This window comes from Pezoporus occidentalis, unplaced genomic scaffold (genome assembly GCF_034315485.1).
Source record: "Pezoporus occidentalis ecotype Australia unplaced genomic scaffold, CSIRO_AGI_Poc_V1 ctg128, whole genome shotgun sequence".
NCBI classification, from domain to species: Eukaryota; Metazoa; Chordata; class Aves; order Psittaciformes; family Psittacidae; genus Pezoporus; species Pezoporus occidentalis.
The window spans coordinates 90,710-162,162 of NW_026913082.1; the positions used below are offsets into that span (position 1 = coordinate 90,710).

At 47.8% G+C, this 71,453-nt stretch overlaps 1 long non-coding RNA gene across 4 annotated transcripts; it reads left to right on the forward strand.

The window, feature by feature from the left end:
• The first annotated feature begins 7,541 nt into the window (after window positions 1-7,541).
• LOC134158219 (uncharacterized) lies at window positions 7,542-47,059 on the forward strand. Of its 4 annotated transcripts, none has more exons than XR_009962656.1 (6): window positions 7,542-7,934; window positions 8,333-8,483; window positions 15,424-15,580; window positions 17,808-19,784; window positions 21,767-21,860; window positions 32,889-34,708. It is a non-coding gene; the product is annotated as an uncharacterized LOC134158219 (long non-coding RNA). The 4 variants fall into 4 exon arrangements; XR_009962657.1 differs by lacking the exon at window positions 7,542-7,934 and adding an exon at window positions 43,218-47,059 and having other exon boundaries at window positions 7,968-8,483; window positions 32,889-33,109; XR_009962658.1 differs by lacking the exon at window positions 7,542-7,934 and having other exon boundaries at window positions 7,968-8,483; window positions 17,808-18,028; window positions 19,727-19,784; window positions 32,889-34,712.
• The last annotated feature ends 24,394 nt before the right edge of the window (window positions 47,060-71,453 follow it).

The following is a 71,453-nucleotide window of genomic DNA, read 5'->3' on the forward strand; positions in this document are numbered from 1 at the left end:
AAGAGCTGTACAAATGGTAACTAATACAGCCCCCATTAAATATAATCTCTAGATGGGGAAACAGAGTCACACGCTGCACGAGTCCCTTAGCCGGCACGGGGGAGTTGCTGGGTCCCCATCCCGTGCTCCATCCAGAAGGCACTGTCATCTCTTCCAAACCTTCCCCACTCTGCCTCGCTGCTGTAAAACCAAAGTGTATTTCGTGTTATTTGGCTGGGCAGAGAATAATGGGAATTAAAAACCCAAAGCCAATGACTGCCATGATGCCAAGGCATAGGCTGGAAGCAGACTTGTGATGTGACAGCCTTGTTTCATCCAGGTGAGACCAGAGATGGTGCTTGGGATATTAAGGCGTATTCCTGGGCACAAGGAGCAGTAGGAACCAGTACTGGGAATATCATTCATGGGAAAAACACAATGGGAGAGCCTTTGCCTTGCTTTCTGGTGTTGCAGGAATACCCCGTATGCATCATGCCGCACAGCCCCAGGAGCATTTTGCAGGAGGCAAACCTCACGCTGTGTGTAGATATATGCATGCACACACACAAACAGATGGATGGACAGGCACCAACGCTGCCCACTGCATCCAACAATTCAATGAGTCCAGCCTTAACCCCTTCACCACTGCAGGAGGCATGTTCTGTGGCTTGGTCCCATCAGGAGATGGGACGTGCTGCTGGTGATACTTTGATGGAGCTGTTGAGATGGGAAGGATGTGGCTGGCCTTGGGGGGACCGAATTGTTCAGCTGTGTTTGATGTAGGGAATGGAGAAATGGAGCTGAAGCCCGGTGTAATGTAGGGCACAAAGGAGGGATATTTGGGCGTCTGGGTGGAAGGAGGGCTGGTACTGGCAGTACTACCCCATTTGGGCAGCAAACCCCAAGCTGTAGGAGGAAAGTGGGGGAAACTGAGGCAGGGAAACACATACAGAGAGGGGTATTGTTAGTGTGACTGCCCTGCTTCTGCAGAAGAAGGACGGAGTGTGAGGATGAGGGGCATTTTTTTGGGGTGAAGGAAACCAGCCTAAGACAGTACGAGAGGACAGGAGCCACCCCTGTGTGTGCACACACATGGGTATGAGCAAGACACTCCCACCTGGGAGAGCACATCCATGATGTGGAGCTGGTGGAAACCTCATCCTTCCCCTCCTCTTGCAACCTCCCCTCTGCTGGGGCTGAAGGTGGGGAGACTGGCTCTGCTCCTGCCTTTTGTGGTTGCTACTTCCACTTTGTTCCAGGTCTCTCCTCTGTTGGGACTTTGGGCCTTCCCGTTCCTCAGTAATTGTATAATTACTTCACAACATGCTTCAGGAATAGTTGGGGAGACAGCTACAGCCTAGCACAACAATAGTGACAAGTAAAACATTAATTTCTGGAGTTCTTTTAATTAATTCATCAGGAATCGTGCTGTGCGGGATGATTACGTTAAAGTGTTTAATTACAAATTTATATGTAATGATGCACTTTAATTACTTTGGACTGGTACAATATTATTGGGCCCTTTTCCCAAGATTCCTGGCACTGGGTTTGGGCTGCACAGAAGCAGTGCCATGGATGCTTGTGCCTCTAAATTATTTACATGGCATGGGAGAAATCTGGTCCTGATTGATGAGGGCAAATTCTCCCCTTAGCTGAATGGGAGCGAGGGTCGTGGGGAATGAGGAGAAGGCAGGTCAGCATGGCGTGTGTGTGTGTCAGGCTCAACATCAGGGTGGGTTTTGTTGGAAGAATAGGGGTTAATCTGGTGGAAACTGGAGTGATAGAGAGCCAGGAGTGATAAATATTCATCAAAGGGACTGGTGTCAGGATTCTGGTTCACCGACATGGACGTGTCCCGGATGGATCTCACGAAGCAGCACGAGATGCTGCTGCAAACAGCTCTTGCCAAGCATATAGGATGCTTTTCTCCTGCTCTGCTCCTTTTGCTTGTCCTGCTTTCCTTTGTCTTGCCTGTCTTTGTGTGTGTGTGTGCACATGCTCATTTTCTTTCCCTTTAGGCTCCCATTCTCCCCTCATCCCATCTCTATTTGCCTCTGTGCAGGGGGAGCATCTGTCATTCTTCTTTCTCCTTTGTCAGCATCCCCCCTGGCTCCCAGACCCCAGAGGGGCAGCCACACTGTTATAAAGCCCTGTGAGCTGAAGTGCTTCAAGTTAAGTTTGAGGTTGGCCTGTCTTCAAGGCGCTCTATGTGCAAAATAACCAGTTATGTGGTGAAGATGATATATGAATACATATATCTGTGCTGCACAGAGTAATCAGCGGGGCAGGCACTGCCTTGCTGTTGTGGATTCTCAGTGTCTGGCATGCAAGGGTCTGGCAGAACTTGTTTTGTTTTGCTTGAGCCTGGATATCATGATCTAGAAAGGAAGAAATCCAACAATAACCTCTTCAAGAGCAAGGGAAAGAGAAATCAGTTTTGTTTGTTAGGGTCATAGATCCCCACAGATACACCACTGAGGTTTGGAGTAGTGTCACCAACACTTGGCTTGCCGTAGGGAGACCAGGTTTGGGCTGGTTACTCTGAGGAGCTGCCATAGGAGGAAGAATGTCAGGACATGGACCAGGAGCAGCCAACAGCAGAACAAGAGGGGATTTAACAGAGAGGATCAGAACCCCATCCGGTCATCTCTAGGCCCAAAACACCTCATCTGCAGAAACCAAGTGGAACCAGATCTTTTGATGATCTCTGGGTGGCTGCTGCCTGGAGGATGTAACTCAGGTGATGCCCACTGACAGCCCCAGATATATTAGTTGCAATTCGGTCTATGGCCATGGAGGGCTTCGTAAGGAAAGAGCAACACAGCTCCTGCAGGGCTTAGATGGGCAGGAGAGCCCATGGCCAGGGTGGCTGGGATAAAACTGAATGGAGAAGGGTACGAGCTCCTGGCAGTCACTGCTTATTGAAGATAGAAAGGGCCATGATGATTGTATCCTTCAAGAAGACAAAACACAGGGCACATTACTGGTGAGTGAGAGATGTACTGGTAAAGCAAGGCCATTCACATGAGTAAGTAAGCAAGAGGGAGTCCTTTTGGGAGCCAAACTACGCATCACCCTGCTGACTCCCAGCAGCTGCTGCTCCTGATGATGCTGTAGCTGAGGTGAGGAAGGAAAACTCCTTTTCCTCCATGGGAAGACAGGGTGTTTGCAAGCCCAGCTCATTCCAGAGTCTTGTCTCCTGCATGCCCTCCTGATGGTCAGGTTTCGCAGAGGCTGTGCCAGCAGATGGAAATGTTCCCTCTTTGCGTGTGGAGGGCAGTGAAGAACTTCTCCCCTTCCAGGCTTTCTCTGCCCCTTTCCTTTGCCTGTGTTGAGAAGATGCAAGCGCACTTTGGCAGGGAGCAGGGAGCGCTGGACATCTCAGTGAGTGCAGAAGTGCTTCTGGCTGTAGCTTGGGTGTTCCAAGCCAGAGCTGATCCCAGTGTTTGCACTGCACATGCTGGGTCACGCAAACCTTTTCCTGGCAGTCTTCAGAGAGAAGGGTTTAGCAAGCGATGGCAGGAGCAGGGCTTTCCTGGAGGGTGGGTGGGAGAGAGGGGTCTGCAATCAAAGTACAGACAGAATGTGTGGGCATCACGAAGATCAAGCCAATCAACTCATGTTCAGCCTGAAATTCCAGAGTGGGACGTATCCTGCATGTGTTTGTGGTAGCAGTAGTCTCTGCCTGATGCAGTTGGCTGGACCGCCACACAGGCTTCAGATGTCTTCTTTTTCTGTTCACTTTGACATTACTCCAGACATCCAGGAAGGGTTTTAATGCTGGTGCTTACTGTGGAGGAGGAGATGGGGTGTTGCACACATACCCCCCCTCTCCTAATTGCACCACATGGGTCAGAGGCACAGAGCAGCTCTCCAGGACAGGCACATCCTGAGCAGAGAGATTCATTCTGCCACAAATAGTTCCTGGCTGTGCCTCCTCTCCTGCCTGCATTGGGCTGGTACGGGTGCTGGAAGTGACACCTCACCGCGATGACTTGGAGTCTTGCATGCCATGCTAGGGAGGGCTCCAGGTGATGCCAAGGAGCCTCCTGGTGCCATCTCCCCACCGCCTGCTGCTCCTGGGGGATCATGGAGATCTGAAGGTTGCCAAAGGCTCCCCTTTTCATGGGGGGATGAAGCAAGAACCCCCCCTTACCCCAAGTCCCTTCTCCAAGCCCTATTCCCATCGGCATCGCGGCACCTTGGCCGTGCCGAGCGTGGCTGGCACCATCCCTGTCCGTGCTGCCGGCGCAGGGAGGGCCAGCTCGGCGGGCAGCAGCCCTGCCAAGGCCAGATGGTGTTTGTGAGCAGCGCCAGGTCCCAGCTGAGCGCTGCCCGGCGAGACGCGCGCGGGAGCCACCGCCGCAGCCGGCGCTGCCAAGCCCACGGCATATGCTGAGCTCTGCCCTACACCTGCCCATGGGCAGCCTCGCGTGGCGCCGGCGTGGAGGAAGCGGGAGAAGCCGCAGCCCCATCTGGAAGGAATCGAGCGGATCAACGAGGGGGACGAGAGCCGAGAATGCAAGCGTACTATAAGTGGTGGTGCAGGGGGAGATGCGGCAACCCCGGTAAGGTCGTGGGGTGCATGGGAATGGGGTGGCCGGCACATGCCCCCTCTGCATGGGGACCCCCATCTGCACCAGGATCCCCCTTTGGGGGCTGGACCAGATGATATTTAAAGGTCTCTTCCAACCCAAACCACTCTGCACAGCTCTGCCACATCCCCACCAGCGCCAGCAGAAGGAGCTGGGAAACTGCTAGGGGATATTTAGCTTCTCAGGAGCAAACCCCAAGTGATCATAAGAAAAATGGATGGGAGAGTATACTTGCTGCCTGTTTTGAATTTGCTTTGGTAAACTGTATGCAACAGGGGCTTGGGTCTATAATTTATTGAAAGGAACCAGACTGGAAACCAGCTTCATACTGTGAGTAATTTCTAGCATCGCTGTAATCTATCACTGGGAGACAAGGCACTTTGTTCCTCTGAAAAATTGTTTTTTATAGTTGGCTTAGTAACAACAATTATTGTTATTAATATTAATAACTACTTGTGTAAGGCCTTTCTTGTGTGGTTTAGAAAGAATTTTGTACATGGGTCAATAGGAGTTAAGGGGCATCTCGTGGGAAGGGAAGCCGAGGCACAGATTTGGCCGCTGCCTTGCGTAGACTGACCCTGGCACGCAGCATCCTTACTCTCAACATTCAGCTTGGTCCATTAGATGCTGATTTCCTTTGTGTATATCTGAAATATTTGAGGATTTTGTAGTGATGAAAGAGCAGATCAGGGAATTATTTTGTTTTAAATTTGGGTCTGCTTAGATTTAAAAAGTTATTAAGAAAACTCCAGAAAGAAATAGCCCTTGCCATGCCATGGTAGCTGGAGCTGGTGTGCAGGTTGTCCCCCTTGTGCTGCAGCTCATCCCCTGGGAGAGCACAGAAACAAACACATCTGAACTCAGAAACAGTGGCTCAAACCTTTCCTCCATTTAGTTTTAATGTAAGGGAAGTACGAAGTTTTAGAAGCCTTTGATTTCTCCCTGACTGGCTCCCTGGTGTCTGCCCTGTGGCCACGGGACACCCCTCCTTAACTCCGTGCTGCCAAGCTCACCAGTTTGGCTAATTGGATAACACAGTGTCACCTCACAGGGATCTCCCCAGTCTCACTTGCCAGAGTGGAAAAATGTCATTTCTGCATAGAAAGCAGCAAAGACCTGCTGCTGAAAGCACACTGGGTGCTGGGGATGGGGGGAAAGTGCCCAACTTGGCTCCAGTAGCAGACAGATATGGATGGGGACACCTCAACATCATCCTCTCCACTGCTTAGGCCATATGCAAGCTAAATGTGGCTGTTCTGGACATGTGTGAACTTACTGTAATTTAGGGAATGAAACTACTCCAGGTGATAATTGCATTCTTCTATGGAACTGGTGTAAACTTTCTATCCATACGTTGTTCAAGATGCTATTTTAGCTGTAACGAGAGAGTTCCTAAGCTGAACTTTATCCCTGTCTCTTTTCACTTCTTGCTTTGTAGCAATAACAATATTTAGACTTTATGGAGCATTTTACATCTCCAGAGTCCATTTGCAAGTATTAACTAACGTACCCTTGGGTCACTCCCATGAAGTGGAGGAGCACAGCAGTGTTATCTGCATTTGCAGGTGGAAAAGTCAAGGCAGGACAGGCGGTAGGACAGGATCAGGACTGAAGCGTAGGCTTCCTGCCTGGCCTCAGGCAGCATCCCTCAATGCCTTTTTGTGGCCCACCATCTCTGGGTTCGCTTGCAAATGTTCACTTCCAGTAAGAAAAGTGGGTAAAAAAAAGTAAATAAATTAGAAGAAATACTTTTTTTAATTAGGAATTTTAGCTTTCTTTTGGCATTTCTCTGTATTTCTTTAACGCAATGAAGAGCGCTCAGAGCAGAGCAGTGTTCCTTAATCCTGTACAGCAGTAATATAATCTGCATTTGTTTGGAGCCATTCAACCTAAATCATCCCTGAGCACTGAAGCTGACATGCATGCAATGCATGGCAATAAATCCAGCCTCCACCTCGATGGAGGCACTTCAGTTAAAACACAGCGAGACAGCCCTGGCACCAGTGGTGCAGGGAGAGGACACTCATTCCCTTACCCAGCAGCACATGGAACTGAAGCCTTTGCAGAAGATGCCCATTTCTGCTCAGTTTGCTGTGCTGGAGTCAGATGAGTAGGTCCATGATCCCTGGGCATGTGTTGCCGGTGCTGTCCATCTGTCCAGGGTTTCTGGACATTAGCAGTTCCATCAGGGTCATGCAACATCCGCATATCCCTGGAAAACCCCCCTTTTCCACCTGGATAAGAATTCCGGGAAGGTGTGTTGGAAGAGACACAGTGTGTGGTGGTGGTAGTTAATTATCCAGCATCCCAACGGGACTGAGCTGTCACTGTCACCGCTAAGGCTGGAGAAACAGAACCATGGGGAGGGCAGCGTCACGGCCCCCCTCACACGCAACGCCAAGCATCAGATGGAAAAGCAAAGTGTTTATGCTGCCAGACCCATCATCTCTGCCTGCAGAACCTAGAGAGGAGGCCAGGCAGCAGCACATAATGGTTTACTCCCACCCCCAAGTTTTCTCCTGTTTCCCAGGACTTTCGAGGGTTTCTCTCCATCGCGGGTGAGGAAGCCAACAGATGGCACTGTGCTGTTTCTGGAGGAGCTCAGCCTTGCTGGAGGCCAGGCAGGGATTCCAGGATGCTGGAAAAGCATTGCACTTCAGGGAAGTTTCCCCATTGCGGAGGCACAGGGAAAGTTTCCTTGTGGTCCTGCATCCACCCACCCGGAGCTGCTTTCGCCCCAGCCATGATGCAAAGCAAAAGTTACCAGGACATTATCTGATAACTGGAAACAGGATGCAAACCATTCTGCAAACCAGGTCAGTGTTAGAAAAGCTCAAACTCCCATTAAGAGCATTCTTCTCCCTGCAGCCCCAGATGCAGGCACCCCCCCAACACTGTGCTGATACCCAGCTGAGGAAACCAACTGTGGGAAGCTGATTGGTTTTGGTAGGAGCCACAGGATGGATGCGTCAGCCGGTGGCCCTCATCTGGACTTTGCCTTTAGCCCCAGGGGCTGCTGCTGTTTGGGACCGGCAGAGCAGAGGTGAGGGATGGGGTGATGCTGGGCTTGGTTCCTGGCAGACAAACCCTGCCTGTTCTTTCCATCAAGCCTCCCCTGTGCCAGAGCACTCTTTATTTTACATGTCCTGCAGGTTTGCACTCATTGCTCTAGAAGCAGAGACACATTGATGGCTCCAGGCGTAGGTTTGTGCCTTGTAGCAGTGTTGGGTGGGTGGTTTGGGGTGAGCTACCCCCCCTGCTCCAAATGTGCCTGTTTTCCAAGCTGAATCTCTAACTCTTTTCCAGACCGGCATTGGGATGTCCTGTGGAGCCATTCCCCAGTGTTCCCAGTCCTACCTGGTGGGTATCACTGTCATCACTGACATGTTGTTTCCACCTTCTTAACAAGCTTCTATAGCCTGAGACCTCCCTGTGTTGATATTGCATCCTCCAACCTGCAATGGGAAAAGCTGGGCTCCAAACCCAGCATCGGGAACTGCTCTAACCTGGTAGCCACATCTGAGCAGACACAGATGTCAAGGTGGGGGGAACTCAGGTATACAGCCCTATTTTTTTGCCTGCAAGGCCTTTTCTAGCGGGCAGGACCAGCAGTGAGTGCACACCACAGCTCTGCACCCTGCCGTGCCGTCTCTCCGCCTTCTCCTTCCTACAGTTTGCCATTCTTTCTTTCCTCCCTCCCTCTTCTGAAAGCCCTCACAAGGTCCAATCCAGTGGAGGTAAACAGTGTTTTCTGCCAGGTCCTGAGCATCCCTGTCTCTCATGGAGCCTCTGCACACCCTCCAAGGACGTGTTCAGCATCGCTGTTGTACCCAGCTACCCCCTGCACGTGATGGGCTTGACCCCACTGCGGTCCGATGCTGCCTTTCAAATCGCTGAAGCCAAATTAGGGTAAGTAGTTATATTAGGCTGACCTCTGCCTTGTCAATCTTTACATCATTCAGAGGCAATTTAGCCTATTCATTCATAACAAGAGGCTATTGATTGAATAATCTCTGTTATTAGCGTTTGGGTAGAACTTGCTCTTGGTTTTATTTTATTATTAGCTTGGTGTGTTTAGCTTAAACCCGTTTCTCTTTTGCCCTGCTGTAACTGCAATTACTGTAAAGAGTGTGAGCAGATACTTGATTAAGCTTTACAGAGATTATTACAAAGCAAGGCCTCTATCCTAATGCACATATTTCAGGAGAAATAGCATAAAGAAGAAGCATGCATGTGTGAATTCCTAGAATCTGCAAGCACAATTTATCCTTGCAGGTCAATAGCTCATATTGTCTGCGCTGCGAAATTGTTCAAACATATACAATGCTCTCAAAACATTGCTTAATTAGATTCTAGAGAACATTGACACACAAACAAAAGATATTAATATCAAGGATTTCAGCATCAAATGTAGTTTACACAGATCAAAGAACATTTTGGGTCCAAAGAGGTTATGCGTCTGACAGGTTGTTACTCCACAAGTGAAGAATATGACAAGAGGGGGAAGCAGTGATCAGAGAGCGGAGCACAAAGAGGAACGAGTATGGGCTCGTGAGGGACATGGGGAAGATGAAGCTGCAGAAAAATTAAAAGGAAGATTACTGGAGATGCAGGGAAAACACCTTACAGAAAACAGTGACAGATTCTGTGGCAACACCCCCTAAAATGGACATGATGCTTTTGGGGGGTATAGGGTTGTGAATTGCTTGTTGCAGGGTAGAATAAGACTTGTCCTCTTTCATAGGGATGGCATAGTAAGAGTAACATCCAAATCTCAGATATGTGTTTCTGGACAAAACCTTTCTCAAAATGGATGGCTAAGGTCTGAATGGAGACTTAGTCCTTAGCTGGGAGCCTGTTATTGCTTAGCCATTTGATGTGGTTGGTGCTGCTTGAAACTGGAATGAGGCAGTGAAGAGGGGAAGGAAGGGGATGTGGAGGTGAGCTGAAAGAGACATGAAATGACAGGTATAAGCCAGAGGTGAGTTATCAGAAGATGTGCAGTCCTAGCCAGGCCTGGGATCTTGGGTGGCAATAAGGTAGGAAAGGGTACAAATAGAGTTAAAAATTGTCTGTCCTGAGTTTTACAAATGCTGCTGAGAATAAGTGACATACCTGCCTATGCCCAGCATGGGGGAGATTGATGATCTCCTTGGGATGTGGGTATCCTGTCCCCATCACCTTGAAATAGCTGCAGGGCCTGGGAGCAGCTTCCTGGAGCCTTGGTGATCCTGGGACAAGCAGGACTGCCCCAGACTTGCAGCCTCAACTGGGAAAATGTTCAGTCTGGTCAATGGGATCTTAATTCAGCTCATCCACCACACCTGGAACAGGAAATTACTCTCTGGTAGCTACCTGGAACAGAAGCAAGGACCTGGAATGAAAGCATAGGAAACGGATGTAAGGGCAGGCACAGAGTAGCTGTCCAGGAAAACAAGCAAACAGCTAAAAGAGCAAGCTAAGGGAAATCAAAGAAATTGACTTAAAATACATATGACTGAGAAAAAAAATAATAAGGCAAAGCTGTATTTAATGTCAATATTGTTGTAGTAGTCTGAGAAACCATGGATAAATAAAAACAGATGGTGGATTGATCATACAACACCAAGGAAGGCACTCGTGAAGAATATTTTCTTCTCGCGGCACACAGACTCATATGTGCGTTTCTCGTTTACTTTAACGGGAGTCATGTTTGCAAACTCCTGTGTTTTGAGAAACTGGAAAACCTCAGTGGTTAGGGCTTGTTTTGACACCACTGTTTCCTTTTTCCCCTGGAAAGTATTCGTTTCTGTTTCAGAAGTGTTCCACCTGCATATTGCACTATATATCACAGCGACCTGCCAAACCTGAAAACACGCTGACAAATCAAGGGCTGGCATTTTAAAACATAGGTGACCTGTAGCATTACTGAAGAGCACCCTCTCCCTTCAGCTTTTACTAACAAGCCCTAAAAGCAAACTGTCCCTGTTGCTTCTGACAAAGGGATTGCCCTCATCCGCATGCTGGCGGAGCTACTGGGACCTGCATCTTGGTCCTAAGAGTGCTCTCAGAGCCAACCACATTGGAGCAGCTCAGCTCCTTGCCTGACTTTGCATCTATTGACTTTTCTATGTGGATAACGCATCATGACATCCCACTTCAAAATTTGGGAGGAGAAAATCTGCATCACGATGAGCTACATATTCCTGGCACAGAGGGCACACTATTAGGCCCTATTCCAGAAGATCATTTAAACATGAACTTCCTGAACAATCTTATTTTTAATAGGCTTTTTCGTTAGGTAGGTCCTTAGCTATATTGTGGGTACAGAAACAGGCAATTTGTCTATCACTAGTTCTCATTGCTGTGGTAGGTAGCCTTCAGTGACTGAAATAACATCCTTAACGTCCCCATGAAAATGAATTATTTGTCTTAAAATGTATATCCTATCATCGAAATCAAAGTGGGAGCAATAAAGAAGTGGCCAAATTCAAAATCATCAGAGTATGTTCAATTATGTGCCATTTTTATCCCAACTTCAGCTCACATCATCAACAGGAATCATAAAAACTTCTTGTTCCTTCTCAGAGAGCACATGGGATGCCATGTTGCAGCTCTCTGGAGCAATGGTAGGACGTGTCATCCATGCCATGCTTTGGCACAACTGTACGTTCGAGAGGAAACAGGCTCAAGTTCCTCCAGGGGAGGCTTAGGTTGGAAATTAGAACACATTTCTTCACCTGAAGGGCTGTCAGGCATTGGAACAGGCTGCCCAGGGAAGTGATGGAGTCACCATCCCTGGAGGTATTTAAAAGGTGTGCAGAGGGGCATTAGGAACTGCAGTGACAGGACAAGGGGTAACGGGTTAAAACTTAAACAGGGGAAGTTTAGATTGGATATAAGGAGGAAGTTCTTTACTGTCAGGGTGGTGAGGCACTGGAATGGGTTGCCCAGGGAGGTTGTGAATGCTCCATCCCTGGCAGTGTTCAAGGCCAGGTTGGACAGAGCCTTGGGTGCCATGGTTTAGTGTGAGGTGTTCCTGCCCATAGTGAGGGGGTTGGAACTGGATGATCTCAAGGTCCTTTCCAACCCTAACTATTCTATGATTCTATGTGGTGCTTAAGGACATGGTTTAGTGGTGGACTTGGCAATGCTAGGTTAATGGCTGGACTGGATGATCTTAAAGGTGTTCTCCAACTGAAATTATCCTATGATTCTATGAATCAGAATGCTGCTAAGTGTTGTCTATTCATGGCTATGAGCACCCTGAGCTGGGGAGCATCAGCAGAGTAGGGACAGGAGACTGTTGTGTTCTACCAACAGGTAAGTAGATCCAGTCTTCCAGTGGAAAAGGTGGACCAGTTGCTTATGGGGAGATGCAGACAAAACAAGGGCAGGGAATGGCACTGCCTGCCAGGCAGAGGTGGAAAAGACTTATGGATATTTGGCTGAGGGCTGCAAAATCCTGAAGGCAATTTATAAGCTAAACAGTCATTCACCAAATCCTGTAATAGTAGAACGGGGGCATTCAATTGAAAACAGTAAGAGATTAAGTTTGAGATAGATAAAAGAAAACATTTCTGGACACGGCAGGTAGTGAACTTTGGGAACTTACTGCCACAGGAGGAAAAGGGGATTAGACAAACTCATGGAAACAGCTTTATAAGTGACATCTAAAATCCCTGGGCAGGGAGCTGGGAAGCACAACAAGGGTGGAAAGTGTCCCAGGTAGCAGGCTCTCCTGAAATACCATCTCCTGCTGTGCCCATCAGAGACAGTATGCCAGGCTGGATATCTTGCCGGATGGGGCCAGCCAGGGCATCCCATTCACTCAGCTTTCTGGATGAGCGTTTCTGCTGCAGTACATGCACGGGACCGGCATTCTTCTCATGCCAGGCTTTCAAGGGATATCGCCCCACAGCTTATTCTGCATCAAGGAGCAAAGCTGGTGGTGGTGGAATTCACCCCCCATCCTTGGGGTAGGGGCTCTGCTGTCCCCCTGCTCTCCATCCTTCCCATACTGAGCCTAAGCGATGGCAGCTGCCCGGAGAATACCTCGGCGCTCCAACATAAGACACATGGATCAATTAGCTCAGTTGCTGGGTTTCACTTTTGGATCAATTAACTGGAACTGAAATCAACTAAAAATATCCTTTGCTTATTAACAGACTGAGCTAATTGCAATAAAAGGTGGGGGAAAAAAGAGAAACACAGAGATGCTATTTGTCACTGTGAATCTCTGCCCTCATCTTTATTGCAAATATCCCTCATTTACTGGGCAGACTAATGACTCTAAAACCTCCAAATTGGTAGTGTCATCCCATGATGAGGCAGCTAGGCTTCCCACCATCCCCAGCACATCCTGGCTCTGCAGCGCTGGGGTGGGACCTGACCAGGACCTGCTCTCATCTCCACCACCCCTCCTGCCCTGTCTGCTCCGTGGGGCCTGGTGGCGTTCATCCCTCTTTGTCTCGCCTTCCTTCCCTTTGTTTCTGGATCCAGTTCTTTGTTTGCCTGGTTTTTCCCTTTTTTTCTGTTTGCATCCATCAGTCCTCTGTTGGCTTCTCCCTTCTCTTTCCTTCTTCGTGCATGCCCAACCCTGTCCCAAGGATTTCCATTCCCCAGCCCTTTCCTCCTCCCCTCTTTCCCTTCCTTCTATCCACAGTGCTATCCACTCCTTCCCTCTGTCTTCCCAGCTGCAATTAGAGCTAATCAGATACCTGAGCAGCTCTGCAAAGCTATTAGTGGCTTCCCACTCATCCCAGGGGAGGGGAGCAGAGCTGGACAATTAGGCTTTTCCATGCAGCCCCCAGTCTGATAAACACAATAAACAACACAGGGTGATGGGCACATCTCTGCTATCAATGGGACTGCACTGGTGAGCATCGTTGGACAAGCCGGTTGTCCCATGGTTGGGACCCAGCATTTGGGATGCTCCCAAGGAGCACACCCGGATACCCTGCTCCTGCCCTCACTCCGGATCACCCCATTATAGGAACCCGAGGGGTGATTTTGGTGGGGGACACGGCCTCTCCTTGCAGGGCTGATGCGTGGTGTTTGGTGCAGAGAATCTCTCCGCTCGCTCCGCAGCTCAGCACACCCCTCCTGCTGCTGGATCTATGAGCTGTGTGTGTGTTTTGTAATTAAGCAGTTAATTGCACTGGAGTTCTTGATTAGCTTTGGGGGATGGTAATGTTCTAGCAGGATGAGATGTTGTGTACAGTTCAGAATCATTTACAGAAATTGGAGCTAATTTTGCTGTCTGTGCTTATTACTGCATTAATTTAATTTGGGTTGCTTTTAGCTCATTAACACATCTAATTAATTCGTTGACATCACTATTAAGATGTCTCTTTGAAATTGGCGTCTCCAGATAATCAGGATGGAAGAGGCTGACAGATCAGGCGCGAAGCTGACTGGGAAAATGGGGAAGGGAGGAAAAAAAAGGGGACGACTAATGAATTTTCCATCAGAATCACACAGTTTGTCAGAGTTGGTATCAGAGAGGCAGAGACGGAGCTAGTGAGACGGAGAAAGGGCATGAGAGAGACAGCAGTGGTAAAGGAAGACTAGTTCTTTCAAAAACATTATATTTGTTAGGAGAGCAAGCAAGACACGAGAGGACAATAAATATTCTTTAGCAAATTGACATCAAGGCTGCCTATTTCTTAGTTAATTTTCCTCTCTCCCTGGTTTTCCGTTGTGGCCTTTTGGCTGATTTCATCTTTTTTTTTTCCATGCCACGAATGATTTTGTAACACCCGTGCTGTGGGTTTTGATGGACTGAGTGTGATGCCCCTTCTGATGCTGTGGGTGCTGCTCTGCTGCAGAGGGGGGGAAGGCTACATGGATGGGAGACCATCCGTATCCCATGCTGCTGTGAGTGCCAAGTTCAGGGGATGGACAGACATTTGCAAGCAATTAAATTCTGGTTGTTTAATGAGTTAGCACATATCAGCAGAGCCTCAGTATCTGGCTGTATGCTGGCCTGGCTGCATTTGTGAAAGAAAACAGCTTAGATTAAGCCTGCCTTCACCGCTAGCAGAAGATGTCTTACAGGTTTGTGGCCCACTGGGTTGGGTGGAAAGTCACAGCAAGACCATGCACTGGTCCAGGATTTGCTGGTCCCATATGTGGGCAGAAGACCCAAAGCTGGAAAATAATCTGCATTATGAGCAAATATGAGCAAACCCAGCAAAATGAGGCTGGCAGCAAAGAGGCAAATAACACCTTCCATCAGGCAAGGGTTGGTGCTTTTGTCCAGGACATAAACTCACAGCCCATTTTTGGGTGCAGCCATGAAGATGATGCTGTGTCCTGAGCCTGGGTAGTAGAACGGCTCAAGAATTGTCCTTTGGCAGGGGCTGGAGTTAGGTGTGCTTCTAGAGAGCAGGGAGAGAAGAGAAGGTGACATGGCCCCTACTCCATGACATAGGCTGATAAGAATACAGTACATGCTTAAAATGACTCAAAAAGAGCTGCTTTTCTGGCTCCAGGACCCAAATTTGGAGGGCTGATGTGCTCCCCAAGGACAAGCACAAATTTGGAGCGCAGCTGGATAAAGACGTACAAGAGTGGTGGAGGGTTTGCACAAAGGGCAGAAATATTACAGGCAGAATAAAAGCAGAAGGGCACAGGGGGGCTCTTGTGGGAGAGGTGAGAACTGGGGGAGTCCTGGTGTTAGGAATATTTACTAAAAGGAGAAGCAACGCTTGAGGAGCAGGTGGGGTAACACTGGACAGGGACCCTTTCCTTTCTCTTCAGCCCTTCCAATGTCCACCTCTTCAAGGCACAGCCCTGAGCACGCAGCTGAGCTCTCCAACCTTTTGGGTTTTCACTGTTCTCATTATGATTTCCCTCTTTCCCCCAGATTTGCCCAGAAGCCCCTGGTCAGCACAGTGCAGAGCCGGGACCCTGAGTGTGACCATGCTGCCATAGTGGGAAGCTCTTCCCTCCTTTAGTTCCAGACAACTTCTTCCCAAAACCATGGAAGTCCCAGACATGAGGGGAAGGGATAGCAGACACAGGTATGTTTGGAGGTTGATTATGGTTTTCTCACGTAGATAACCCTGTCCGATTGCAGAAGACACAGCCTCTTTCTGTTCCACATTCCCTGTGATAAGGGGGATAGAAACAGGAGAAATAGCCCCCAGAAAACCACTTCATCCATGGTTTTATCCCTTTTGGATTCACAGAACCCCCCAGGTTTTCACAGTGCGTGTGCAGACCCCTCCATGCACTTAAAATTTGTGCTGACTGCCGGCAAACCAGCTTTTCTCAGTTACCTTCCACAACCCCGATGGGTCCCTCTGGAGTCTGTAGGCAACACATTGAAACCACCAATCTAGTTAACTCAGCACACTTCCAACCGCATACTGGATGCACCAGTCAGCATGCTTGTCTCTGGAAGCATTTTCAATAGAGATAGTAACATTATCTGGCCAACAAACATAATGTTCTCTTCCCACCATCCCTTTTCCCCTCTCTAGGGAGATGCAATGTGGATGGAGGCAATAGAAGGAGCATTTTCCCTGGGAATAGCTATCCTGCAGAAAGGCTTTTGTAAAATGGATTCAAACTAATTGATTTTAAAAGAGAAGAAGATCTCAAGTTACAGTAGGAAGGCTGCTGTGGAGGGAGAGGATGATTTTAAAGGATCTGTGCATTGCAGCTGATTCCATGGGTGGACCTTGAAGGCTCTGAGATCAGTGTGTGCCCTGCTCTCTGAACCCAGGCAGGGAAGCCCTGTGCTTCTTGCTCCAGGGACATCCCTGTCCTCATCAGACTCATTGTCTGTGTGCCCTCTCAGGCTTGAAAAGCCAAATGGAGAAAGCAATTTCTTCCTCACAGTGATTGCAAGCCTTGCTGAGAGTGAGAGGCTGGGGAAGATCGTAGGCAGGAAGATTTGACTGCGGGAGAAGAGACTCCAAGTCAGGGTCTAGGTGGTGGTGAGGGGTTGCAGAGGTGAAATCCCCATCATTGCTTTTGTTCCTTGGCTCAAACCTCACTTGGGAGAAGCTTGTGTTGATGGATGGAGATGAAAGAGAGCCAAGACATTCTCATTGCAGAGATTAAGGGAGTTGAGCTGTGTTCTGCACCATAGGATGGGTAGGGGAAGGCTGTGTGCTCTCGCCAGGGTTGTCAGTCTTGGAAACATGCATCATGTGTAAGTATCTACCTGGTTTTCAAAGGTCCCAAACCAGACTGTGGCCAAATTATAAAAGAAGATTGGTTTTAAGAGCACCTTTTCTGTCAGTCCTGGTTTGCCATCAAGCTAAAACACTTAGGCTGGTGGCACCACTGATGCTGTTATCTGTTCTCCTTCCCAAACAGAGATCAAACCCTCCTTTCCGCCCACCCCAAAAGAGAGAAGCACAGTATCATACTGAATGCACCGTCAGTCTGAAAAGCCACAGAAGTGAATTGCATTGGCTTCCTGGGACTCCTTGCCCAACAGCAATGCTAAAATGGAACATGTCTGCAGGTTTCTTCTCCTAACTGTGGTTTAGGAGTTAAAAAACTCAAGAGTATCCCCACATCCTCAGTCTAATAAAGTAAAGCCAAGCAAATCTTTCTCCCCTGCACCACAAGGCTCTCCCTATGAGGAACACAAGGCAATTTACTCCAATCCTGAGCTGCAGTTTCCACCTGGAGAAGTTTGCTCAGATTTCTATTCAGTTTCATTCAAGGGAAGAATATTAGAAACTCCACTCTTTAGCACTTCATTAAACACTTTAGTTTAATAGCATCCTCCAGGGAATCCCAATCCTGGGCCACGTGAGCCAGGAGTAAACAGCTGCATCAATTAACCCCATAATCTCAAGGGTGCTATTAGAAGGTGAGATACCCTTAGAAAGTGCATATGCCTGCAATTAGGCTTAAAATACTTACGTGTCAATAGCATTAGTTATTTGTGCTCTCTGCTATTGATCTTGCTTATGTTTTCCACATTAAACAGTCTTTCTTATTTCATCAATAAATTAAGTGCTGCTTAGATTTATTCACTTTTTCTATCAGATGGTGCAAACTCCCAGGCTCCTGACCCTGACCTGGCTCTGTCTGAGATGAGGGGCTCCAAACCTCTTCACCAGCAGCTCCACCTTGCTTCTGTTTCAGGAGCTGGGGAAAGCAACAGGGGGAAAAGAAATGCAGGAGCTGCTGGCCTGGATTGACCATTAGCACAGCCCAGGCAGGGCAGAGGAGGTGGTTGGGTAGGCTGGAGATACAACTTTATGTGTTTGTTTTCCTGCCCAGGTCAGATTTGGAGAAGATCTTAGAGGTCAGCTTTCAACACCACGAACATAATAGGAATGATTTGGTTTCTGCCACACAGGGACTTTGTGAAGGGGCAGGATCTACAAGACAAGACCATGGAGATGAGGTCCTCCCTCACTTTTCTTCTCATTAAAAGGCTTTGGGAAGACCTTTAAGTCCTCTGAAATGGCAGCTGAGCAGGCAGGGAGCAGTGCTGCCAGGTGAGATGAAGTCCTCTCTTTTTACTCCTCATACTTTCCATCAGCTTCATTACTGACTACAGCCTCTTTCAGATGATGTGGCCCAAAGCCACGCGTGTGCATTGACAGAAATGGGACAGTGCTCAGTGTTCCAGGCTGGAAGCTGGGACTGCTCTGGGACAATCAGGTATTCCTGGGTGTCAGAAAGATGTGAAATAGTGGAGAGATGTTTGGCTGCAGAGTTGGTTGAGAGGAGGGCTTGAGGAGGGAGAAGGTTTTATGACTGTTCCGTATTTGTAGCCTGACTTTTAAGTCCTAATTCTTACTCGTAGGGACGTGGACCAAGGCTGTGGTCCTGCTGCAGGGTAAGTGTTGTGCTGAGGGTTAAGTACACTGAGCAAAACAGCAGCTCTTGCCGAGGGCTGGTGGCATCATATGCTGAAAATACCTACTGTCCTTTTCATTCCTTCAGTTCTCCAAGAGTCTTTGCTTGTTTCCACCAGCTCCCCTGGAAGGCCTGTTGGCTTTCTGTAAGGAAATTGCACAACTGTTTTCATGGAAAATAATTCTGGAGGTTATTTTTTGTTTCCCTTGGTCATCCTGGCTTTTCTGTGCTATGCTGAATGGGGTTTCATGAAGAGCACGCATGAAACAAGGAAAACTTAGGGCATTTAAAAGAACAGTCTTCAAGATTGATTGAATTGTTTGCTTTGGTGCTCCCCTGCCCATCTGGTGTGTATTGGTGCATGGAAAATGGTATCTTTGACCAGGCTCTCCTGACCAAACACAGTCCGGCAGGCCCTTGTTGTTACAATAAAGCCGCATGCTACTTTCCATAACTCATTAGCCCCTTAGTTTCTGGATTAATTCAATGTGCAAATAATGCCACAAATTGAATATTAGTAGACTTCTATAGAGGCTTAAGCGGCAGTAAAAGCATATCACTGTGTCTTCATTTTGCTTTGCACAACTGTGGTTTGTCCAGCGTAGCAAGTGCTTAGTTAACTACCCGATAGCTCGACGCCTTCTTTCCCATGCTGGTTTTTCATGCAATAGCCCAGCTATTAGAAGGGAAAACTCTTGTGCTTGTAAAAGTGGGGGTACACAAAATGAGCCTCCCTGTTAGCACTGCACAGTGCCCACCATCTCTTTTAAAGAAGAGCTGGATAGCCCTAGCTCTTCTACAGTTGCTCCCACAACAGCCCATGGTTAGCTGATGGACTCAGACTTAAAGACTTCACCTGCATCACTGTGTGGATTTTGCAATGCATTTTATCACTTCTCATTCTCTGCAGACACAAAATCTGGATGGGATTGCTTAAACCAGCCTGAGCATCCCTATTGCTGCAGAGATGAAGCAGAATAGTAGCGTTTGGAAGGGGTACAATGTCCCATCACAGCCAAAGATCTCCATGGGGACCCCAGAACCTGCTCACAAAGGTCTAGTTGAGAGTTTGGGACCCATGGTGGTCACTGCAATGCAAACGCAAGACCAAAGCTTTTAACTTCAGCTGTGTTGGTGGTTTCAGCATGGGGAAGATGGCTCCATGCCATGAGAACTTTCAGGGCATTGCTGAGCAAAATGGGTGCAGCTTTCTTTTAATGCACTGAAGTGGAGGCAAATTTCAATCTAATAATGTAAAGAAGCAATAACCATTATAATTAATTTATATAAAAGACATTATAAAATTACACTTGATGCATTTAAATCCCATCCAGGAGCAGTGCTCGTTTTCCAGTTAAGCTATGGGCTGTGCTAAGGCAGACGGGGAAAGAGGTATTTCAATATTTCTTATAATTTTATATTCTTTCTAATATCTCTCATGCTAATTTCATTATGCAACACAGTCAGCACAGTGATGTAATTATTGAAAAGTAATTTTGCAATAAATGGATTTAAATGTGTTCGAGTCCATTGTAAATTCAATCCCTTGGTAAAGGTGGATTGAACAAGCAGGAGAAAGGGAGCAGGGACGTTGCTGGGTGAAAACTGAGAAGTCCTGGGCGTCCCACATCGAGCATCTCCTTACACCAGCTAATAACATCCACTTCAGATGGAAGCCTCTGGTGGAGCCAGCCCTCCCTCCCCTTGAGCCCCCAAGGCTGCTGCTGGCAGGAGAACTTCCAACCTTCACCGTGGGGGGAATTTTGGATCAGCCAAGTCTCCTTCCAGAGCCAAGGCAGTGCTGTTGCTGGGTGTCTGTGCCACTCTTAGCTAACTGGGTCCTGTGTGGGTGTCTTAGTCTGGATTAAGGGCTCAGTTACTGGGCAGGGACATAAAGATATTCTCTGCATAAGACATGGGAGATGTGATTTCTATTCCTGGCTCTGTCAGAAACTTCCTGTGTGATACTGGGCAAGCGGTATATCATCTCTGTGCTTCCATTTCCTCATGTGCACAATAGGGATAAAGAGTGCTTCCCCAGCTCATCGGTGAAATTAATGTAACATATGTAAAGTGCATGTATATCCCCAGATGAAAGGTGCCATTGTAATAATATTCAAATTATTATGGAAAATAGATAAAGCAACCAACCCCTGCTAAATGATCGTCTAGCTTTTCACCAGATTCATGAGATCCACGCAAAATGTGATAAGGAAACTTCAGATGTCAAGTGGTTTAGAGTCAGACTCTGCTCATGAAAGGGAGCTGGCTCTGCCTTTTAAGTGGAGGATGAGATAGTAGAGAATCTGGGGCTTGGAAAGTTGTTGCCGTGGTTAAGCTGCCCTGGTTTGCTGGATGTCACCGTTCATCTAGAGGGGAAGCCTGAGGAATACATCACCTGATGTCCAAATCAAGATCCAGGAAGCCTTCAGTGACACTGAAATCAAAGAGATAAAGCAAGGCTGTTTGTTTTCTCTGACTCTAGTGACTGCATACGGATTGGGATATCTAAGAAAGGTCACAGGCAGATGGAGGTGACAAAGCAGAGACTGGGTGAATTGGATTAGTCAGAACACTTAACCCACATGGCTTATGTGAGACCTTTAACTAGAGGTAAAGGCAAGAGCTCTGGTGTCACTTGCAGAGCATTAGCAGATACTGCAATGGGAGGATGTTCAGGGCCAAGTACAGAAGTGATGATATCTCTTCTCTGATGTCCTTTGTGCATCTCTGCTTTTCCCCAGCATCACGGCAGGGTATGTTGGGACAGGATAGAGACCTCTGCCATATAAGCAGGATCCACGTTCTCAGGAATAGGGTTGTATCTGAGCAAGGCTGGTAGTAGGTAGACATTTGTATGTTTTCGCTGAAGCAAATGTACCTCCTTCCATTGTGAAGGTGCTGGCATGGCCTGTGAAAGAGCCATACCGGGTTCACTGAAAACCTGAACTCACTGGAGGTTTGACTCCAAAAGTGCTGTGCAGGTCTCTTCTGGCGCCATTGTACAGTTGCCCAGCACCAAATGCTCAATTATAGACAAAATTGAATTTACAATTTGCTTTTGGGCAATGTGTAAATTGGCCCTTCATTGATTATTAATGAAGTGCTAATTGCTCTTTGCAACCAATTTTTATGCAAATGCTATTAGTGCTATTTGCACAATCCTGCAATTTACAGTTTTACATTTGCAATGGCCTGGTGAAAAGATGTGAAAAGATGACAGCTTGTCCTAAAAGAAAACAAGAAGGGGAGGGGGGGAGGATATTGCAAAACTTGCAAAACTTGGCGTAGCAAAATAACACAATTAGGAAGGAGAAAACATCTAAAAACCCCAAACGAACAAACAAACTCTCCCTCTTTATTGATTGTTACAGATTCAGCGTTGACAGGGGTTGTTCTGAATGTAACAGGATCCCATGGCAGACGTAAACCAGACTCCAGGCGTTTGCTGTGTGTTTCACCGAGGAGGTCAGTGTATGAATTTGCCTGTGAAAACATTGATGCTGGCTGCCAGCATTACCCATTCAAGAGCCGGGTGCTTTTCTCGGTGACAAATGACGTGGTGTTAGTTTGTGAATCAAGTGTGGGCAGCTGATGGACTGTTCTGGCGCAGAGCTCCTCTCCGAGATAACACCTCTCCCCTGCATGGGGCTAAGAGCTGAGCCCTCATGGTCATCTGCCCATGGTTGGTGTAAATCCACAGCCCTCCTTTGCCACCACACCGGGCTTCTTTAGTCCTCCTTTTGCTTCCACATCACACCAACGCCTTGTAGATGGTTCAGGGGGTTGTATTTTGGCTGGGTCCTGCAGCACAAGGGTGCTGTGAGTCTCACTTCACTAGTGGGGAATGAGGGTTTAGTATGGGCTTGTTTGCAGGTCTGTTTTCCTTAGAGGCTCTGGGTGTTGCTACCTGCTCTGAGGCTTCACGAGAAGCCTTTGGTGGAGCAGGAAATCAGATTCAGCTCCAAGCTATCCCCCAGGTGCTTCTCCTCTATCAGACTTTTCAGGTGTTTGGGGCCTCACCTGCTGCTGGGTGACATGTTGCTGGTGGAGCAGGGCTTGCTGAGCCCCTAACAGGCATGGGTAGGCTGTCATCATTAGGACCCAAGGAAGCCACAGGTAGTCCTTGTGTGATGGGATAATAGGAAACAGCTCATACAAGTGGCTGTGTGGACAGCACGAGCCAGGCATCTTGAAATTAAGCATGATTTTGGGAGCCTCAAGCAGGGCACCATGAAAGTGGATGTCAGCTTGAAGTTACCTGTATTGGGGAGGATGAAGCAACAGGAGAGTTTATTGTTAATTCACAGCCACTCTTTTATTATTCATTTTATCGCTTATATCATTGATCAGAAAGATGCTGGTTTTACACACAGCTCCTATATTCATACATCCAGGGATCCTGTTTATTCTTTGGCTAGAGAAGCGCACCAGGATCTGGTGCTGAGCTGCTTGTTCACAGCAGCTCCTGGTCTCTCTAAAGCTGCGTCTTTTCCAGGTGTCCCTCTGTGCTTTAGAAATTCACTGTGCCCTTCCTCCTGACATACATGACCTACCCTTAGCCATGGTAATGTCTTTTGCTGGGTGGGATGCTTCCAGGCAGCCAAGAGATCTCAGCTGCACTTGTTTCCACTCTGGTTTTGGGTCATGCCCAGCTTTCCCAGCAGTGATTTAAAGTTTTCTTTCCAGAGCCTTATGAGCTAGATTTCGTGCCATTCTTGTCTTCAGCTTTCAAAGGATGAGGAAGCAAGTGGATCACTGCCCAGGTGTGTTACCCCCATCCAGACCTCACTAAAGGCAATGTCTCAGGTCCATGGCAGAGCATCTGATGCAAGTCAAGGTCCCTTTGCTGCTCTATTGTGATGAGCAGGTGCTGCTGCCAGGGCTTTCCCATGGTTCACGGTCCCTGCCGGCTCTCCCTCCTCGGTCAGCAGCGCAGGAATTCTGCTGCAGCCACAGGGATCACCGCTGGGTGCATCGCTCCCTCCGGCAGCACGGCGACATTTCCTCTTGCTTTATTGCAGCGCGGGTGTTTTCCTCCATGGGACGCTGCTCCTGGCATGGTTACTGATGGTACAGGAAGCACAAGGGTACCGGGATGCGACGGGCACGGAGGATGGCTGGAGCCGCGGGTCTCTTCCCCGAGGAGCTGCGTGCTGTAAGGCCCCGCACAGACACAGCGTGGCACTCTTTTCCACAGCACAATGCCTGGTGCCTATGGGAGCCTGTCCCCATGCCTGACCCCATCCCTGACCTCCCCATCCCTGTCGCTCACCCTCCAACCCAAAGCCGGTGCTTCCCTGAGCATCACAGCTCAGAGACCTGAGCATCCCAGGGCTCAGCCTCAGGAAAGCACTCAGAGATGCTCAGAGCATATGTCAGGATATGCGTACCTATAACCACAAATATTACATAGATAGATCATGAAATAGTTTTCAGGGGACTAAAATCTTCATTTTTAATCCTGGCAGAACTGCTTGGATGTGACTTTGAGGTACTGTTGGTTTGCCTTGGTTTTGGGGGATATAATCTGCTTTTTAAGGGTGGATGTGGCCCTAATCTGCATGAGGACACAGATGTTTGAGGTTTCAGGAGATGGGAATGCAACCAAATCACCCTGAGATAAAAGGTACCCGGCCAGCTCCCCCAGTAATGCCCTGCTTGGTGCCTGGGGTAAAACATGCATTGTACCTAGGAGGAATTGCTTAGCCTAGAATAAATCAAGGAGTTGAGCTTGGCCTTGGCCTGTGTGGCTGGTGACTTTGGACAAGTCTCCTGGTACTTTAAGGTGAGCGTAACAGCACTCACAGACCCTCAGGAGCACTGCCCTGGGTGCACACAGCCTGCAACCCTGTCGGGACCCCCCTAAAACGCAGACATCAGTGCCATGCTCCTGGTCCCATCAGTGCTGTGCTCCTGATCCTGGAGGAAGAGGGTTGCAGCTTCCATTTAAATAACTGTTGCCAGGGTTTCGGCAGTGAATTGTTCCGTCTCCCAGACAGGATCCCTTGTTAGCAGGGGGCTATCTGGGGATCACCCCCCCTCCCTGTGTTGCCAGGGCACCTCAACCAGAGGGACTTTCTGCATCTCATTCTGCCTTTTGTTTTCCAATACACTGGCCCAGACTTGGCTGAGCATCTCCATGCACCTCAGCTTGCTGACAGGGTGCGTGTATATATATATATATATATATATATATATACACACACAGGGGTGTTTAACCCAAAAGAGCTCTGCTCTGCCACTGCAGCTGGGTTCTCATGTCTTTGCCTTTGTTTTTATAGAGGTGGGGGGAAAGGTTGTTCTGCTGGACCACTGAGTGTCTCGTGGGTCAGTCTGTATCACTTTGCCACTAGGATGTCATACGTACACTGAGGTCCCAGCACAGCAGATCAGTGTTGGGCTTCCCTTAGCCAGGTGGGCACCTTGAGGAAAGGCAAACTTGGGATGGTGAGACAGGAGGGGAATAAACTTGCTTAAGCTGTTTTGGCTTTCAGATTCCCTCCTGGCTTGAAGTATGCTTTAACTTCCAGCATTTTCTTCTGTTTTCTTTCCAGTATCTGGTTTGGAAGGCTATTCCACCAATGAAATAGGAATAAAGTTGTGTTTCCCTCACTCTTTAGCAGTGGCTGCCATCAGCAGTAGCGGTCTGGGGTAGTCTTGTTCAATTCATCCTTAGTCTTCCGACAGCACAGGGAGGTTCAGAAGATGGAGAAGGAAACCTCTCCTCCATCCCATACAGGAACACTTCCCTCCATGTGCTGCTGGGGTTTGGTGTGCATACAAAGTCCCTCCTCCCCACGGAAAACAAAACCCAAAAGAAGCTGTGGTCCCTTCCTTTTGGGGAACCAGCAGGACCTCATTTTAAATCGCCCACATTTGAGGGACGGGTATTTTAAATATGACGTTATAAAAATGTAGTCAATATTTAATTTTATTTTTATTAAACACTAAATTGATGACGCCTGACACCTCATTAAAGTGTCAAAGTGAGTGTTCCTACATTCTAATTACTTATTCTAACAAGGAGGCAGCCTCCTCAGGAGCTGCGTGCGCAGGCGAGGGGCGCTCCCTTTAAGTAACACCTATTAAACTATCATTTGCACCTAGAGGCATCTCATTAATATCTCAACTGGTGAGACTGCGCTGCCAGTGCCTACCTGACCTGGGGCGTTGACAGAAGAAATGGCTCCAGGAGGCCTTTCCTCTCTCCAGGCTCTCCTGTACAAATAATTCCTATAAAATTAATAACGACTATTCCACTTAATTGAATTCCTGATAAATGAAGATTCTTCCAGGCCCCTGTTAAATGCATCCAAGAGATGCAGGAGGAGTGCTGCATCGCAGTCTGGCAAAGTTTTGTTCTTCTCCTCCCTCCCCTCCCCGCTTCCTTCATCTCTCCAAGGCTCTTCCCACTGTATACATCCCTCCTGCTGCTCCCTTCTTATCACTTTTCCTTCCTATCCTGACCATGTCTTCTCTTTTCTGCAGCAGTTTCCTTTTTGATCTCCCATTTGAGTCCCTCCAACTCTCTGCCTCTGCCTGGATCTACCTTTATGGCTATCTCAATTATTCATTTTCTGTCTGGATCTGCCTTCTTCTTTCCTCTGTTCCCCTTCATCTTTCTTTCCCCTTCTTCCATCTTCCATTTGGCTCTTCATCTCACCAATAAAAGCCGTTTTTCTCTGGCTTCCTCTCAGGCCCTGCAATAGTTGACTTAAAGGAAGCTCCTCCCTGCTGTGAGATCTCTGTTGGATGAGGTCGTGGCATTGCACTTTCAGAGCTGTCCAGTCCACGAGAGGATATCCTTCCCAAAACACTTACGGAACATGCAAATCTTCTTTTATCCCATCTTCACCGTGGATGGAGAAGTACCTGTGTAAGAAGAAGAGATGGTCCCAGACAGAGTTGATACAGTCCCCACTTGGATGCCAAATCATTGCAAGAGAGGTAATTGGCTTCTGTGAGGGACACTTTGGAGTCTGAGGGCTTTTTGTTGCACCGCAGGGCTGTCTTTAGTGTCATTTGTTCTGCTCCTGGCAGTAAAGAGGCTGCCTTTTTTGCTCTTATCTTGTGCAGATGCCTTACTGGCATGGGCTTTGGCCATCAGTTGGGGTTCGCTTTTTGTCTTTCCTTTAATAAACATAAAAATACCCACTAAAAAATTCCATTCTAATTTTATTTCATACCAATTAGGAAAACAAACTAGAAACAACACTTAATATTAAAAACACCAACTCGAGATTCAAAGCAAGCAACTTAAAAATAAATAAATACATAATGGAAAAAAACATCATTAAATAACACATGAATAGCAAGTAATGGGATTTTAATCTTCTTGCTAGCAGAGGCTACATCTGCAGCTCTAAAGGTGACTCGCGAGCAGCATCACTCCGGGAAAGTTAAAAGTGATAATTTGATGAGACTCAATGATGGTGTAGGATGTTTTTCACATTTTACTCTAAAAGAGGTGACCACCAAAGTTGTGGAAGCTCTAAGAGGATGAACCTACTGGTGTGCTTCCTTCCTGTGTGGAGAGGATGGGCAGGTATGGCAGGAGCAGGGACTTCAACATGCTGCTTTCCCCATCGCATGGCTACTCGCTTCCAGGGGTATAATTTAAGGCAGAACTTGGCCTTTATTACATATTTCACTTACTCCCTTGATTTTAATCGATCCCGTTGCATGCATTTCAACCATTTCATCAGCCTGTGGTGCCTGGTTTTCCAGGTCAGAGGGAGGTGAGCACTGTTTCTCTAGGGAAGGGAGTGCTGTCTGTGCATAAGCTTTGCGATGGAGAGAGGGCTGCAAATTGGTGTTGAACATGAGTACACCTTGTAATATTTCTATACCTGCTTCACCTGCCTCCCCTCACCCTCCTTTTCTCTCACCATCCCTCTTTCTTTTCTCTGCTTAGAGTCTGTTTCTTTATACTCATGGCCTTTGTGGGGGCTTGCCCCACTCTCATTTGAGGTTAGCTCTGCCACCATCACAGCCAGGAGGCTAACAGGGAGTTCAACATGTCCCTTGGCTGGATATCTGGGCATAGGGTGGCTCAGAACACTGGGTTTCCCTGTCTCCATGGGTTGGCACATACGATTTGGGCAGCACCACTGCAGGGTGCCGTGGGTAGGGATGCAGGACAAGGGTACCATGCCACCGTTCCAGTGAGCAGTCTGTGCCCTGCTCCTTGCACGGCAGCGGATGGGGCAGGCTGGTCAGAGGTACAGCTGCCTGGCTTCAGATTAGTGTTTATTTTCCAGGCTGAAAGGGAGCTTGTGATGCCAAAGCCCTTCTGTGTTTAGCCAGACCTCTCATTCACTTGCAGAGGAAACCCGTGTCAGCCGCTCCCCTTTGTCTCCCCTGAGCTATTGCTTTGAATCTGAAAGGATTGGGTGCAGATTTCAAGGGATGTTCAGACAAAGGCTGTTTGAACAGCACTTGTGTAAATAATCCATGAAAAACTCTTTGAATAACCTCAATGAAATTTTCTCTGAATTTGCTATTCTTTTTCTCCAGCGGCAGAAAGAAGTGGAAGTCGGGAAAGGGAGGAGAGTCGGAGGAAGGGAGGGAGAGAGGGAGGAAAGGGGTGGGAGAAGGACCCACACTTTTTTCTCTCTGCCAACTTCTCTGAATGCCAAGAAGTAGCTTGGCTTAGAAAAAAATCTCTTTGTTATTTTCACAGCTTTAGGAATAATCTCATACGGGACCTCCACATCCTCAAACTTCCCCATACATAAAATGCACGGGGACACCCTCGTATTTCAAGCAGCAAGGGTAATGTGGAGCCAGTTAATTATTAGCCGTACGGTTTAATGTTCACTTGCTGTACATATGTACGAAACAATTCCCCTTTAGCATGCCGTTTAGTTTGCATTAAAATGGGCATAATTGTTTTGATGCCAAATGTTCCCGTCCCTGTTCCCCCCTGCATCCCTCTTCATACAATTTATACAAATTACATCCTTAAACAAGAGGGACAAAAAGTCCTTTGATTTGGTTTCTTTTGAAGATACCCAAATTGAATCCCTTGCTGTGGCTGGGGACACCTCACCCCAGGCTGGGCAAAGCTGGTTTCGCCCCTGGGCTGTGCAGGGATTTGAGGGGGACCTGCAGTGACTCCCCCTGGAGCACCCCAGGATGGAGGCAGGGAGGCTGCACCCACATGGGGAAGGGGTTTTGGGGGCGCTCCCAGCTTTTCCTGGAGCCGGTTCAGTGGATGTCCAGGAGATGGAGCAATGTTTCTGTGGCCTCTGCCGCCGGTGCCCCTAACGAGCCAGTCTGTCTGAACTCGGAATGAATTTTGTTCCCTTTTCATCACTCTCTGATGTCCAGCTGCTCCTGTCAACACCTTCTTATAGCATGTAATTCATCGCTCAGACTGACAGCTGGGGCCGTGGGCCTGGGACCAGCTCCTCCTGCCATCGGCTGCACCCACAGAGGGTCCCTGGCCGGAGCAAGGGCTTCCCTCGCTCCCTTCCTGCACCTGAGGCTCTCCAACTCTCCAAAGGATTCCACCGACAAAACCAGGAGCAGCACGGCTCTGGATGGGTAACCTCTGGTAGGGGCTTTGTAGGGGGCATCTCCCTTGCAGACCCCTCCCCAGTGGGTGCTGCAGGGCTGGGGGAAGCTAATGAGAAGGGAATGAGGAGGGGAGGATGGCCAAGGCTCCCACAGGATGGGATCTCATCTGGGCTGTGGCCACCCAGTCCTTTTATTCTTGGGTTTTATTTTGGCTGCAGGTCAAAGCAGAAGCAACCTTTTCCCTAGGTTTATGGGCTTGCACCCAAATAACATATACTGGCTGTCACCCCATGCCATCCCCAAGGTGCATCTAACAGGGAGATGCTTTGCTGATGCCACTGTGCACAAAACCAGCTTCCTTTTGTACCAGTCCCCCCTCCCCAAATGCCCTCTTCCCTTCCTCTACCAGCCAGTTTCTAACAATTATCCTTTAACTCAGCACTTCTGTCTTCAATTCTCCTCCTGCACCTTCCTGTCTTCCCGTAATTTATTCTGTATTTCACCCATTTCTTGTCCTCATTTATAATTCTTCTTTATTTTATTACTTTGCATAATTTCCTTTTAGGATTTGTCATAAAATAAATTCTGCCACTTCTGTCTTCTCATATCTGCTCCCAGGTGTCAGTGTGCGCTCTCCGGCAGCGGCTCCTGATGCCTTCCAAGCCCCTGTGCTGGAGCTACCCCAGCCTTGGAGGACCTGGGGAGCCATTGGAAGTGACCTCAGTTTCAGAAGGGGCTTTCTAAATGAATCAGCACTCTGAGTGACATCTGGAGAAGACCCTGAGTGTGAACACAGGGTGAGCCTCCAGCCAGGGTTTTTATGCCATGGTGAAATGCTGGCATGGGCAGAATCATCATCACTTGATTGCCCAAATCTGAGTTAAAAATACTGATGGCTCAGTGAATGAGGAAGCAGAGGAGAAAAGCTGTGATGTACTAATGCCCAATCAGTGCTGGAAGGCAGGAAATCACATGGGGAAACTGAGGCACGGAGCTCTAATCCAGATCCTCCAAGGTGATTAGATGCTTGGCTCTCTTTGAAACCAATGGGAAGGAGGTGTATGACATTTTGGATGGTTTGTGTCTGATTGACATGTGCAAGGTCTCACAGAGCACTTGTAGGAAGGTGATACAGAAAACAATGCAGATTTTCTGTGGTTCATCCTGGAATCTGAATCTTTGAGCTGAAAGGTGGCCCAGTGTGAGGGAGAGCAGATTTGAACGAGCTGGTCTATGTTCCAGTGCACTCCATCTCCAAGGAAAATAGAAACAGCTTCTGTGGAGTTGGAGTCCAAATGCTGTTGTCTGCTGGTACATCTCCTGGAGAAGAAAGTGGAGCTACCACATCCATTGAGCAGCCCCAGCAGCACAGATTTCCAGTTACCTCCATGGAGTGGAAATTGTAAATTTGCTCAACAACTTTTATGCAGGATGGAGGATTTGGGAAAACCATAGGAATCCTGACTCATGAATGGTCCTTGCTGCCCAGACACAGCAAGCTGTGGGAGCATGAGCTCATGACTAGGCTTCCTTACCCTTGGAAAGTCCTTTGCAAGAGGAGAGCATCCAGGAAGGACCAGCTCTGTGAAAGGCAGCAGAACCTCAGTGCAGAAATGAGAAGCTGCATTCAGAGGAGGTAAGAAACAATCAACCCCCAGCCCTGGTAATGTGGCCTCCTCCTTGAAAGCACCTTTTCTCCTGCAGACACAAAGAGGTCCCATTCCAGCACACACTCGGAGCAGAGTTTGGGGCCATTCGTGGAGGTGGCTATGCAGAGAACCAGGAGTCTGAGGTCATGTAATTTGTAAGTGGGAAAATCCTCATAGGAGAATACGCAAACAAATGAAAGCACCCTCTCTGTGCCCAGAGTCTGTAGTGGTTTCTGCAGACGTCTCACCTGCCTTGATAAGCTGGGAGTTGTGACACAATGCACGAAGATTTGTGAACCCTTTTGAAGGCTCTGTTTGAATGAACCCTGGCCAAAAGATGGCTTGGTGTGTGAGAGCCACATGGTCTTATTTGCTGTTCCTTTGATTTGTTAAGATCTGCTTGGATTTGAAGCTCGAAGTGAAACCCATGAGAACAAAACCTCAAGGGATCACATGAAAAACGTCCTCCTGGTTCCCTGTGCTGGAAGAAAACCACCAGCTTCATCTTCCTGATGTATTTTGGTTTGGTTTGGGGTTGTTTCTTTTCCCTAGGATGGAGAAATCCCCGTGTGGTTTGGGTTTGCGAGAAGGATTTTCCCTTCATGCGCTGCCACAACAACTGAGATCAGCTGAGGCACTCGAGTGCACGGACCCTAGATGTAATTGTCTGAGGGCTGGTGGCCAGCTTGTTTCAGAAGAGGGTCCGACTGGCTGCGTTTCAGTTCCACCTCTGCCTCGACAGAGCCTGTCTCCTTGAATCATTAGAGCTCAGTGCACGGCGTTTGCATGGCACGAGCTGGAATTTCATTTGTTTTGGAGGAAGATTGCTTCTTTTGTTAGTTTAGGTCTTTTGGTTCCAGTTGTGTAAACTGGGACAAGCCGATCCCATCGGCTCCAAGGAGCTGACGGCCAGCAGAAGGCTGCTCTGCTGTTCATTTTAGGGGGCTGGCATTAAATCTTTAAAGCACCATCCTTGTGTCTATAGAACCATTCTAGCTGCTATAATGAGGCATGTTTTACCAAATGTGAACAACATGAATGTTTTTCCCAAACTCAGGGTCGGCAACACAAACTCAGGGCCATAAACTGGGTTTCCTGAGTAAACTGGGTTTTGAATTTATACAAATGAAAGGGGATGTGGTGTTATTACAGCCTTGCAAAACCCCAGTTAATTTATGGTAGTGCAAAATCCATTTTTTGTAATGATTCTGACACCACCAAAACCTTTGCAGATGCAGAAGCAGCGTCGCAGGAGAATTTCAATCTAACATCAACAGGAGGTTTGGAAGATGAATTGTGCAAGGATCTCCTTCCTCCAAAAAATGCTGCTTTGTTTTGCTCTTTAGCATTTGGTTTGGCTCTAACATTGTCTGGTTTATGATGTTTTAATTATTGTTGTTTATTTATTACAAGCATACTTTAATTGTTTGTGTAGCGCCTTGAGTGCCTTGGCGGGGGGGGGTGCGTTATAAATTAAATTATTATTAAAAAGTTATTATTATGTGTACCTACTCCAAACTGAGCAGGGAACACAATCAACTGCCTGAGCAGGGAGGAGACAAAGGAAAAGGAAAGGGGGGGAATTAATTCCAGGCAAGAGAAAATGATGTTTCACTGTCTCCTCCAGGGGTGAGAGGGGAGCTCTGCTTTAGGCTCCCTCAGGGACCTGGTGCTGCCTCCCTTGGGTGCCAGGGATGAAGTTATGGAAAGGGTGCTCTCTGTAGGCTAGGCAGGGGCTGGAGTTATTCTTTAAAGCCTTTCTGCATCCTTGCTCCTGGAGGGGAGGTTGCTGCAAGAGGACAGTTGGTGTTTGCTGCGGTACAACAGGATTTGCTAATTCCTAAGTTAAAAAGGAGCCTGTGATGTGCTTGTGGTGTGTTTGGAGGAAAGAAGGGGCTGCCACCTCTGGTGGCCAGGCAAGGATGGCAGGGGCTCCTGGCCCTGTCTGAATCTCACTTTGTGTCTCCTGACCTACCTAGTTTGTTGCAGATATTGCCATACCTACTATAGTGGTCCCTGCCAACCCCGAGGAATCCCACCTGGGGATTCCAGCTCTGGATATCACAGACAAGGCTTCAGTCGTTTGATCCCATCGCTGAAGCACAGGGTAGATGCTATGGCTCCTCCACTTCTGCTTTGACTTCCCTGGGGTTTCCATGTGCCAGGAGGCAGTCACCGGTGGTTGTCTCAGAGCTGGTGATGGGAAGGCCAAAGCAAAGCACCCTCATCCTTGGCTTATCCCAAAGGCCAAATAGGACCACTCTGGGACAAAACTGATGGAAAGACACATCCCTCAGTTTTCATATAATTTATCTCCTCACAGTTTTTCTCAGACCCCTCTGTCCCAACATGGTTTGCTGGTGGTGTTGCAGCATGAGCACAGACAAGTCCCTCTGGGGACAACCACTTTTGGTGGTCCTGGGATCCAGCTTGAAGGTCACCAAGCACTCAGATCAACTGCTCCCATCCAGACTTGGCCCCCAGCGTGGAAAAGAAGGATTTTCCCGTCCCTCAGACTTCCCCACCCCTTGCTCAGAGGCTCAGGTATGGATTATTCAGGTTCTCCTGCTTCTCACAGACGTGCTGCAGGGATGCTACAGGTACTTGGGTGTTATGGCCGTGGGAACTACACAAGCACTATCGATGGATTAGTGATAATGTTACATTAGCTGTCAGTTTCCTAATGAATATTAAGAGACAGATGTCATATGAGCATCTCTACACTTTGGAGCTGGTGGCAAACTTCGCACCTTCAGCTCTCCTAATAAGACAGCATTTCATCCTACTCAAAATGCTTATTATAGCTAGTCTGATAGGTACTGTAAGCTTCCATTATTTATAGATATGATTTCTTTTGGATAGAAAATAGAAAAAATATCTAGAAGGGCAGCAATTTGTTTCTACCATTTAGGAATAAAACTGTGACTTTAACTTATTCCAGTTTGTGGACTCCTGAATGAAGTTTTCCAGCAGAGGAACAAATCTCTGTGTGTTGCTCTAGAGCATAAAAGATCTTGCTTTATTTCATGGCCGCTACAGACCTCCATTCACAGCCCATGGGAGTCTGGAGGCCATGAGGACAGTGAGGGAAATGGGTTTGGTGTCTCTGTAAGACTCCTAATGCCTTAATAAACCCGCAGGGTTTCACTAACAGCTCTCCCTTGGTGGCATCAGACAGGGTCAGCAAAAATAGCTGTTTCTGCAGATACTTGGTGTCAGTCCTAAAAGCAGTCATCTTTTCCATCTCCTTTATTCCTCCTGCTTAACCAGAGCAATGTGGCAGGCACCTTCTCCCTCCGTGACACACGTCCATTTATTGGTCCTGCTTTGGGCACTGCTGTTCAGCCTCTGCTTTTCCCACCACTCTCTGGCACATCCCTGGGGCTGGGGCTCAGCTGCTGCCCTTCTCCATCTGCACTGCTTCTTCCTCGGGCCCTTTCTGCCTGGCTGTGATGGGAAGGGAGCTGCAATTCCCCACGCTGCCCCATCCTCCAGCAAAGCCCTGGTAATCCTGCACCCAGGGGCCATTTAGCCCTGTCTGCCTGGTTTGTGGCTCTGCCACTGAAGGGTCCTAATTTGGTGTCATGTTGAGAGAGGACCAGGAGGCAGGGCAGGGCTCCCGAGGGTTGGAGTCTGCTCCTGATTTTCCATCCATGCATAGGCTGAGCTCAATGAGCCCCTTCCCCTCCAGTCCTCACTACAGAGGGCAAAAAAGGTTAGGAAAGGGTATTAGTTAAAATCAAGCACACACCAGCCGTGTTGTTGCTCCACATCTGCTTTCCTCCTCCCAGCATCGAGGCTTAAGGTTTAATTTCATTGTGTCTGTTGCTGGTCATTACTAAACTGATGCTGTTTTGGCATAAAGACTTCGAGCTCCTCTGGCTTTCTGAGTCTGTAGTAGAGCAAGGAAGCCTGTACTTGGAAAAAAAATAGCTTTAGACCCTCTGCACCATATATTATCCTACGTACTACGTATTTTCTATCTCCTGTGGCTGGTAAAGCCCTATTGTGTCTAAAAAGAACATGTGAATGTGTTTGACTCTTCAACATCATGCTTGTTTCCTTTCTTCCCCTTGCAACCAGCATTGCTACTGCTTGTGCTGGTGCAGAACATGGGCAAAGGAGAAGCGTGCCTCTCCTTCTGTTTTTATGGCACCAGTTATCACTGCTGCAGGACTGGGAGATTTGTAGGATGCACATCTCGGTACAGAGGCTCTGTGTTGAGGAGTGCTGCTGGTGCCACTTGGATGCTGGGTGTCCCTTCTGCCTGAGCTTCCAATACAGGAGTAACATGCACCAAATCTCACTTCTCAGCAAGTATCTTTCCCAAGTAAGCTCTTGGGTTGTGCTGTCAAAAGGGGATACCAGAATGGCTATTTCCTTTACTTCCTTCACTGAGGAGCTTAAACAAGAAATTCCAGGCTGGGCAAAATACATCCCTTACTCTATCCACCATCATCTTGCTGAGGTGAAAAAAAGGGAAACACACTTTTCCAGAGGGTTTGTATTGGGTCAGGAGGACATAAGGAGGCAAACACACACGCCTCCCTTACATGCTGGTTCTAGTGGATGTAGCCATGGGATATGTGTAATATAATACATCACCCTGTGATAAACCACTTAGCTCTGTTCTTCCCACTAATCCACCTCCAATGGGACCTCTAATGCCACAGAACCCCACATGCTTTGGTAAGTGGTCTTTTTGAAAGCAAAATCAAACCAGCAACTTGCTGCCTGTCTGGGGATTGGGTTCCACCTCAGAAATAGGCATTTGCTGCCCCACACACACCCCATTCACTCTCCTGCCTCTCTACTGAGGAGTGCTGCACCTCCCATGTGCCATCAGGACTTGGACCTGGAGATTTACACCCCCAGCCCTTCCCACAGAGTTGTCCTGGATTTATAAGAGGGCAGGATTTGACCTGCAGAGTTTAACAACGGTTGTTAACCTTGCCTGTGATCAAATTAGGCTGGAGCACAACCTGGCTGTTGTATCGGGAGCTAAGTTGCAACCTGCCTAGAAAATAATGTGCGTTGCCTTCCCTTGCATTAATGTGGGTTTTTTCCGATGGGTTGGGATGCATTCTGGCTGTGTGTGTGCTAGGGAGGGACCAGGAGGATAGCAGCAGTTTTTGACCCAGATGGGCTCCATCCTTTTCTGTTATCTAGCAGGAGCCAGAGGAGCTTTTAACTGAGAACAAATGTTTTTAGGCCCTCTCCATGCTGCCACTTTTCAAATACGTTTGAAAGTGTTTTCCCCAATGCCTGATGTGCTTGTGGCATGTTTTAACTTCAATGTGACTAAATGCTCGGCTCTTGCAGGTCTGCAGCCCAGCTTCTCATTTGCCTGGCCAAAAATCAAATCTATATGTGCATTTGCATACTGGAGCTGGGCTACAACCCTGCCAGCCAGCTAGTTCATTCCCTGTATAGACAGGTCCTTAGTGTCTCTCTTTCCAGACAAGAAAACCCTTGTGGTTGAGATGCTAAGGATAACAAGTGTCTCTTCATGCCTTGAGTAACATGGGCCCTGGATGGGCACAGCCTGGCTTTTGAAGGGTTAAGGAGGCTGTGTCCTTGGTGACATGCAATTTATGATCTTGTGAATCCTTTTTTAATTATTTTGCTGTGACAGAGGTGGAAATATCCAACTTCAAACGACTGCCTTTATTGATATGCTGCTATTTGTGCCTCTGTGGAGGAACAATCCCATAAAAGCAATAAATTAGAAAAACCCCCTTTTCTCATCAGAGAGAGAGATACTTTCTGGCTGGGAGCGAGAGACCTGGTGCAAAGGCATTTCAGCTCCACGAAGGGGCTCCCTGTGATCTGTGGTGAACAGCCCTTTCCTACTAAGTAGGCACATCTGTGGTGCACCCCACTACTCAGCTGCATGCTCCCCTCTGAGCCAAGCCAGGCTCACTGGAGTTTGGGAACGGAGGAGGAATTTTTGCCTGCATTCATGGATGTTGGCTTAACAGCCATAAAACATTTATGGCTTTGTGGCTGTTCGTATTGGTTGGTTATTTACCATATTTGCACTGAGAGGATGATCAGAAAGTGCATTTTAGGACAGAAAAAGGGATTTGAAAGTACAATTAACTAATGCTGCTGGAGATGAGCTGGTTGAGGCCAAAACGACAGTGTTTATTTGCAGACACGAATGACTGGTTTTCACCACAGAGAACGTAACAAAATCCATCTCATGAATCCAGATGAGAGCAAATATGACATTGTATATTTTTTTTTTCGTGTAAATAGTTACCCGTAACAAAGATGTTCAGGCCTGGCCACAGGAGTACCCAGGCGCAGCCATACAAACACCAGCAGTTATGAAGTGATTTGTGCTTCCAGCTGCATTTGGCAGGTGCTGGAGCTGAGCTGGGCTCTGCTAGTGTGTGTGGAGTGAGCATCGCTTAGGGTCTGACCCAGTTACAGCATGCGAGCAAGCCCATTCCCCTCTCCTTAGACAGACACAGCCAGACGTGGAGCAGAAGATAGATGGAGACTGACCCTGTGGCCCCAGGGACACCCACAGACCCGGCCATCGGAGCCCCTGCTAGCACAAAAGCTGCTCAGCCTTGCAGGGAGATTGCAATGGGGTCTCAGTCCTGTGGCTGTTCCATTAATGAGCTACGCACATGAACAAGGGCTAAGCTTCTTGTCTGCTTCTTTTTGCCATACATGTTAGCTGGTCTAAGATACTCTGAGGTGTTCAAGGGACTGGGATGCAGCACATCATGGGTGGCAGGTGCTAAAGTCCAGTTCTGGTCCATACCGTGGGCTCCTGTGCTAGTGCAGGAGCATGGATGGGGCAGTAATTGCAAAGAAGTTGTGATGGCTGGAGTCAGTATCCAAGACAAAGTTATCAGTGTGCTCACACTATGCTCATGATGAAAAGTCGTATAGAATATCCCAAATCTTTAATGAATAGTGCTGAGGAGGGTGATGGTTCTGAAAGATGAAGGTCTGAGCTTGGGTTCAGCACAGGCTCTGGCTCCTCTCCATCTACACATCCCAGGACCTGGAAACCACTCCCTGGGGTAGAAGAGGTTTAGCTTCTGTGTTGGCACACACCTCAGCTTCTCCCTCAAGGATCAAGTGAGACTGTCGATTGAGGCCAAGAGCAAAGATACTTAAGTCAGTGACGCAAAGGAATTGTGAAGGTGGGGAAAAATTGTTTCCATGTTCATCCTGCCCAAAGTCCCTGTGTGTGACTGCAGCTATGGACCCCACAGTGCCAACCCTAGAAGAGAAAACTTCACCAGAGCTGAGCTCATGTTTTTCTAACAAAAGTCAACTATCAGTCCCAAGTCTTGTCTTTACCAGAGGGAAGAGAGCAGTGTACCCTAACCTGGAACCCGTAACTTGTTGCTGTTAAAAGGACGTGTGACATATGTGCTGTGCTAAACAGTGGAAATCTTTGTCGTACCTGAGACCTCCACTCATTTCATAGGCTGTCCCTTGGTAATGACTTTTGCTGGCAGCCAGCCTGGCCTGGGTCTGAATCAACGATCTCAAGGTAAAATTGCTCCAAATATCATCATTAGCCCCTGGAAGCACTCAAAAAGCAGAAGGTAGGGCCTGATTCTCTTTCGCACTCTGGCGTAAATCAGGAATGCCTTCACTGAAGTCCCAGGCACTTCACACACTCTAGAGGTGGTAAAGAGTAAGATGATTTAGTCTCTGAATATTTACTTGCCATTGATCTAATCCTGAGATGCTGCAGTAAATGGGATATTGCTTTTGACTTACAGAGATGCTGGATCAAGCCTACAGCGATTAACATTCAACATCTGTGCTTCAATCAAGCTACTTTTCTGTAGTAATAACATTTATGCTGAAACTTCTTCTCCTTCAGTCACTGATCTTCAGGCTTATCTGCCTTAGCCTGGTGTAAATCCAGGGTAACCCTGTTCTTATTGGAGCTATTCCTGATCAGCACGGGTTTAAATGAAATCCGAATGTGACCCACAGATGACATCATTTCAGGCCCTGTAAAGATCAGAGCTATAACACAAGTTCACTGGTATTGATCACCTCATCCATGCCGACAAGAACAAACAAAGCAACGGGGCTGAGACACTATTGCGTTTTAATTCCTCGACATGATAAAATCTATTGTGCAGTGGGGTCTTCAACAGTCTCTGTTTCTAGGCATTGTTTCCATGGGGGTGGGAACCACTTACCTCTGCTGGCCCATCCTCAGGGTTTCTCCTCCAAATCCATAAAACATGCAGGCTTGGCATGTGCTGCGCTGGGAGAGATTGATTGGAACCAGCCTGAGGGATGGAGAACATTTCACATCCAAGGAGAGAGTGACTGGTCAGGAAAACAATCCGAGCCTTGGGAAACCGTATCTGCTGACAGATGGAGCAGGTCATCTGTGTGGACAGCCCATCTTCTAGATGGGGGGATTTTCCCAAGACACCCAGAAAACCCTGTTCATGAACAGCAGCTCAGTGCTACCCCAGGTTCACATCCCACCAGGACTGGTACCTTCATGTTGGATTGGGCACCCAACACTGAGTTGCTGTCAGCTCAGAGCCCACCCAGGGTTTTCAGAGCCCATTTCCACCAGCACCTTGCCGTGCCCATGGGAAAGATGAAGCACCACCAGTGATGAGCAGCATGGGACCAACCCGAATGCACCAATGCAGAGCTGGAGCTAAGTGGACCCTTATCCAAAACTGCTGCTGCTTGGTCACATCTTGGCAGTGTTCAAGGCCAGGTTGGACGAAGCCTTGGGTGAGATGGTGTAGTGTGAGGTGTCCCTGCCCATGGCAGGCGGGTTGGAACTGGATGATCTTAAGGTCCTTTCCAACCCTAACTCTTCTATGATCTTGAAGGTCACAGGTGAGGCCAGGCAAGGAGAAACCAGTGCCTGCCACCTCACTGGCCCTCCTGGCCACGTTCACACCTCCAACCTTGTGACCCCTCAGGAAATCCTCCCACTAGAGGGCACTGGGAGTCGATTTTCCATCCCCTCCTCTTAGTTTCTGCTCTTTATTCGAGTTTCTCCTTGCTTAGTGTTCTCCCCACCTCTCCCTCCTCTTTGCTGGCCAGCTCAGGCTGTTTAAATTGGAAATTATTTGTATTACTGTCTGTAAATAATAGATGAGGGAGTGAAGTGGAGTTGGTGTCCCTTCCATAAACTCCTCCTCACTTTAATTAGTGCGAAACAGCCTGGTGAGAATGCGAGCTGCCTTGATGCTGGTAATTAAAATTGAAACCACTGAAAAGCTGCTCTATTTTTTATCGGAGCCGGGAGCCTGCGGACGGCTCTGCAGTAAAGAGTGATAATGAAGGTGTGAATTCCCGGGGGGAGGAGGGGCAGCTGTAGCGATGGCTGAACTTACACCAGATGAAAATGCAGGAGCAATTAGAGGTGGCTGTGTACAAGCTGGGCATCGGAGATTAGTTGGCACCTTGGGAACATGGCGGGGAGGGACAGGGAAGGGGGAGGGATTATTTTTATTCCTTTTTGGGAAATTTTAATAATAACAACAACCAAAACAAAAAAAAAGGGGGGGGGGGGAATGGTTCATAACGTAAAATAAAGACAAACGGGCACAGTGTCGCTGCCTGGCCCTGCCGGTCTGTCTGAGCAAGGGGTGGTGGGAGATGGGGCTGCAGTACAGCACGTGCAGTGGGAGACAGCAGAGCCCCTTGCACTGGGGGAAATGGCCACTGGCCACACCGGGGTTTTTGGCAGTTCCATGGCTGCCCTTGCAGCAAAGGCACAGCCCCTGGGTGTGTTGCTCCTGAACATGGGCTCCGTGCATCTGAATTTCTCTGTGTGTCCTCGCTCCTGCCCACGGGACTGATCCAAAGCTAAGCAGTGTCCATTGAAGGCTTCCTCTTATCTTCAATTAGGCTTTGGACTGGACCCCATCCCTGAAAAACAATCACTGTTAACTTTGGGATGCGAGAGCGATGGCAGCAGTGACAGGAGATGGAAGAGCGCAGGCAGAGGCCTTTGTTATTGCAAGCCAAGGAGGAGTTTGGGAAGAGCTGCTCTAAGTAATCAGATGTTTTATTAATTGCTTCCTGCCCTGGCGTGTTCATCCTAGTGTGGGCTCCACTGAACAGCTGATAGTCTCTGCTCAGCAGCAGAAAAGATGTCAGATAATATAATGTACTCAGTCAGAGCTGCGAGCCTGCACGATCTTCTTCTGGCTACAGTCACCTTGCAAGGAAAACGCTCCCTGTGAACAAAAAAAGCATGTGAGACAGCAGTGTTTTGGGGGAAAGATGAGCTCCTCCATCCTCAGGGAACTAATGGGTGCCTCTACCCAAAGGGCACCTTGTTCCACCCTGATTCATTAGCTGCTCAGACACTAGGGAGCACCTGAAGGTGCCAAATTGTCTTAATTTAGATTGAAGTTTTGAGGAAAAGAAATTGAAGAAGTAAATAACCTACATGGAATCAGTTGTGGTTTCAGAGGGTCGGTTGTTGGATGCTGCCTGGATCATGAGTTACTTCCAGAGGCTGGAGCTCCATGGCAGTTTGTAATGCCATTCCCGTTGTGAGCTTGGCTTTTGAAGTAGAAGCTCAGACTTTCTATGGGAAGTTTCAATATCTGAATGAAAAGCCAAAATTTAAAAATTGCTATGAAAGCAACAAACTTAACGTATCCTGTAATATCGTGATCTTGAAAGAGGTTTAAAATAGCTTGGGTGTTAGTGTTCTTGTGCACTAAAAAATGCAGACCAATTGCTTAATTTGAAACATACATTTAGACCTTACCAGAATGAAGGATTCTGATCTGTTTTCATTGAAATGTTCAGCACAGATTCCTAGCAGACTCCATGTCTTTGTGGAATTAGCATTTCCTTGCAAAAACCTGCTCAGCTCTGGTATCTTATCTTTGTCATTGACTCACAGTAACAAAATGTTTTCACACTTGAAATTTATCACTTGATCTCCTGACGGAAGAATCCAAGAGAAGATCGAGGGCAAAGGAAGGAGAGCTGAGATGCCCACGGGATGTGCTTTGGTGATTTTGTTTGTTTTCAGTTAATATGATATTCTCAGGAATATGCTGATCTGGGTGTAGGGGACTGTCCACAGTGCTGACTAGTGCCTTAGCATATTAGTGAGATCTCAGTGATTCATATTTATTTCCTATTTCTTCTCTACCTATGAGTTTCTATGGTTTCCCTGTGACTTCCTTTGTATACACATCCTTTAGAGGGACTTTGCTAAGCTCTCTGGAGTTTAGAAACTCTGGCAATTTATAAACCCTGGAGATGGGCAAGTTTAGATTCATGTGGGGCTTAGAGACTTGGAAGAATTGTTTTTTCAGTTGTTTTCAGTTTGTGTAATGAGGCTGGTTTATTTCATTATAAAGCAGGCAGGCCTTACGGTTGGATTAAGGATTTGTTCGCTACTGCATATTTTGTTCAACATTATCTTCTCAGTTAATAGGTTGTATTTTCCTACCTGCTAGGCATGATACAAAACCGTGATTGAGCAGATTTCAAAACTAAGAGGGCATTTCCTTTAGTCTATGGGACATATTTGTTTATCAACGTCTTTCACATGTTAGTTGGTGGCTACTGCTATTTAAACCAAAAAGAAAGAACAGATTTGTATCTGGGACATCATGTTGTGCACAAATATTTAGGACCCTGAATGTGTCTTCATGTTTTTCCAAAGAACTTCTTCAAGAAAACTGAGCTCTCAAATATATTAGAGAGGAAAAAAATTACACGTTAGAAATGCTTATTTCTTTTACTGAATGTTAGGAAATTCCCAGGGAAAAAAAACTTATTAGGATAGAACTAAGTTAGAAGATAAATTGAAATCCTTTGATTGAAAGTAATGTTATTAAAAAGTTTTAATTATTGAGAAGAAAATGTAGGAAAGGCACTCAGAGCTAACATAAAAATGATTGGAAACTGGTAATTAAAACAAAATGCTTGAAAATTAAACATTACAAAATATGAAAATGCAAACTTGGCTCTGATTCATTGCAATACTTAAAACCTGGGATTGCTATTGAATTCTGGGTGGCTGGTTTGAATTCTGCCTACGCTGATGCTGAAAGTTGGGCAAAGGCTGCAGTACTCTGCTGATCGAGGCCACTAGGTTCCAGACCCTATCCTTATTCTCCTCTTTCCTACCACTTACCATCCTCCATTTAGATTTCTACTTTAAAGCAAAATTCTCGTGCTTGCAGAGAGTATCTGGGTGCTACATTCCCTTGGTGTTTTTAAAGTTCACTCGTTTCACCCTTTCAGATACCTAGGGCTTTATTTTGCAGTCTCTATACAATCACTTCAAGTGTGGAGCTGTGTGTCTCTGTAGACAGTTTTCAGAGGTTGCTTTCCTCAAGTGGCAGATTACATTTCTACACAAACATCGCCAGAACAAACTTGGGATCTTCCAGGACTGGGTCTGTATTTCCTCAGGAGCCTTCAATAAGGCAGCTGGCATCAGACAGTTGATTCCTCTGGTCAGTGAGCTGGTTTGGAAGTCTGCATCTCCAAAATATAACAAGGAGTCATGCAATAGGTAGGAGACACCAGCACCTTTCTGTTGACCTTTTTTGTACCAGAAAAGCCACCACCACTCTGATAGCCATAGCCACAAGACACATGCAGACATCTTTTCCTATTAACCCATTGTGTTTTTCTCCATGATCAGAGCAGTGAATGTCACCCTGTTGCCACCCTCTTATGGAAAGACTGCCTCGTCCCTGCGTCAAGGACATCTAGGGGAAACATCCCCAGCCCCACAGAGGACAGCCATGGCTCTTTGCCCACGGTGCTCTTTCCCAGGAGAGACCAAGAGAGAGCAATCAGACTCGGAAGAAGGTAATTTGAATTGGATGTGAAGTTGTTACTAATTTAATGTTTATCCAATAACAAGGACTTTGCAAAACCCCTTACCTTTCCATGAGCCTCAGGTAACACTGTCAATTCATAATTGCTATGATTCCTTTATCCCGTGGTTTAATAAATAATTTACCTAAATTATTAAAATGAAAATTTCAACATTATTAAAAATTAACCAGGTTAAATGAGCAAACAGTAAATAGTGCTGGGCTTGTCCTGCGTGACAAGAGTCCGCAGCTTTTATTGTCTTTTCCCAGGCACAGAGGGTACATTTCTCCCTCCTCCTCTCCCTCCCTCCCTGTCTCCACTTCCACTGCTCTACTCTTGTCTTTCACAAACTCCTTTCCTTGACACTAGTTTTCTCCACAGCCTGTTCTTTCATCTCTGTGTCCTCTTCTCCACTGTTGGTTTACTCTTCCTTCCCATGAGCTCTCTCCTTCCCTGCTGTAGCAGTAGGCATCCGTCTCCTCTCTGCACATTATATTCTGCACACATATGTAGCACAAGATGCCTGGCAGGTCTTTTTGTGTTTTCTCTCTTTGATCCATGGCTGGCAACCCCATCTGATGCCAGAAAGACATAGATCCAGGAGAGCACATGCTATGCAAAGAGCAGAGTTTGTCAGGTCTTCAGGATACGGGCTGCTTCCATTCATGAAAAATGTATTAAAATCTGACTGCTCTTAAAGGATCGCAGTTCTGTCATTTTTAATTGAAACATTCAGTTTGCCCAAAATGAAGTGCTCCATCTTTCAGGCTCTATCTCTTGCCAGGTTTTTTTTTCAACTCTCTGTAATTCCTGCTGAACTGCTCCTTCTGCTGCTTTCTGGCAGAATTCCTCATTGACTTAAAAGGGTTCTCCCCCTCCAGGCTTCATCCTATCCATTTTCCCTTTCAACACATGAGAGTCCTGCAAATGGCCTTTCCTCCTGCCTGGCATTTTTCACCCGGTGCAGACCTCAAGGCACATAGCTGATCTTTTCCTGCAGCTATCTGGGAGAACTGGGCATCCAGCTCCTGTTCAGTTTCGGTAAGAGCATAGTGCCTGCTGAAACACCAGCAAGCCTGTTCATCCCTTCTCTGAAGTGTCCATAACACTGTTACCCTGCTGCTATCTGAGCACTGACAGGCAGATGTGGGCTTCTTAATGTGCTCTAATAACACTCTGCTTTTCTTTCGCTGCTAAGAGACCACAAAGTGAGTAAAGCAACATTTGCAGGCGAAATACAGCTTTGTAAACTGGCTCCTTCCTATCCCTTTCTGAGCAGCCCTTGGGTAGTACCCAGCACTATTACACCTCTGCATAGGATGGAAAACTGAACTGAAAATCCCACCTGTATGCAAAAGCAGAGGTGGTGTGAACCAGAAGATAACTCAGCTGGAACGTGTCCAGGAGACTGTACCTCAAGTGCCTGCTTGTACAATACACCCTGCAAGGTGAAGCCCCAAGGGTATGGTCAAAGTGAAGGCAAATGGATGCGCTGAGACAATAGTGAGACCTAGAGCATATAAAACATGGGAACTGTGTCCGTGGAGAACGTGGCAGTTATTGACTGCACTGTCACATGGCGTAGCCCTTTCCTTCCACAGTCAAAGCTGGTATCTGAATTACTTTGGATTTTAACCACAATTAAAGAGCTAATCAAGGTCAACAGCTCCTTTCAAATACAGTTTAGTACAAAATCCTAATGCAGGAATTACACAAATTGATATTGTCAATATAATGGATTCAAGCCAATTGTGCTAAACAAGGTTGTATCAAGTCTGCACTCTGTATTAGGTGAGGGCTAATTCTGTGTAGCAGCAGTGGAGACAAACAGAAAAACAGATACATCAAGCCTTCACAGTCTGGATTTATTACTGAGGTGGTTTTTACCCCTCTCAAAGAATTCGTTAGTCTAAGAAAACAGTGCCATTCTGAGCATTTGGTTCCATTCAGAAGGCAGAACACACGAAATTGAACGCATGCAATGTATTGGTCTAATATATAGGAGGTAACAGAAGGACCAGTCAAGAATAAATCTAAGTAGCAGCCCTTGGTGAAAAAACACAATGACAAACTGCTCAAGTACCCAAATGTACTGCACTACTTGAGACACCCTGAAGTATCCAAGACACCAAGCATAGCTGGAAGGTGTGACAAGAGACCTGTAGAAAACCCATGTTCTGCCAGCATGGCAGATAGTCTAGAGCATTTCAAATGAACCCTAAGACATGTAATGCTCTCATATCAGGTGGCATCTCAGCCTCTTATTTGCTTTTCCTCTGAGGCACTTCAAAGTTTCACCAATTGCTTTGGCATCCCAGGTGGTGCTTCTTCAGTAGGTGTGAACCTTACGGCTCCCTGTTAGGCATGTGGATCTAGAGACACATCTGCAATCACTCAGGGAATTAGCAATGCTTTTTTTTTCCCCTGTGTTGTTTCCCACCTAGATTCTAATATTTCTGCTGTGAAGCAGTTTGTGGGAGGGCAGACAGGCCTTTTCTTTTAATTGAAGCTAATGGTATCCTCGAAATAGCAAAACCCAAGAAGAGAGGAGGACTTTCTCCAGGCAATGCAGGCCACCCAGGGCTGCAGATGGTGGGGCTCCTGGAGATGGGAAGAACCCTGGGTCTGTAGATGTGAGTTAGCTCCTTCCCTTCACCTCCGCATCCACTTTGTGACTCCTCTCCTCAAAGGAAATGTGTGGAGTGACCCCAGCCCTTGCTCTCACCCTCCAAACTCCTTTGGAAGGGTGGGAGACTGTCAGCCTTTCCGGGGTCCGTGTGAAAGAAGCTAAATGGGACCATGAAGGTGGTAATGGAGTGGAAGCAGAGCAAGGAAAGTCTTGCTGATGGATTATTAGGCACTGTCAAAGTTTCAGCAGAGTGGAAAACTTGGAGGCTGAAGTGAGTAGTAACCCATGAAAAATCACCTCTTCCTTTTCCTGTTCATGGCAGGGCAGCGTGTCCAGATCAAAGCCACCCATCACCGCTCAGGCTCAGTCGCACGATTTACGAGGCACTGGGGCACCAGCCCATTAACAGCCCTGGTAATTCATTGCAAGGGCAACGGGAGGTGTAAATCCCCTCCCCTCCAAACTTACACATTTACTTAATTGCCCCCCCAGTTGCTGGACCTGGACATCAATGGGGCTGATGCTATGAACGAGAAGGGCCACAAGAGGTGCAATGGGAAGGGAGACTGAGGAAAGAGTCTGGTGTGGTCTGTGCAGGTGAGACAAGCATGACCCAAGAGGCAAACCCTCTTTCGTTTGCATCCATTAAGCAGCACAAAATCTCATCGGTTTTAATTGCATTTTGACCTTCCGGAGCTTCTCTCGGCTGTTTCCCTTGGGATCGGTGTTGGAGAAAGAGCATGCTTCATGCACATGGGCAGCTGGAAGGCCTCCACAGTTTTTCAGTGCTTGTGAGACATTGTGCTGTACCACACATGGCAGTCCCTGCTGCCAGCAGCTGGTTCAGAGGCTCAGCAACCCCACGATCGTTGATGACAGCAGGTAACACCATCTAAGGAGACATATGAGGTCTCAAAGTGCTTTGGAACCTCAGCCTCTAAGGTGGAGAACATCAGTCTATGACTCCATCACTTTACTGGTAGCACTCAGACATACTGTCTTCTCTTATGGTCTTCTGCAGCATGCCCACATTCAAAAACAGCTTTGCAGAAAACAAATTCAGATTTACTCTCTGTTTCCTTGCTTCTGTCTACTCTATGCCATTCACTCTCATTCTCTAACTTTACCCTCCCCTTAGTTCGCCAGGTCCCCCTTTCTCACATCATCTTCTACTTTCCTTGCACTAGTATCTTTCTGCTATTTTGTTCTTGACTCCAGTTGTTTCTGGCTTTCAAAAAGTCCCCTTCAGTTTGCTCTTCTCTGACTTTGCTCATTCTTCATATGTTCCCTGTGTAAATGCTCAATTCTGTAACATTAGCTAATATTTGATATCGGGAAACTTTCCCACAGCTGTATGAGTAGGTTTAAAACACATATTTACAAGAAAACTTGGAATGTGAGTTTTCCACTTTGACAATCTGTACTCTAGAATGAAATCCTCATCAGAAGTGGTTACCTTAAAAGCAGCAGTGGAAATAAACGGACTGAGCAGGAAGAGGAGGCTCACCAGTAGAATTAAGTGAGATAAGATGTCCAGATCTCTGCAGTGGAGTGTTTTCTTGCAAATATTTTCCAAAATTCCCTTAAAAATGGCCTTTGAAAAGTTAATTCCACTGCAGCTTCTTTTGTATCATTTTGAAGTTATCACTCATCATTTCTTTCTGAAGCAAAACTAGCAACAGATTTCCATGAGCAATTTCCCTCAGAAACCCGTTTTCTTTTTCATACTATGAAGTTCAGAAGAAATACACCTAATTTCCCAAGCACTTGTGCTTCCCAAGTGCTTGCAGTGCACTTGACCCCATGGTTGTGGGAACAGGCAGATGTTCCTGCAAGACAGGAGAGCCCTGGTTTGGGTCAGTAGGGGACAGGGAAGTGGCCAGCTAAATGAGGATGAGGTCTGAAAGTTTCCTGTTCCTCCTCCCACAGCAAATGTTCATCCTTAAAACATGACCAAGAATGAGAACTGGGCAATGATTTTTGGTTAAAAGATAACCAGAAAGGGGGGAAGTGGAGGAAAAATGCAAATAAGAGACTGGTCTGGCTGGGAGAAAAGGACATTGTTAGGGTAACAATTTGTGAGGAGAATCTATGAAATTTGGGTCATAAATGCTCGTGACTCTTGAAAATGTGATTTAGGCACTTCAGTGCTTTTTAGGTGCACGAAATTCATTGCTGGTTAAGAGGAAGGAACACAGAAATGTAGTGATTCCATGAAGTACTTGTATTAGAACTAAGGAAAGTTGGGACACTTTGCCAGTTGTAACTTACTGGAAAGCAGATCTCAGCCACACACACATCTTCTCTGGGGTCTGTAACCCTGGGAGGACATGAGAAGGAGATGAGGAAAGGTTTTCATGGCTTGTCTGTGTTATTTTCCCAGAAAGGAGCCTCATAAATGTTCTTGGATGTTGCCATGGGAGTTACAGCCAATTTAGGACTTGGGGTTATGGTTCATTCTGAGCTCTAAAGGCAGATGGCTCAACTTTGACAATAAGACAGGAAGAGGAGGGATGAGATGAAGCCATTCAGCAGAGAGGGAGAAATGAAACAGGGCCATGAGTTGCCAAACCTTTGATACTGCATGGAAGAGAAGTCCAGCGTGTGAAAGGGCAGAGCTTCCAACAGGTCTTGCAACACATGTGAAATCCATCAGGGTCACTGTTCCCATGGTGTTCTGTTGTCTGAGCCATAACACGACACCCTACGGGGAGGGAAAGGCATCCTGTAGGCAGGGGGAAGAGCTATCTATGCTTTTAAGAGGTTGGCTGGGAACTCAGAGAACACTTTATGGTGGTTACACTCTGAATTTATAGTTTCCTCCTCTTGCTTTTTAATGTTCTCCTGCCAAATTACCTACGGTTTGCCCCATAACTTCAAGCTGCCCTGTGGTCTGACATGTCCCAGCACCACCTGGGACAAATGAAAGAATACAAAACAATTTGTCAAAGAAGAGAAGGGCTGCACTCAGAATGTAGATTCTTCTCTGGACATAAACCTTAATTGTCCAGACCCTTAGGTCAGGATGTAATAGATTTGCCCTCTTTTGATAGGGCAGTGGTGATGTTTAGATGCAGATCAGATCTGAGAAACTTGGGAAGGAGGCACGTGTGCAGTAGAAGAGGAGATCTAGTGTAAGTGTGAACACCCATGGTCACATCATTTCACTCACAATAGACCTTTTTCAAGAGTAAGCACAAACAGCACATCTGGAAGTGCCTGCTAAACGGTGGTGCAGCATGTATGAAAGAGTCCCAGGACATGATCAGTTCATTTCCCTCTGCTTTTCTGAGAGCAAAAAGCATTGTCCCTGTCAGTCTCTGTGCCATTGTCTGGCCTTCTAAGCGGACCCTCAAAATTGAGGCCATGTACTCCCAGTGGAGAAAGTCTTCCGGTAATAGAGGAGAAGAGCAAACAACATGACCTTTGTTTCAGAGAGTTAGTCAGTATCTATAACTGTTTGTCTGTGTGTTCTGGGGTCTGCCTATGTCTTTATCTTCAACAAGTGCTTTTCTCATCTCCCAGGCTGTGCCCCACTCTGTCCCTCTGCAGCTGACCCATCTCTCCTGCCATCCCTGTATCTTCGTAGTGGGGAGCACAGGAGCCGAGGCTGCCATGTGTGGGTTTCCAGCCACATGTGTCCTCCCCAGGAGCAGAAATGCAACCCCAGCAGTGGGAATGAGCTGCTTTATCTCTCAACTGCCCTCCCCGGTGCTGTGTTCCAGCAGCTCACCTCAGTGGCTCTAAAATAATTAGGAGGGAGGTTTGGAGTTTCGCACGCCCCAGCAGATACAGACAGGACAACTCGTCTGTTATTGCAGCCCCAGCACACAACACTGTGTAATGGCGTGGGGAATCCTGAACTTGGAAACCCCTCTTTGACCTTTGTCTGAGAGTAGGGTCATCCCTAATATCCGGGATGGATGCTGGTTGAGCTCACATACCAGTCTTTTTCAGCTGCAGAGCAGGGAACCCAAACATCCCGACGCAAGGCATCACCTGCTAACTCAAGCATTAAACATTAATCCCGGTTGGACTTTCACTCCTCCGTCTCTGAGGTGGAAGCAGATTAGGAATTTGATCTCTCAAGATTACTGCATGAAAGCCGCCCTTGGAAAGGCTCCCTGTAGCCCGTCCATCTCTTGTCTATCTCTTTGGGGTTTTGTTTTCCATTAGATGCTGCTGCCCTTTGGGCTTTTGGGGGGTTTGTTTTTGAGGTTTTCTTCTTTCACCTCCTGGGGGATTGCAGAGGACCTGGAGGGTGCTCAAGTACCTGGATCCCAGGATGAAAATCTGGGGGAACCCCAGTGGTTGTGAGACCTTCTTTGAAATCATGGTGCCTCCATTGTCGGGGTCCATGGCCAGAGCAGAGCCCGAGGGTTTTTGTGGGACTGTAAGGATGCAATGGCTGCAGGAGAGTTAAAACCCACTGCATGCAGTAGTGGCTACTTTACCCTGTGGGCAGGGTGAAGGAATAACCTCTAGCATGGTATAAAAGGGCTCATCTGAGGTGGGCACAGGGACAGATCTGGCAAAGAAGGCTGGAGGGTATCAAGGCGGTATGGAGAACAAGGTTTTCTCTCTGTCGCCATGGGGACCCAGGCTCTGGGTATTCACTCTCCCATTTACCTCCGGAAGGACCTATATATTTTCTCTGTCCTTTCTGTCTGGGTATGGCTGTGCAGGTTGGGTCATCTGCCCCACGGGGACTCTCCCCTTGCTGACTTGCTTCAGCAGCACCAGTCTCTCAGATCACGACTTCCAGTCTTCTGGTACTTGCAGAAGGGCTTTGTAGACACACACTGGGTTTCTTTGCTTTTGTTTCAAAAGTCTGAAGACTTCACCCTCCTGACTAAAAAAGCTTTAACCTTTCTTGCCCACAAAAATGCTTCCTTCAGTGTGCTGTCTCTAGGAGCTGAAACTCGCAGGAAACAAATAAAAGGCACCCGGTACGAGGCAGCTGGTGACAGAACCGTGTTCTAGCATTGTCATCTGTCAGAAGCCCTTCCCTGCCTGCCCTCTATTTCATAGAATCATAGCATCAACTGTGTTGAAAAGACCTTTTAAGATCATCAAGTCCAACCGTTACCCCAGCACTGCTAAGGCCACCATTAAACCATGTCACCGAGGGCCTTGTTTACACTGTTTCTGAATGCTTCCAGGGCCGGTGATTCCAGCACTGCCCTGGGCAGCCTGTTCCAATACCTGAGCACCCTTTTGGTGAAGAAATGTTTCCTAATATCCAGCCTAAACCTCCCCTGGCACAGGTTGAGGCCTTTACCTCTTGTCCTGTCACTGGTTACTAGGGAAAAAGAGACCAGCCACCTCCTGGCTCCATGCTCCCATCAGGCAGTTGTAGAGAGACATAAAGTCCCCCCTGAGCCTCCTCCAGACTATTCCCCCCCAGGTTCCTCAGCTGTTCCCCATCACACTTGTGCTCCAGGCCCTGCACCAGCTCCATTGCCCTTCTCTGGCCCCGCTCCAGCACCTCAATGTCCCTCTTGCAGTGAGGGGCCCAGAACTGAGCACAGGATTCGAGGTGCAGGGGGATTCTTACTCCATTAAATAGCCATTTCTCCACTGTTTTGGCAGTCACACATCAACACAGAACCATTGCTTAAAATGACCAGTTCCCCAATGACAGACCTACAAATGATTCGAAACAACAGAGTGCCATTCTAAAATTGTTGTTTTGAACATGACAGTGACTGAACTGCCACAAAAAAGACCAGACGCTCCTGAAGGCTGACTTTCACAAAACAACTCCCTTTAAAACCATCCCGACACTTTGTTCTCCCAGCACCTCCCTCAGTGCCATTGTAAAAGCTCTGCTCTCAGTAGATGAGCTGCCACCAACTTCCCATCATGCTCATTTTAAAGATTCATTTAACCAGGCTTTAGGCTCAGAAATTTTTTAATTGGTTATTTAACAGATAAATGCAGCGGGTACTACAAGAACAGGTTTTCAGTATAGGCAAAGAAAGTGTCTATTCACGTCATGTGACAAATAAAATGAGCTCCTTTTAAGAAAACGTGAAATTAGATGCATTAAAAACTTAGGCAACAGAAAGAAAAGACAGGATAAACAGGCTCTGCAAAAGGTATTTCGCTCCAGCAGATGGCTGGTACTGCTTGAGGAGCTGTATGTGCTGGTCGGGGCATCTTCTTTTCACAGGTCACCCTCTCCTTGTTGCGTCCACACAGATAACGCAGAAGTCTGCCCCATTTCTGGCTGAGAGGTGGCTGGCTATCCTTGACGATCTGTCCATACTCCACCCCGTCACACAGGGAACCAGTCAATGGATCGGCTGGCGCTAAGAGCTGGGTGGCAGCAGCCTCCCTCCTCTCCCACTCACGCTCCTCCCGCCAGTCCCTGGTGGGGAGCTGGAACCGGACTTGCTTGGGGGGCCTGTTCTTCTGCCCTTCCCTTCACAGCATGGCCACTGTGGTCGCTTGGAGATGGAGACGCTGCACCAGCTATGCCGCAGGACACGTGGAAGGTGTGGAGGTGCTCGTTCAGCTCCTGGGATAGGGAAACCACAGAGCTACCTCTCTTGCCTCCTCACACGTCCACTGTTGCTCCTGGAGTGCGGGCAACCCTGGGGCTGTTGCCACACGGGACAGCAAATGTTCCTGGGAAACCATGAAAACAGACAATGGGCTTCTATATGCAAATGAGCTCGGTGACATCAACCACCAGCATGGCCTCAGTTCCTCATCACCAAGCCCCAGGGTGTCCAACGCTATCATGTTGTGCCAAAGCAGTTAGTTAGTTATGAATCCTCCAACGCCTCCAGTGCCCTGGTTTGGTCCTGCCACGCTGGAGGGAGTCAGTCCCTACCCAAAAAAAACTCTTACGAAGTCAGGTCAGGTCCCCCGTGGGGTCTCCCCACCTTCTCCTGTTGCTCTATGGGCAGAGAAACCCATTGGTCCCACTCCTGGCTGTGCCTGGCTGGGAGGTGGCAGTGCTGACCGTGATGCTGTTTAATTCATGTTGCCATTCTCCACCGACAGCACCTCTCACAGGGATTGCAGAGTAGCCAGCATGCCGTGGTTGGATTGAGCAGGCAGATTTAATTAAGTTGCGATTTAATTACCTATCAGCATCCCTATTTAATAAAGCTCAGGAGGATTTTAATTTTAAAAAATAATAATAATAATAATAATAAATGATACGGCCTGTCACAGAGCGGCGGTATCAGCACCCGGTGTAGGCAGGATAGCGTTGTGGCCAGCATCCCTGCCCTGTGGGAGCGAGGCTGCAGGAGGTGACCAGGCTCAGGCAGAGCCTTTGAGAGCAGCACAGATTGCAGGGAGGGGAGCATGACCCACCTTGGCAGCCGGTGTGAAGCTGCATGCTCAGGGCTTGCCTCCAAACGCTCCTGCTCCTGCCTCCGCTTGCTGGTTTCACCTCCTGCATGCAGGGACTGAAAGGGACTCACGAGCCCATGCCCACTGCCAGCCCTGTATTTTCCTGAATAGGGTTTGTCATTTTTGCTGTCTGCTGAAGCTTTCTACCTGTGTTGGAAAGTTGGCTCTTGTGGTGGTTGGCATCTCTCCCGTGGCCTTGTTAGATGGCAAAACCAGGGTGTGGGTGCTAGTTGGGTGTGCTGGTGGAGTGTGGAATACCCTGAGAGAGGCCCAGTGAGTTCTTTTAACCTGAGGTTTAGTTTTGACTCGCTAAGCTGAAGTCAAAGTGCAGATCTCCAGCTGTTTGTGATGCTCAGGACCATCAGGATTTCGAGAGGTTTGGAGAAGACACCTTGCTTTGGCTCCTCTCTGAGCAGTAACTTACTACGTCAGCTAGTGGCCATGCCCAGCATCTGTGAGAATTTCTATCAAAGAAGATACTGTTCCACCTTAGCACTTTAGCCACTATGTCTCTTCAAGCTCCTCCCAGTTTCGCTAACTTGTACACAGCATTCATCTTACTGTTTTGCTGATGGTATTTCCTAAGGGTTCAATTGTGCTTGAGGTTTTATTTCTTTTGGGCCAGACCCAGCCTTGTGGCAAGCAGACATGGTCGTTATCCCAGGGTGAATCTCACCAGCTTTCCCTGAACTCAGATGCTGGCCAGGGACCTTCTGGTCTTTGTTACTGGTGGGGATGGGCTTCTTGTTCTGCCATCTGTGTTCATCCTGTTTTCTGGTTTAGAGCTTTTCTTTAATGGACACTCACCTAGGACCTCTGTATCTTGCAGAGCCCCAACACATCTCCCCACTGATGACTAGATTTTGACACCAAGTTTAGAGCTTGAACTATGATAACCGTGAACACAGTAAAAAGGAAGCAGTGTTTTTAAACAAGAAAAAATGAAGGAAGCCCAAACCTTTCATTAGTTATCAGCATCACAGCAGATGAGATCTAGCCTGAGCTCTAAAATACCTCCAAGGGGATCATATATCCATATGTGCTTCCCACCTGTGCCTGGGACATCACATATGGCTTCCTTAGCTCTTGCCCTGGCCACTGAAATACAACTAGATTTGGGCACTCATTTTAGACATCCTTCAGTTAGGCATAGAGGGTCCCCTCCTTGTGTCCCCCCCCTAAAAAAGCCACTTTACAATGGAGAAAACAGCCGAGATAGAGAAAACCAGACCTTAATGTTTCTATTGTTTCGTGGTAACAGCGCCTGTCCTGAGACCCCAGGCCTGACAGATTGACATAACAGGTTAATAAGTGCTTTCCACTTCTCCTAAAGGCTAATTAAATATTAATCCACTTGGTGAGGTCAGCAAAAATAACAAACAATTGGCAGAGTGAAATTCGTTTAATTAATTCTCCTGTGGAGGTTTTTCAAGCGTCTTCCTCCCCTGACACAGCACTGCCTTGGCTGAGGTAACCTACAGTGAAATCAGACCTTATTGGTTCTGGGCCTGCTTTTCTCAGATATTTAATTTTGCTGCTTTTTTGTAGGGGCTTAGTTTCTGAATGCTTGTCAGGTATTGCCCAGAGCCCTAAGCACAGAGGTGGGAGGAGAAGAGAAAGAAGGGAATGGAGAAGTGGGGTATAAAGATGAACAAAGCCTTTTTAGAAAGCTCCAACCTTCATCTACCAAAGGCATGAGTTGTTCTGACTCTTTGCAAAATGAAATGCAAGTAGGGTTTTGATATTAATTTTATTGCTGGAATACCAAGAAAGAAGTATTTCTTACTTCTAAACAAAAACTCTTTGCAGAGACTATGTCCAATAGCAATCTGGGCTGCCAGTGGAAGTATCTGTCCCACCATGATCTCGATCACCTGCATGTGGGCTAGTGGCTTCTGTGACAAATAGGTGCAGTTTGCAAGTAATTTGCACCAACAAATCAAGAACGTGCAGGAACACGTGGTACCCCATAACGCATCCCCAGCACCCTGTACCCTCCAGTACCCCCAAGCCAAGCTGTCTGTCCCTTGCTTCCTTGATACCTTTCCAGGAGGGTAGGGAATCACCCCTATGTCTCTGACAGCTGTGAACATCCATAGTTTCTATCCCTTTTCATTCCACCACATGATTGAGCATATTTCCTCCTCTCACTATTAGTTCCCTTAAGGATAACTGCAGCAGGATGCCTTGAACGTCCTTTTCGGTTTCTGGCTTGATCTTTCATAACAAGTTCACGTCCACCGTAATGAAATTCATCTGGCTAACAATCCCTATTCTAACAGTCCTACAGCAAGACCCCATTTGCTTTGGTAATAGCTCCATTAAAGCACATCCCTGCATGGCAGGGGATGCCTAGGGTTGCTTTGAAGACAGTGCTCTCGCTGTCTTCTGTACCCACCATCCTTAACACGAGCATGTCACTGGCTTGCTCAGTGTTATGCTACTCACTTCCTAAGAATCTCCCCAGAAGTGCTGCCCATTGGTGCCCAGCTCCATTTCAAACATTTCTGGGTATAGCACCGAGCTACACCCTCGCAATGAACACTCCATTTGTGTTCATGCGCTCATCCATCCCCACCACAACTGATATAGACACAGCAGCTGGAAACAGGCAAGGAAGCCTGGGAATTCCTCCTGTCTCTGCTAGAGGACAGACCCATTACAGAAATAATTTCTCAACTGACCCCTGTCTCCTCTGTTGCAGCCTTTGTGTTGCAGCGTGCCCGGCATGCTGAGTGGGAGCACAGTGCTTGGGGCATCTTCCACTGCAGAAATCACACAGCAGGTGCCCCTTAGCCTTGGTTGGGGTGAACTGGGCTGAAATGAGGGGCAAGTCATCTCAGCCAGCTTTTAGGTAAGCCTTTGGGTGCTGTAATCTTGGGAATGAGAGAGAAAGGGGTGATGCAGAAGAGGGCGCATCCTCCCAAATGGACTTTTAGAAACAAATAACAGGAACTTCCCAAAGAAAGATATTAAGAAAAGCAAAGTCTTTATACACAGCGGTTGCACTGGGTCTGTCTCCAACTATTTCTCCAAGCATCTGCATGTCTGGAGGAGAGTGTCCCCATGGACACTCCGCAGCTGATTTCCCTTGTGCCATGAGCTGCAATCCAATCTTGCCTGTCAGCACTACAGGGGGAAGTGTCTTTGGCCATGAAGCCTTCCAGACATCATCCCAAATGTGGAGAGGACTGAGGGAGAGTGGGGAAACTCTCTCCAGTTTACTGCTTTAGATCCATGTTAATTTTTTATTTATCTGAAAGTGGCACTGGAAGGGTTTTCAAAGTGAATCTAAAGTAATTAGGCGCTTCTGCTGATGGATTGCACTGGAGAGACATGTGGATTATTTATTACAAAGTCACTTGCTGGAAAGGTTAGAGGCTGAGAAGTAATTATTTTTTCCTTTTCTTCCTTTTTTTTTCTTTTTTTTTTTTAAGTGGAGGAATCAGCAGGGGACAGCAGCTGAAGTTCCTCAGTGAAATATTCCCTCCTGGCTATGTACCCCCTTTATCCCTTCTCCCACTGTAGCAAACATGACAGGGACCCCAGGGAGGATGTGAAACAGGAGTTCGTGAAGTCTTGACTGCTGGAAGCGTGGTTTGGGTTGAGATCCCTGCCCAGCACCCACCTTTTTGCACCAGGGATATTTAAGGGTTCCCCACTCTTTGATCTCATCATGTCAGACCTGCAGCCTGGGTCAGTTTTGAGGCTGCTTGGCTGACCCAACCAAAGGCTGTGAGGATGTCTGGTTCACATGGTGTGTCTGACATACATCTGGTGGGTGTTTTGAGCAATACCAGGAGGATTCAATGCTTCCAGCAACCTCAGCTGCCTCCTCCTCTCCTGCCTTGTAATCTATGTCTAGGATGGGAATTGAATCCAAAGAAATGCAATCGTCGACCTTGAAAAACAAAGCCAGGCTTGGCGCAGTCTACGGATGAATATGCAACAGCCCTAATCAGGAATCCTTTGTCAGAAAGGGGATAATTGTGGCTAACAATATATTAGTGTAGAGCTGGATCTTCAGGCTTCTAACAGCTTATAAAATCAGGATCCCTTTTTTGGTGGGGAAAGCTGAGTGAACAAAGACATGCTCAAGCAATTAGCCACTGGAGAATTCAGGTCCTGCAGGACAGCGTTAGCCCTGTGTAAACTGCACAAAGCCTCACAACATTGAGAGCAGGAACCTGGGATGGTGTCAGGAATGGATGGTCTTGGGGGAGTTGGGAGGATGGAGCATTAACATCTCTGCTTTATGTTCTTTAAATGGTGCCCATCACCACAATACCTGGGCATGTATTATCTCATCTTTACAGGGAATGGCTATTTGAGGCCCTTTCCAAAAAAGAACCCAAAACCACTGAATAACCCTTGTCCCCTGGTTTTAGATGTAAAGGATATGAGCTGCTCAAGGCCAGCAAGGAGCAGGTATCAGTGCTGGGGCTGGTGCTGCAGACTCCCCAGCCCTGTGCTCCCATTCCTGACCGCATTTCCAGCTGCCCCTGGCCATGCATCAGCACAGCCCTCGGAAAACCCTGCCTGTGGCATCACCATCTTGCACTGGTCATGGCTCCCAGCTAGGGAGACAGCCTGCTTTGGCCTCCGGGCCACCCAGGCAGAGCTCTCCTCTGACAGCAGCAACCCCCAGCTCATAGTATTTATAGATCCCGTCCATGTCCTCAGCTAGGAAGGCATCCATAATCTCTTACAGATGTTGGGGAGAACAAAGCCAGCCAGTGACTCGAAAGGGCCGCCCAACACAGTAATGGATTGAGACCTATTTCTTAGTCACCTCTGACATTCCTCCCCCTGCACTCTTCCTTTTCCCCAGGAGGCTCAGTGGGGCCTGCCTGGTGCTCCCCAGTGTCCCAGAATCTTCCCCTGGGCAGGGACTTATCCCCATTCCTAGCAGAGAGGGTATCAAGAAGCTGTCATCCAACCTCCCCAAAAGGAAGGGGATGTTCTGCTGGAAATCCCAAAAGCCACATGAATGAAGGGGGAAGAGCACAGGAAGAAGGTGCCCCTGCATGCTGCCAAAGAACATGGCTCTTACCTGGCTGCTCCAACAGGTACAATGACTCCAAGATGCTGTCTGCCAGCTCTCCTGGGGCTTTGGGGTTACAGAACACCCATGGCACACTGCATTATATGCACATCTCCTGGCTTTCCTGCATGTGAGGGTATTTTACCTTCCCCTAAATCCTTATGTTACCATCTCAAGTTTCCTTCTCCAGTTGTCAATGTCTCCTTCACAGGAGCAAAAGTCTTCTCTGTTCTCCCTAGCGTTCCTTCCCTTTTCACTCACCATCTCCCATTTCCCCTTCACCCCTGGGTCAAACCTCACACCCAAATTCTCACTTCTTTTCCTTTTGCTTTCTTTTCCCCTTTCCCTTCCTGGACTTTTTTGTGCCTTCCTCCAATTTCCCTCTTGCCCTGCCCCAAATCCCACCCTGCCTTCTGCAGAGGGAAGCTTGATAACTTGGCATTGCCTGCATGGGGCCAACAGGCTGCCCTGGGGTCTGGCAGAGCGTATCCTGTCCTCATTTTCAGGTCGAAGACCTGTTTGCCAGGAACCCAACTGTTTGCCTGGCAAAAACCAAGGTGAAGGATCTGATTAGGAATTTACTCGCCTGGATGCTGTCATCTCCTCCCCTGCCACTGCTAGGGACCTCGGTCCCTTCTTTGGGTTGTCCCACAGAGGGTTTCTGAGGAGCTTTAGGAGTTGTTAGGGAGCAATAAGTTCATGGACTCGCATCCCAAGCAGGTGAACTCAAAATAGCACTGGCAAGAGGGATAAGCAAGCTCAGTGGAAAATGAAGCACGTGGAGCTGCTGGACGCAGTGTTCTAGCAGCACTGATGGGAAGCAGGGGTGTGTTGGCCAGAGAGGTCTGACTGGGAAGGCAGCACCGGCTCCCATCCCCTCTGCACTTAATTGCAGAAAGGTCTGCAGCCAAGCATCCTTTTAATGAGGGTCTGATTCCTGATGTATATTCCGTGAATCACTGCTAGAAATAACTTCGAGGTCATATATCCTGCTTGACTACCAGCTGAGCTGGGTGTAGTGTTTAGGGGCTCAGCTATTTCACGTGTTTCGGAGTGATCTGGGAGCACACTGAGAGCTCCCTGGCCTACAGTCCTGTCCAGCTGCGCCACGCTTCAGCTGCATTTCACTTGCTTTTTTGCTGGATCTTCCGTGTCACTATTTGCTTCCCCAAAAATGCACTACAGGAAGCTAAACAGCCAGTGGAAGGAAGCTGGTTCCCCCTCTTGCTTTGCTCAAGCAAATCAGCTCTCAAATCTTTTGCCTCAAAAGCCAGGCACATCAGTGCCTTCCTCCTCTCTGCAGCGTGGCCTCTTGGATGGCTGTGCAGGAATTTGCACATGGAATTTCCTATGAGGCTGAAGTTGCTGTTAGTTTGACTTGTGGGGAAAAGGAGTTGTTTGGAGACTCCTTCAAGGCTTGGGCTCCTTACCAGTGCTAACCCCCTCTATGGGGAGGAGGCAGGATGGACAGATAAATGGATGGGCAGGCAGTGTGTTGGCAGCACTTGGCAGAACAGTGCCTTTGCACTGAGCTGGACCAAGGCCCTTTTAATGAGTTATTCCAGTCAGGGCAGCCCACCAAGACAATATTAACGTTGATGCTCAGACTAATGGCAAAACCGGCTTCCAAACCCATGGTGGTCAAGGAGGGAGAAGGGGCTGCTGCCTGCACACAGCAGGGACCGGCACCACTGACATGGGGAAATGGGAGGCTGGAGCAAGAGGACAAGCAGGGAAAGGCAGCATCTCCACCCACCACCAGCATCCCCTGCAAAGGGAACAGACCTCACACTCGCACTGCCCTTTGCCTTTGCTGGGGGGATTTCCCCTCCATCAGCCCCTCGCCCCCTCCAGCAGTGTGTTCCATGGGGTGCAGGGTCCCCCACAGCCGTGCAGCCAACGCAGCCATTGTCGGGGCTTTGTCAGGAACCAAACACAGTAACTGTTTAACGATTTAACTGCACTAATGAATATTGGGCCAGATATTTTCAAGGCCTGTTCAGACTGATTACTTGGAGAGCTGAGTATGTCTACCAATTACCCAGGCAATTAGGCAACTAATTAAACACTTACCCTCAGCTTCATAAACAGAAGAGAGAGGGAGGGGGGGAAAAGGAGGGAGGGAAAGAGCTGGCTCGGGTTTCTGTGAAATATTAGCTGTCAGAAATTGCCGCTTGCAAGGAAAGGTACACAAAGGCAGGGGGATCCAGGCGGACAGAAAGACTGACAGCTCAAGCGGGGGACCACAGCCCTCAGACCCATCTCTTCACTGGCACCAACAGCATGGAAGCACGTGGAGCCACTGGGTTTGCCCTGCCTGGACAGGCAATGGGCTTCAGGACGCATCCAAGCCATTGCTCCCTGCCCCTTTCCTGCTTGCCTGTGGCCACCCGCCCTGCAGAGTCAGGGTTCATCAACACACCATCATCCAGCACGGTGCCGGCAGGGAGGTGATGGGAGGATGCTCACTGCCAGGGGTGCCGGAGCACCCAGCAGCTCCCATCCCATGCAAAAATACACATGGTGAAAGGAGAGAGCAGCGAGCTGCAAGCCAGACCAGTGGGAGAATTGCTTTGCAATGGGGAATAAGCAGAAATGGCTCCAGAGTCTGCATGCGATAGAGTTTATGCCAGTTTAGGACACTATGGTTTCATCCTTTCAGGCATTTTTAGGAGCAGCGCTGATGACCAGCTCATCCTGCCAAGGGCCAGAAGGTGGAGGCTGTGCACAGATTAAATCCCACATCTGGCATTTGCTCAGACCACTGCTACAAGGGAGTTTTATGTTAAACCCAAAGTTCACGTGCCAAAGCAAAGAAATGTGGTTCCCTCCAGGTAAGGCCCATAAGAGGCTTTTCACATTGGGATCTCCACTTCTTCCCTGGTCAGCACTGGTGGTAGGAACCAGCCAGGTCCTGCTATTCATTTAATCTCTGCAGAGACATGTATTTTGCTAGGAATAATAGACTCAGGAAAGAATGTTGTTGGAGGGCATTCCGAAACACTCAGGGCTTTGGGGCAAATTTTGACAAAAAGTTCTTGCCTGCAAAACAAAGTTAAAACATCGGGAAAAGTGGAAATACTTTAATTAATTTTTAATTATTTTGCTGTACATTTTTTCCTTTTAAAAATACGCTTGCCTGTCCATCTTCAAAGGTAGATTTTGGAGAATTTGAAGACTGCTGGGGAGCTGTGCTCTTGCCTGATGCAAGGTCAACCCCATGGTAGCGATAAACCTGCTTGGAGACACAAGAGGCCACCAACAATACTCTTTTTAGCAGGTTGTGAAGGTATCTGTCAATTTTTAGATATACCATGTCTTCATGCTCTCTGTTTTGTAAATCCAGGTGCAGATCTGGAACCAGAATGGGGTCAGGTTGATGCTCAATGATAGATTATTTTTACGCCACAGTCTGGGATCTTTCAAGGGGTACATTTTGTGTACCTCTGAGATATTCTCAAAGCTGAAAGGGAAGGAGGAAAATTCTGAAGTCTCTTTACACTGGGACACTTAGAGACCAGAGATGTATTTGCTCTTTTGACACCGTTCGTCTTAAAGTAGTGCTTCCTTCTAAAGACCATAACAAGGTGGATCAGATGGCTCAGGGGTAATTCTAGATATTTCAGAGGATAAAATCAGCCCCATGAAGGTGGCACACTACAGGAGCCACCTTGACAAGCTATATAATGGCAGTACAGGCAGATGGGCTTCATCTTACTCGTGAATATTCAGATATAGATGTACCTTTGATGAGCACGGTGATGGAGCTGGTTGGAATAACTGGATGTGACACACGGTTGATAACGCACAGATGGCATTTAACAAGGTAAATGAGCGAGCTGATGGGCTTCACTGGAGCCTTCAGGCAAGGCAGAGGTAGAGTTTGTGTAGCCCTGGAGTTTGAATGACACAGAGGCTATTCACAGAAGGGCTCTCTCTGTACCTGCTTGAACAGCATGTCTAGGTTCAGGGCAGCTATAACTGCCTAATTCCTCTTTCCAAGCCCTCCAAGAATTTTTCACTCTTTGGGATTGTGGTCCTTCAGAAATAGCCCTTCTATTGTTATGTAGAGCATAATGCCCATACTGAATGTAACAATTGGTGAGCTGGTTTTATTCAGATCTCATTTACTAAATCTCTTGCTGTGCATTCCAGATTTTAGAGGTTTCCAGTCTTTTTATGACTCCTCTCCACCTTTCTGAGATGTAGCCCTGCAGAGCTGAGATTTCGGAGGCCCTAGGGACTGCAGTACTGCTCTCTGGCAAGCAGATGTCCAAGTGACATGGACAAAAGGTCAATCAGCTGTAGGAGACCATGCAACCATGGTGGCCTGTGGTCACAGAGCAGCCTATAGCAGCATCGTTTGGTGATGCCAGCATCTGACTTACATTTCATTGGGGAGCCAGGATGTCTCCACCTTTGTGGAGGTGGAGCCATGGCAGAACTTGCTTGAACTGGCTTTGCTTCCATAAGGAAAAGCAAAATACCCTCCCAGTAACAGTTGTGTCTCTAATGTACCGTGGAGCTCTCTTGGATTCAGACCCACTGGGGGCAAGGAGGGTTTTCTCACTGGCTCTGGGGATGCAGGATGGGACCCTTAACTATTACTCCAAACAAAACAAGCTGTCCTGGTAATTGGGGTAGGTCTGCTCTCGCGCCAGAGCATTGAAATGTTTATTGTGTGAAACACCAGAAAAAGGAAAGGAATCTGCTGGGAGCACTTGGTTCATTCCCGTACAACATGCCCGGAGTCTCTGTTTGAATGCCGGGTCTGTGGCATGGAGACGGGAGCTTGTTTTGATAGTTTCCCTGCATTCAGAGGCATGAACACTTTACAGTTTTCTGTTTAAATGACCCATTTCTGAGAGCGGAAAGCACCAGCCAATAAGCGCCCGGGCCCCTCCGTATGTATCCGGAGTTTACAAACCGTCCGCACCGATCCGTGGTAGTTAATGGACACTCCTGCTGCTTAGGGGGGCTGGAAAACTGTTCCAGGTGACTACCAGCCTCGGCTAGAGACAACCCAGTCCCCAGAGGTCTGAGGAGACACATGAGAATGAACTCAGCGTTTCTCTCGAAGCATGACGTTGATTAATGACGGGACAGAGCTACGTCCTGCTGGCAAGCAGCTCGGTTGATGCAATCTGCGGGGAATAGCTGTATATAAAGGAACTGAGCACCAGTGTTCACAATGAGCCAGCCACTGACTGTCCGTAAGAGGCTTTCAGACATAAAATTGCAAGCAGCTTCTAGCAGTTTCAGAGCTGCACCTCATCCCCCTGGGCTTCTGTCACCTGCTCACCCATTGTCACCTGGTATTTTGGCTTCAGGCTCCCAGACACCCGCCACCGTGGGGACCAACCTCTTTTTGAGGTGGGTCTGGGGTTGGACCACACTGGCTGGTAAGAATCTGGAGCAGCGCTTCTTCTGTCAGGAACGCTGATTTTCCTTCTTTTTTGTTGTTTTAGTTCCAACCTGAGCTGCCACAGGTGATGGGTGAGGGTAGAAGAGATCATGAATTGATCTAGTCCATCTTTCTGTATAATACCAATTGCAGGAGCAGAGAGGTGGGCAAGGATGTAGGGGGGATGTTGAAGAACCTATTTCTTTTGGGGGTCTAACTGTTCACATCTGCCATCTTAAGGAATTTTAAATGTGGCCTGGGGACTTGAGCTCAACCTAAAACCTCATCTCTCCTCAGTGAACAATGGTAGGTACATCTGACATGTGGCTCCAAGCAGCCCTTCTTAGGGGTCTCTGGGCTGGGCATGGCAAAAGAACGCTCAGCACAGCAGCTTAGTTGGAGCTGAGGCTACCTGGATGTGGTCTTTTAGTCTACCTTATCTTCTCCAGGAGGACTCTGTTTTCCCATCCACCCATTGGTATGTGTGTGACAAAGGTCTATGCACCATGTGTGCTATTGCTGTGGGAGGCTGCTGCTTTCTGCTTGCTCTCTGGCACTGGCCAAGGAGGACTGGGATTATCCTCAGACATTGTATGAAACAGCAGTTTAGTGCCTAGGAAGAGCTGGAAAATCCTCTTCCTACAGGCTAACCCTGCAGCCTTGAGAGAAGTTTCCTCCAGACCTGATTCCCTTCTCACCCCAGAAATGCTGAGCATCCCTTCTTCGCTCCTTCGGGCAGGCAGAGGATGAAGACCCTAATGTCTTTGCCATCTCAGCACTGTGCAGGCGCTGAGTGAGCGTGGATGTCTTAGCATCTCTCTTCCCATGTGCTCTGCATCTGATGCTTCCTGGGAGCTCCTTGTGCAAAGCCAAAAACATCTGCAAAAGCAAAGGTTAAGAAAGCTGCTGAGGATTCATGTTACCTCTCTCCCTCAAGGACCCTGTGACTTCCATTCGCACCACTTCCCACATAATCAAAAAACAAACCTTGAATGCCCGAGAATGTAACTTTTCTCAGAGGTAGGACACACTGGTTGTAAACCCTTTGTAAAACAGCAGGTTTCCTGGTAAAACACACTGGCTGTTTCCCAAGGGGGGTGATGCTGTCTCCACAAACCCAAGCAAGATTCACAGCAGGCGGCTTATGCAAACAGATGCCAGTGCAGGAGTGGTTTGGGGTGAGGGGAGGTACAAAGCCGGCTCTGCTGTTACTGGGATGGTGTGTGAGGAGCCACACAGGCCACACTTTCATCTCCTCCTGGCCTTGGAGGATGGCAGGAGAGCAATGATTTAACAATGGCTTGCCAGCCCCCAACTAGAGCTGAGACTCACCCAAGCTGCCTGCTGAAGATCTGCTATGCCTCTTCCCAAAGGCTTTATTTTGGTACAACCAGAGACAAACTGGAAAGGAAAAGGGAAAATTTGACAGGAAAAGGCAAAGGGAAATCCAATGCACTTTGCAAGACCAGAGATAAGAAGCTCCTAATCAAGACATCAAACCATCCAAGTGCCACCAGGATGCCCGTGGGTTTGCTTTCATGAAGACTGTGTTTGATGGAGCCATCCAGATTAAGCTCCCAGTGCAACACGTACACACAGGAGTCAGAATATTAGGACTTGGAGGATGCTCTTTTAAAAGCTGCATACTCTTTTGGGCATCTGCCATCATTTGGAGAGTTGGAAATGGAACAGAAATCCATGTCTGTCTGTTTAACACAGGCCAAGCTGTGTCTGCGTATTTATTTATATCCAGCACATATAATATACACTCTGGTTTCCATAACCCACTCTCCGATGGTGCAGCTGAAGATGCAGCATCCCATTTACCCTTAGCTCAGACAATGCCAGGAGACATCCATGGCTTTCTGTGACATACAGAAGGAAAATGCCTGTTTATTTCTGCGTGAGCAGCGGGTTTCCTCTGGGATGCCTTGATTGATACACTGCTATTGATTCAAGCAGCAGCTGGGCTGGATGCAGGGCGCCCAGATTCGAAACCAAAGGGAAGCATGTGTGCAGACCACAGCTGGCCTGCCTCCCCTTCCTGCCTGAAGCCTCCTGACCCCTTTCCTATTAACCACAGCCCCAAAGGAGGATGCTGGCAGGGTGGCTGCCACCTTCAGGCTCTTTAGCAACACCCTCCCCAGCCTTGGCCCTGGAGCCCAGTCCAGGCTGATGCTGAGCCCACCTGCAATAGGGCACCTAATGGGCTGGTGGAGCAGCTCCAGGGCACCTCTGAAGCCGGGGAGGTTGCAGACATGTGGGTCAGGCTGATTTCTCCCCTGCCGTGGGCTGACATAGTCATATGGCAGCAGCAGACAGACAGGAGAGGGAGGAAACCACCACCATTTAAAATGGACAGATGTAGGGTTTGGAGTTAATGGAGATGAAGGAAGCTTTGTTCTTTCCAACAACCTCTGTCTGTGTTTATTCCTGTGGTATTTCTTTTTAAGCCCTGTTGAAACACTGGAGAGGACAGAGGGGAGAAGCAAGAATCATAGAATCACAGACTGGTTAGGGTTGAAAAGGGCTTTAAGATCATCTAGTTCCAACCTCCCTGCTATGGGCAGGGACACCACACACTAAACCATGTCATCCAAGACTCCATCCAACCTGGCCTTGAACACTGTCAGGGATGGAGCATTCACAGCTTCCTTGGATGAATGCTGCCTTCTGGAAAACAATTGGTGTGAAGTAATAAATGAGACAACAAGGCAACCTGCAAATGCAGGTGAGAGCAGAGTGAACATGCAAAAGCTTCCAGACAGGTATTTTTTATTCCCTCCCTCCAATTGAAGCCAGTTGCAGGAGTTTGGGATCCAGCTCCCACATTCTCCATGGTTCAACAGAATGGGATGTCTCTGCTTCATGTTTCTAGCACAGGTCCACAGCTAAAAGCCAGAACTGTTGTGCCTGGAGTTTCTTTTCATCACTTCATACCTGCATCGAGGTGTTTCCAGTCTTGTGTCCTCCTGGTGCCAAAGGAATACACCAGCACTTGGACGTGAAGTATGGCAAAGTTTCCAGAGAGCAGGAAAGAAATTCCCCCCCGGAGTCTGGAAAGACCCTATCGTTTAAATTAAATGTTAGCCTTTGAGAAGACAAAAAGAGCACTGTCTCCAACAGAGCTGCATGGCGACATGGCTAATATTTATTACAGTGCAGGTAGTTTAAGAAAACAGAGGCATTTCACTGGAGATTTGGATCTTCAGCCTAAATAGGAGCTTGGACTGGAAAGGTTCAGTTGCTAATTAAATCTAAGTTGGACACTGTTCCATAGAGGACAGATTGTAACTATAAGAGGATGTTAATGTGGATTTTAAATATTTATTATAACTGAGGTAGGTTATAAAAACAGACATTCTTCCTTTCAACACTCTATAATGTCAGATTTAGAGGTTTGTCTCGGGCTGTGAGTGATTTCCCAGCAGCTGTCAGGGGCTGGAGGGCAATTTATCACCCTCCCAGTGAGAGATCTCTCCGGACAGTGAAAGATTAGCACGCTGATTTATGGCGCGCAAGGCAAAAACAACGCTGCTGGAGCGGGTGCCTGGGTGCTGGTTTTCACACACCTGTTCCCAGCCCGGACACACGAGTCGGTGATTTCACTTCTCCAGCGGCGCCTTGTGGAGTCGAGACTTTAAATCACCCCAGGACCCTGCGCCAGGACCAGGAGCTCCCGCTCCAAGGGTGGCATGGGCTGAGCTGGCTGGGGCAGCGGGGATTGGGTTTTAAGGGCTTTACAGAGCCAGGCTTGGTTGGAAGCCTGTGGCTCCTGCTAGGGTTGGGATTTGTCTTTGCCAGGGCTTCACTGTGATGAGCTTCATCCAAGTCGGGGTGATGGGGCAAGATGATGCACACACCTCTGCAGAAAGGGGAGAAGCTTATCAAGCACCAAGCAGGCAGTATTTTGTTCCTTTTGTCCCAGAAGGCAGCACTGCCTTTTGGAGGGCATTAAGTACCACTCCTCACAGACAGGCAAGCAATTCTCACTTATGAAGAGCACATCCCCACAAGGGTTAAAGCCCTTTACTCTGCCCCACAGGGTAGATCTGCTCTGAACCATGATTCCCATGCCTCCTGACGTGGGTATGCTCACACCCCGGTCCCTCACCCTTCTCCTAAAGTCAGCCCATGGACAGCCCCAGTCTCTGCCCAGCCCTGCCAGCATGGTGATGGGCAGCTCTGCATTGGCGCTCCTCACCACCAGTCCTATTCATCGCAGCTCCCTCCAAGGGACACCAGGAGCAGGGGCCCTGACTGCCCCTGGGTTTCATGACCACAGCAGTTGCTGCATAATTTGGGTTCTGCTGGATAAACTGATTTATGAAGACGCCTGTTCTGTTTAGCTTCTCCTCCTCCTCATTATGTCTTCTCCTTACCCCCTCTTCTCTTCTTTCTGAAGACACTTATTAATAGGCATGTCTACAGGACATGCTCAGGAGCTTGGAAGCCCATCATCAAAAGATGAAAGGGAAGGGACAAGAGGGAGCTGGGGCATGGGGATGGCAGGAGAGCCATGCAGGAGGTAGGGGTGAGAGGAACCAGGGTTTTTGTTTTAACTGTTAATGATGCTCTGTTTGAAGGCAGGACCGAGGGCCCTCAGTCTTGCCAATTTTGGATTGACTCGTGAAGGAAACTCCACGTAGGTGGCTTGGCAAAGCAGGAGAGACCACCAGCACTTGCTGGTGGAATGCCTCAACCCATACATCAGCTACCAACTGTTGATGCTGCAGGTTTCACCTCCATGGCCATGGACAGGGTAAGGATGGAAGTGATTAATGACCACATCACCTGCACAAGTGGTGGGGAGTGAAAAGGTGATGGGGGTCTCCCAATGACCACACTGCTGGAGCCCAGGATGTGCCTGGTGTGGAAATAGCTCTAGTTTGTCCACCTTGGAAATAACATGAGTATAGGGAGCTGTAGTGCTGGCTCTGGGGAGAAACGTCTGCAATCCTCTGTAGACAGAGGATGGAGGTGTTTTTAGTAAGCCCAACAGAACTGGGATGGAAATTTCATTCAGCAGAAAAATAATGAAAACTGTGGCTTTGTGGTGAACATATCTTTTAAAGCCAGACAAATAGCTGTGTTTTCAGGGAAACAGATGCATCCAAAAGGCAAGCTGACCTGTTCCTCATGTGGAGCCAAATGCAGGCTGAGTCATGCTCTGATGGATCATCTCTGATGCAAACTTCATGATCTTGGCATGAAGGAGACACCCAATTTTCACATACCCGAACCTGTGTGCCCATAAAAAGCTATAACCCCCTATAGAGGTTCCCAAACTGGTGAGTGTCAGACCTTGATGCCCAGGTCTGGTCCTGCTTCCTCCCTCCCTCATCCTGGGATTTATCGATATCTTTGCATGCTTTGTCTCCCCCAGCATAGCACAGTTGATGCCCACATCCTGAGACCTGGATACGCTTGTGCAGCTCAGTCAATTAGAGGAGACCGTGCCATCATCTGATTTGGTTTGTTACTTAGGAAAGGCGACAGTGGAGACAGGATTGATTCAATAGCCTAAGACGAAGCTTAGATAGGGAGGGATGCTCGAATAAGGGGCTGTGTGTAAGTGTTAGTGATTGGTTTTAAATCAGTCTTCCTTCTCTCTGGATTTCATGTGGAGGGGGGGCTGAGACTGAAAATCCTCTTGTCAGAGAAAACGTGCTAAAAGGGCAATTTACTCACTCCCTGCATTGCCATCCAGGCTCAGCAGGGCTCTGGAGCTGTAGGAGGCCTTCTAGTTAAACACTTAGAGTGGAAAAAACAACTTTCAGGTGTGGTTTATGACGTACCAAAACCAGATCCTGTGGGTCTGCCTGGTGCACAGCCATTTCCAAGGGGCAGGAAAGCATCCAGAGCACCCAAAGCCTCAGCAGGGCTGAGCTGGCACCAGCTCTCATTTGGGCATCCTCCATGGGAAGGAAAAGTCTGGGACAGTCTAAGATTCTGCACCTTTCATGGGAACATGTGTGCAGGGGAGGAAGGGCTCAGATGGGGTCACTTCTAGGGTTTTTCTCATTAAGAGTGGGAGGAGGGTTTGAGTATGGGACCCTGTCTCTCAGCTCAGGATGGGGTGTTGGGGAAGGGGATGCTGTTTCTTGCTGAGATTTGTCTTCACTGGAGACAGAATTGCTGGGCTAAAAGCCTCCACAGAAACATGCATTTAAAGAAATGAATCTTGCTGAGCAAAATATGGCTCAGAAATCCAGGAAACAATCTGATTCCCCCTTCCAGAAATGTCCTGGTCACTAAACCAAAATGGTTTTAAATCAAAGCTGCTGAAGAATTCCATTAAACAGGCTGAGTGGGAGAAAAGAGGCCGTGTGCAGCAAATAACTGCATTAGCCACACGACAAAACAAATATAACAAAGCCTCCAAACAAAATTGCATTTCACAATTAAGGAATGAATAACTCTTTAGACAAAAGCAAGGCAATGGAAAAAATTTTAGCCGAGACTGAGGCTTCTAATTGTCTTTCTTTTAGTTCCTCTGTTCACTGATCCATTGAGCAATGATAAAGGCATTAAATTTGGTGATTATGTTCAGTGTTTCTAATGACAGTGAGCTGCCTGCGACTTGACTGGCACTGCTCAGGTGTGGGTTGGAGGGAGCCGCGTGTGTCTCTGCATCGCACTGCAGTGTGCAACTGGATGTACAGAGGAGGTGAATCAAAGTACAGCATCTCAAGCACCTCCATCCTTAGCAAGAGTTTTGCCCCTCAGTTAAGATAATGTTCCAGAGTGCCACCATAGAGGAAAAATCCTGCTGGAGATGGTTATGGGTGCATTAGGCTTCAGCGATGCTCTGGAACAGGAAGCCCCTCACTGCCTGGTGCTCAAAGCCTGGCTCTGTTCCAAGGGTGCTGCGAGGTGCTGAAAACACTTGGGCTGGGCTGTATCATGCACAGTAAGAGTGTTCTGGCATCAGAGCCTATGATTCTCCCTTTTATTTGTTTTCTTAACTGTAGGAACTTGCTTTCCCAAAGAACATCCCCAGCTACTCCTAGCTTGGGCTTCCTTCTGATTCAGATCAAGTTTGTACTTATGGCTTTGATTGAAATAGGCATGTGATCTTATTATCCCTATGTCCACCGGGGTGCATGTCACAGCTTGCCTAGCACATGGTAGTGCTTATAATATCATTAACAATGTCTGAATAACAACTGTTAGTTAGAGTCAGCCTTTATTATCACATGGGGCTTCACTCGGTCTTCTTTGATTATTATTTTTTTCCATCTTGTTGTGAATATCTCCCAGTCCTGCACTAATTAAAGGCAGTCGCCTGCAGAAGGATGCAACAACACCTTTCAAAGGCATTTGTGATGGCCTTGGTGTAGGTGAGAGATGGGATGTTTTAAACACTGGTCCCAGTGGTCCCAGGCAAGCCAATGCCTGAGTTATGCAATCCAGGTCTTCAGTGTCTCTGCTCCTTCCAGATAAGATTCATGCAGACCAAATTCTGGTGACTAAAAATGGACTTGCACTTCTTCCTGCTGGGGTTTAAATGTCCATCACCTTGCCTGTTTGCAGGGTGCTCACATCCTGGCTTGGGCTTTGTGCCTGCTGCCAACATCTCTGCTCCTGGGGACAGGGGGGAGATGAT